The sequence below is a fragment of the Corythoichthys intestinalis genome, chromosome 11 (genome assembly GCF_030265065.1).
Source record: "Corythoichthys intestinalis isolate RoL2023-P3 chromosome 11, ASM3026506v1, whole genome shotgun sequence".
Lineage (NCBI taxonomy): Eukaryota > Metazoa > Chordata > Actinopteri > Syngnathiformes > Syngnathidae > Corythoichthys > Corythoichthys intestinalis.
The window spans coordinates 27304499-27376587 of record NC_080405.1 but is presented as its reverse complement, the minus strand read 5'-3'; the positions used below and the strand labels follow the sequence as shown (position 1 = coordinate 27376587).

At 40.8% G+C, this 72089-nt stretch overlaps 1 protein-coding gene across 4 annotated transcripts; it reads right to left on the bottom strand.

The window, feature by feature from the left end:
• Window positions 1–27990: 27990 nt before the first annotated feature.
• Window positions 27991–47874, bottom strand: LOC130924468 (uncharacterized). Of its 4 annotated transcripts, XR_009064883.1 has the most exons (3): window positions 47766–47861; window positions 29860–29970; window positions 27991–28654 (listed from the first exon to the last, which is right to left on the bottom strand). XR_009064883.1 is itself a non-coding variant. In XM_057851072.1 (2 exons), exon 2 carries the CDS (start codon window positions 32363–32365, stop codon window positions 31763–31765), a length of 603 nt encoding a protein of 200 aa, XP_057707055.1. In that variant the 5' UTR covers window positions 32366–32663; window positions 47766–47862; the 3' UTR covers window positions 30516–31762. The 4 variants fall into 4 exon arrangements, 1 of the variants encoding a protein (XP_057707055.1); XM_057851072.1 differs by lacking the exons at window positions 27991–28654; window positions 29860–29970 and adding an exon at window positions 30516–32663 and having other exon boundaries at window positions 47766–47862; XR_009064882.1 differs by lacking the exons at window positions 27991–28654; window positions 29860–29970 and adding an exon at window positions 32674–34251 and having other exon boundaries at window positions 47766–47874.
• Window positions 47875–72089: the final 24215 nt, after the last annotated feature.

The following is a 72089-nucleotide window of genomic DNA, read 5'->3' as shown; positions in this document are numbered from 1 at the left end:
GAATTACACTATTAAAATTTCTGGCCTCTTCTACATTTTCCTGTCTACATCTGAGCAGGTATTATACGGACATATTGCATAAATATTCTGAATTCATGGTTTCTAAAACTGTTGGGAATAGGTGTAAATTTCCAAATGTAATATCCATTTAACAGTCTTATTCCAGCAGGACGATCCCACTCAGTGGCCAACTTTCACTTCCAAATGATTCCGGGTTTAATGTGACTCTCTTGATTTATCGAGTTTATATAATGAATTGTGTATTCTTATTCTATTTTCTTGATTAATCCACAAAAGAAATGAATTCCACTAATCAACCCTCAAAGGGCATACCTGTGAAGTCAAAAAAACATTTTCGGTGACTCCCCCTTGAAGCTCATCAAAAGAATGGCAAGAGTGTGCAAAAAAGTAATCAGAGCAAATGGATGCTACTTTAAAGATTCGAGAATATTATACGTTTTAGTTATTTCACCATCTTTGGCTAAGTACATAATTTCATACGTGTTCTTTCATAGTTTTAATACCTTCATTGAGAATTTACAATGTCTATTGTCATAAAATAAAGAAAACACATGTATGACAGGTTGTGTCCAAGCTTTTGGACAATATATATATATATATATATATATATATATATATATATATATATATATATGTTTATAATCTATATAAACTATATATATACTATATTAAAAAATATATATATAGTCTATAATCTAGTACAGCTTGGACACAACCTCTCATTCATGAGTTTTCTTTATTTTATGACATATAACATATATTGACATACTGTATATTGATTTTTTTTTTTTTTCCCATATACGTGATATAAACCGGAAATGAATAAATTAAAAATGTCTCTCAATATCGCCATTTTCGGATTTGTGGATGCCAAAGGCAAGCAAGTAGCTTCTTTCAGTAAATCTCAAGGCTATCTCGGGTTAAACACATCACACCAGCTCAGCATGTTTGTATCGATAAGATAAGCATAAAGAAATGTGTTTACTAAAAGCAACTCATGCCAATACATTATAATCAAAAACACTTCGTTGTGTTTGAACAACAAATGTAACATTTACAAAAGTCAAAGGACATTCAAAACTACCCTCTTGTAGCTTTTCTCATGGGGCTTTTGCATGGGTTCTTTTAAGAGGAGAGAGCTCACAAAGACTTTGCCCATCCCGAGCACACCTTGACACGATGTTGTGCATTCAATTTTGCAATCAAGAAAGCAAATCTACAACTGAGTATCATGTACACTCTAGAAACAAGTCACTGTAAAGGAATAATTTTACTGCTGATTGTAACATGCTAAATAGTCCATATTCCCGATACCTGGAGCCAATCACAGTTCAAATCCCTGACAGTTATAGCAATGTCACAATTCTTGTCTGAGGAAGATTTTTCAACATATGTTGCTCTTACAGTGGTATGAAAAAGTATCTGAACCTCTTGAAATTTCTCACATTTCTGCATAAAATCACTATCAAACGTAATTTGATCTTTGTCAAAATCACACAGATGAAGAAACAGTATCTGCGTTAACTAAAACCACCCAAACATTTATAGGTTTTTATATTTTAATGAGGATAGCATGCAAACAATGACCGAAATGGGAAAATAAGTAAATGAACCATCACATTTATTATTTTGTGGCCCCCTTTGTCAGCAATAACTTCAACCAGACGCCTCCTGTAGCTGCAGATCAGTCTGGCACATCGATCAAGTGTTAGGTTGTACGTGAGCAGGAAGGGATCCCAATGCAGACAACTTCTGGCGAGCAGTATTTTATTAGCAATCGCGAGAAGAGCGTGGCGGGTGGAAGTTTGCTTGGCTCGGGGTAGTTGAGCTGACGAGGAAGCTCGGAAGGGAGGCAGGCGTGGAATCCGACGAGGGGCGCGCAGAAAACAGGACCTGGGGCGAAAGCAAGGTAGTCGTGAGCCAGTGAGCAAAGATATCATGTAAGGAATGCGAGATACAACTGACGTGAGTAACAGACGAGTTGATCGGGCGATGTGGTGGTGCGTCCGCTGGGCTTTTAAAGCTGGCTGATGGTAATTGCCCACAGCTGTGGCCGCTCCACCCATCTGACATCAGACCTGTAATCAGGCAAAATCCCCTCACCTGAGGCAGGGCTCAGGAAGGAGGCGCGGAGGCCCTAACAGGACCCCCCCTCCCACGGGCGCCACCTGGCGTCCGACGGAGAGCACCGGGATGGGCGCGGTGGAAATCCCGGATGAGAGCCCGAGACAGCACCCACCGGGATGGGACCCAAGAGCGCTCCTCAGGACCATAGCCCTCCCAGTCGACGAGGTACTGAAGCCCCCGGCCGCGGCGACGGACGTCCAACAGGCGCCGCACCTGGTACGCAGGACCCCCATCGACCGACAGAGGCGGAGGAGGGGGCGGAACAGGGGGGGACAGAGGACATGAAGAAACAGGCTTGACCTGGGAGACGTGGAACGTGGGATGGACGCGGAAATGACGAGGGAGCCTGAGGCGCACGGCTGCAGGGTTCACCACCTTTACAATTTCGTACGGGCCTACAAACCGGGGGGTCAGCTTAGCCGATCCAGTCTTCACAGGCAGGGACTTGGCCGCGAGCCAAACCTTCTGGCCCACGGTGTAAACGGGCGCTGGCATGCGACGGCGGTTGGCCTGGACACACGTTGCTTGCGAAGCCCGTTGGAGCGCCGCGCGAGCCCGTTCCCAGACCCGGGAGCACCGGTTGACGTGAGCTTGGACCGAGGGGACTGCAATGTCTTTTTCCTGTGATGGGAATAACGGCGGCTGATAGCCAAGGGAGCAGAGGAACGGGGACATACCAGATGAGGCGTTCGGGAGGGAGTTGTGGGCATACTCAATCCATGCCAGATTGTCGCTCCAGGAGGCAGGATGGGCCTGCGTGGCGCATCGAAGGGCGGCCTCCAGCTGTTGATTCGTGCGCTCGCATTGCCCATTTGACTGCGGGTGATAGCCGGAGGAAAGACTCACCGAGATGCCCAATGCCGCGCAGAAAGCCCTCCACACCTGGGAGGTGAATTGTGGTCCCCGGTCCGAGACCACATCTGCTGGGATACCATGCAGGCGGAGAACATGGTGAGTGAGCAGATCAGCCGTTTCTGAGGCGGTGGGAAGCTTGCGAAGAGGAACGAAGTGGGCTGCCTTGGAAAACCGATCAACTATTGTGAGGATTGCTGTGTTGCCTTTGGAGGGAGGAAGACCGGTGACAAAGTCCAGGGCGATATGTGACCATGGTCGGCTCGGGATAGGTAGTGGGTGTAGCAGTCCTGCGCTGGGCCGGGTGGTAGTCTTGCTGCGTGCGCAAACCGTGCATGCAAGGACGAACGAACGGGCGTCTGTCACAAGGGTCGGCCACCAAAACCGCTGTCGCAGCACCGACAACGTCCTCCTAATGCCAGGGTGGCAAAACAAACGAGATGAGTGGGCCCATTCTAATACCTGGGCTCGAAGGTCCGGAGGAACAAAGAGCGTAGACTGTGGCTCCCCACGAGGGTCGGGGTGGTCCCTGAGTGCCTCTTTGACCTTCGCCTCGATCTCCCACTCCATGGCAGCGAGGAAGCAGGTTGGAGGGAGGATGGTTGAGGGTTCCGCCTGAGACTGGCTCTTCTGGAATTGCCGGGACAGGGCATCGGGTTTTGTATTCTTGGAGCCTGGAATGTAGGACAAATTAAAATTGAACCGGCAAAAATACATGGCCCACCTTGCTTGACGCGGATTGAGACGTTTGGCGGACTTGAGATATTCAAGGTTTTTGTGATCGGTGAGCACAAGGAACGGTGAGGACGCTCCTTCCAGGTGATGGCGCCATTCCTCAAGGGCCATCTTCACAGCAAGGAGTTCTCTATCGCCGATGCTGTAGTTACGCTCTGCTGAGGACAACCTGCGGGAAAAATAGGCGCACGGGTGCACTTTGCCGTCGGTTCTGCGTTGGGACAACACTGCACCCACTCCGACCTCTGAGGCGTCGACCTCAACAATGAACTGAAGTGCTGGGTCGGGATTGACCAGCACAGGAGCCGTGGTGAAACGTGCTTTGAGGTCACGGAAAGCTGCGCCGGCAGTGTCAGACCAGCAAAAGGGCGTAGCTGTGGAGGTGAGGGCTGTGAGAGGAGCAGCAATCCGGCTGTAGTCACGGATGAAGCGACGATAGTAATTCGCAAAGCCCAAGAAGCGCTGGAGCTGTTTCCGGTCGGCAGGAAGTGGCCAATTCAGGACCGCCGAGACCTTAGCTGGGTCCATGCGTAGTTGGCCCTTGCCAATGATGTAGCCCAGGAATTTGGTTTCAGGGACGTGGAACTCGCACTTTTCGGCCTTAACAAAGAGCTTGTTCTCCAGTAGACGCTGTAGTACTTGACGGACATGTTCCTGGTGTTCAAGGGGGTTGCGAGAGTAGACCAGGATATCATCGAGGTAAACCACCACGAACCGATTGATCAGGTTTCCGAGGACATCGTTCACGAGGTTCTGAAAGACGGCGGGGGCGTTGGTGAGACCGAACGGCATAACGAGGTATTCAAAGTGACCCAGGGGGGTGTTGAATGCGGTCTTCCACTCATCCCCCTCTCGGATACGGACGAGATGATAGGCGCTGCGGAGATCAAGTTTGGTGAATATGGTGGCGTCCTGAAGGGGGGTGAACGCAGACTCGAGGAGCGGGAGCGGATATTTGTTCTTCACTGTGATGTCATTCAGCGATCGATAATCAATGCACGGGCGTAAGCCGCCATCTTTTTTCGGCACAAAGAAGAATCCGGCACCCACCGGGGAAGAGGACGGCCGTATAATGCCGGTTGCCAAGGATTCCTTAATATACTGCTCCATCGCCTCCCTCTCAGGCCGTGAGATCGAAAACAGGCGCCCCCTGGGGAGGACTGCACCTGGGAGGAGGTCAATAGCGCAGTCGTACGGGCGGTGTGGGGGTAGCGAAGCTGCGCGTTCCTTACTGAAAACTTGCCCGAGATCATGATAACACTCTGGGACTGTGGAGAGGTCAGGTGGCTCCACTTCTGGGACAGGGCAGGACGGCATTAGTGACGACAGAAGACAGTGTGCGTGACAATACGAGCTCCAGGCGGTTATCTTGGGGTGTGACCAGTCAATGGAGGGGTTGTGTTTTTTCAGCCAAGGCAGCCCGAGGACAAGAGGAGAGCGAGGGCTCCTGAATACGAGGAAAGGGCTCACCTCCCGATGATTACCGGATACGAGGACGTTGACAGCTTCGGTCTGATGGGTCACCCGGAACAAGACTTGGCCATCCAAGGCAGTGGTCTGTAAAGGGGCAGAGAGAGTCTGCGTCGCCAACCCCAATTGATGAGCCAGCTCCCCGTCGATGAAATTTTCATCTGAGCCGCAGTCCACCAAGGCGGTGATGGTCCGTGACTGGCCCCTACAGGAGAGCGTAACCGGGAGTTGGAGCCGGCGAGAGGGAATGTTGCTCATATGGCTCACGAGTAGCCCCTCTGCTACTGGCGGGCCCGAGTTTCCCGGGCGTAATGGGCAGTTGCGAAGGAAATGTCCTGCTGTTCCACAGTAGATACATAATTTGTTGTTAAATCTTCGCTCACGTTCACCTGTAGTTAGTCTGGTTCGGCCAAATTGCACAGGCTCCGGGTTGTTGACCGGGGGCGCTCCTCCGTGCACGCGCGCAGCCCTGGGTGACGGACCGGGAGGCGAAAGCGGCCGGGGGAGAGAGACGCGGGCGGGCGGAGCCTCCAGCTGCTCCCGGCGCTGTCTCTGTCGTTCGCGTAGCCGATTGTCCAGCTTGATCGAAAGAGCGACCAAGTGATCAAGCGAGGAAGCTTCTCTTGTGGCTAGTTCATCTTTGAGGGATTCGCTCAGTGCCCGGATGAAAACTTCCTGTAACGCCTCGTCATTAAATTGGCTTTGCGCCGCCAGCGTTCGGAACTCTATGGCGAACTCTGCAACGCTGCGGGCTCCCTGGCGCACCGACATGAGTCGCTTGGCGGCTTCTTTGCCCCGAACGGGGTGGTCGAAGACCTTTTTCATTTCGTCTGTGAAGCAGGCGTAGGAATTGCACACGGGGGAATTATGCTGCCACACTGAGGAAGCCCACTCCAATGCGGCGTCGCGAAGGCAGCTGATCAAATACGCTATCTTCGCCCGGTCATCCCGGTAAGTAGATGGCTGTTGTTCAAACACCAGGCTACATTGCACAAGAAAGGCGCGACAAGTGCCGAGGTTGCCGTCGTACGGGGCCGGTGCGGGGACGTGAGGCTCTCGGCCCGTCGTCGATGACGCCGTGTTGCTTGCGGGTATGTGGCACGGAGGGGTAGCGGCGTGACGTGGGGCTGACTGGGCTAATCGGGCTGGTGGAGGTGGTGTGAGCTGCTCTTGTATGGCTTGGAGTGAATGGGAAATGTCCGTTACCTTATTGAAGAGGAATTCTATGGCTTGGTGGTGGTCGCGGAGTGACGTGGGCGAGTCGGCGGGTTTGTCTGCGGGATCCATTATGGCCCGATCAAACTGTTAGGTTGTACGTGAGCAGGAAGGGATCCCAATGCAGACAACTTCTGGCGAGCAGTATTTTATTAGCAATCGCGAGAAGAGCGTGGCGGGTGGAAGTTTGCTTGGCTCGGGGTAGTTGAGCTGACGAGGAAGCTCGGAAGGGAGGCAGGCGTGGAATCCGACGAGGGGCGCGCAGAAAACAGGACCTGGGGCGAAAGCAAGGTAGTCGTGAGCCAGTGAGCAAAGATATCATGTAAGGAATGCGAGATACAACTGACGTGAGTAACAGACGAGTTGATCGGGCGATGTGGTGGTGCGTCCGCTGGGCTTTTAAAGCTGGCTGATGGTAATTGCCCACAGCTGTGGCCGCTCCACCCATCTGACATCAGACCTGTAATCAGGCAAAATCCCCTCACCTGAGGCAGGGCTCAGGAAGGAGGCGCGGAGGCCCTAACATCAAGACCAATCTTGGCCCATTCTTCTTGACAAAACTGCTGTAATTCAGTTAAATTCCTGGGTTGTCTGGCACGGATCGTGTCTTTTGGTCATGCCATGGTCAGCATTTCAATTTGATTCAAGTCAGGACTTTGACTTGGTCACTCCAGAATGTGTATTTTTTTTTTCATCTGAAACCATTCTGAAGTTGGTTTACTTCTGTGTTTTGGATCATTGTCTTGTTGCAGCATCCATCCACTTTTCAGCTTCAACCTGCAAAATATCCTGAAAACCTTTGAATTCATTCTTCCATTAATGATTGCGAGTTGTCCAGGCCCTCAGGCAGAAAAACAGCCCCAAATTATGATGCCCCCTCAACCATGCTTCACGGTGGGGACGGGGTGTTGAGGTTGGTGAGCTGTTCCATTTTTCCTCCACACATGACGTTGTGTGTTACTGCCAAACAATTCAACTTTGGTTTAATCAGTCCACAAAATATTTTTCCAAAACTTCTGTGGAGTGTCCAAGTGCCTTTTTGCGAACATTAAATGAGCAACAATGGGTTTTCTGAGACAGCAGTGGAGGCCTCCCATGAGCACTATTCTTGGCCATAGTTTTACATATAGTTGATGTGTGCACAGAGATATTGGACTGTGCCAGTGATTTCTGTAGGTCTTTAGCAGACACTCTAGCATTCTTTTTTACCTGTCTGAGTATTCTGCGCTGAACTCTTGGTGTCATCATTGGTGGATGGCTACTTTTAGAGACTTTTAGAGATGGTTTTGCATCCTTTCTCAGCTTTATTTCCCAGCTTTCAACAATCCTTGATCGCAGGTCTTCAGACAGCTCTTTTGACCAAGCCATGATGCACATCAGACAATGCTTCTCATGAAGACAATTCCTACCAGGTGTGTGTTTCATAGTGGGCTGGAAAGCTTTAAACCACTCATCAGTGATTGGGCACCCACCCCTTACTTAAATGGTTTTGTAAAAATCGGTTTCAATTGCTCCTTAAGCAGAGTGTTCACTTACTTATTTCCCCCCCTTCTGTCATTGTTTGCATGCTATTGTCATTAAAATATGAAAACCTATAAATGTTTGGGTGGTTTTAATTAAAGCACTGTTTTTCTCATCAGTGTGTTTTTGACAAAGATCAGAATACATTTGATGGTGATTTTATGCAGAAATGTGAGAAATTCCAAAAGGTTCAGATACTTTTTCATACCACTGTACCTTGTCTACTTTCATATTATTACAACTGTGATGTCCACACACTCTGTGAAGCTAGACAGCCAGCAAACCAGAAAGAAACACTCTGTAGACAGCCCGTACTTTTGTTCTATTTACGCCAGTCTCTCGTGAATAAAGATATGCACAACTTCTTTCACTGTACACATATAAATGTGAGTTGGTAACGCAAATTCTCTACATTTTACAATTGGTGTTTTAACTAGGGTTGCCAACTCCCTGAAAAAAATAAATAAATATGGGGAACCTCATTGGTAGAGCTGGTCGTCCCAATAGCCATCACCCTTTATTTCTTCTTTTTGTATGTGAAAAGTTTTATTATCTTTTTTTTTTTTTTTTAATCATAATTATAATAGTGATGATGATGATGATGATGAAGAAGAAGCTTTTTTATTTCGAACATGCACAAAGGAACAGATATACAGTATAATTCAAATAATTATTTGCACTCAAAAGGGAGTGGAAAGAAGCAAAAACTTATAAACTATAACCTACCCCTGATCTCATGGTCCAGCATCCTTATTTCGTGGGATATTCCTGTCCACACAATGAAAGGGAAGAAACAAGAAAAAAAAACAGACGAAAACAACTGAACCAATAGACAACCAATTAGAGTTGGCTCATTAACAATAATTTACAATATATATACACCAATTGACAAGAATAGGAACACACTGCCGGCTAATGTCATTATACTGTGACCAGACCATATTTTTATACAACAATTGAAATTTTGTCCAAATTTGATATTTTGACAATGCTTCAAGTAATTGTCTAAAAGTTTCAGTCCACTTGCAGACACACGAAAACGTTTGCAAGTCGATCGAAATCTGGGTAACATAAAATCTCCAGCGCCTCGCAGACTTTGCATACTCTCACGAACCTTAAAAAAGTTTCGTATATTACATGGCAGTAATTTATTACCGTATTTTTCGGATTATATGTCGCACCTGAGTATAAGTCGCACCAGCCAAAAAATGCGCAATGAAAAGGAATAAAACATATATAAGTCGCACCGGAGTATAAGTCCCATTTTTGGGGGGAAATTTATTTGATAGAATAGAACAGACATGCCATCTTGAAAGGCAATTTAAAATACAATAGAGAACAACAGGCTGAATAGGTGCACGGTATGCTAACATTACATGACAATAGAAGTTAGATCGGACCTAAAAAATTCCAGCCTGACCCGACCGGCCCACGGGTATTAAAGCCCGACGCGGCCCGAGCCCGATCAGTTAACTTGTTTTGCTTGCCCGAGCCTGAAAAAAACCCAAATTTTATGTTTTATGTGTAGGCACGAGCCCGGGAAAAAAAACGAAATTTTATGTTTTATTTTTGAGGACTCAGGAGAAGGAGGAAATGCGGGGATGCGATGCCTGGTTGTGTTTTGTGTGATCACGTTTGTGATGATGAGGTGCATATATGCATAATGATAACAAATTAAAGCCTGTCTTTTGTAACGAATTCTCTCAGTTAAACAAGACTGTAAGATGGATTTTCAATAAACATTTATATCTTTTATATCTGCGTGTCTGTTCTAACAGAGGATAGTGGATTTGACTTTTATTTTAATCTCGAGTTGGCAGAAAAAAAACGCAACCTTTCTCAATGTTTAAATAATCTACATATTTTTATGATCATTATAAATGCACTTACACAACGAAATAACGCTGGAAAAGTTTATTAAATATATATCTCGTATGAGACCAAAGCGCCACATTCGTTTACATTCAGCGAAGCCGGCACAGGTTTCCGTATAGCACCTTCAACAATCAATTTGAATCCTTTCCATATCCCACTCCTACCGCAGTTGTTTACTTTTTACTTCCACTGTCTTTAGTTTGTTTTTCACTCCTATAGCTGCTTCATTTTGAAAAGGAAATACCAGGATGCTCGCGTAGGGTGCCGCAGAGTGCTGGGAGGCAGGGGAAGATTGAAAAGAGAGCCACTGCGTTCACGTGCGCAGGCATGCACAGCGCCTTCTCTGTTTTATCCAAATTATTTATTTTATTTAACATCCATACATCGTTTTAGTATATATATATTAATATATATTCTTTTTTTTTTTTTTTTAAAGTTAGCGAGAGAGAAGTCAGCCGACCCGACCGTAAATAGTCACACATAAGTCGCTCCTGAGTATAAGACGCACCCTCTGCAAAACTGTGAAAAAAACTGTGACTTATACTCCGAAAAATACGGTATATGCTTTAAATAACATTATAGCTGTATGATAGTCGACAAGTTCTTTGATTTTATATAGTATTGAGTGAGCAAATAAATGATGGGTGTGAAGAAATCTAACCTAATGTATAATCCATACCGCTCGTTTCCGCAATATGACTATTGAATTCATGGTAGATTCATAACTGTTTCCTATACTTCTCTACAATATGTGGAATATTATAATAATTGTACTCAAAACTGATTTAATTAGGGATACATATTGAGTGATAAGCACATGAAAAACAATAATTATCAGCAATGTAGTTTTAATACAGAAAATAGCAGAATAAAATTAACATATCATGCTAAATTTAAAACTGTATAATTTAACCCTTAAGGTCCTGAGCTTTGTGAGTGTATGTGTCATTTGGTGCATTTATTTCAACTTTTTTTTTTTTTTTTTTTCACTTAGGTGCATTAAAGTCCCCTCAGCAATAACAGTTTCGCAGATGATCACTCCAAATATAATGTGGAAATGCAAATGAAATTGACAGAACAGAAAAATATAATTCAGAGTGAAAATAACATACACAGAGAAGAACAACAAAACAAATTCATGGCAGCTTCATGGCAGCGACAGTATCTCCTCGACCAATGAGATGAGCAGTATTGTCATTGTTCTCTCAGCTCATTGGTCAGAAAGCAGTAGAGGCGGGGGAATGTGTTACCCTACATATTCTTGAAAAGCACCATGGCAGTGTTCGTTTGTTTTACGCAAAAACAAAAAAACTATTTTCAATTTCCCTGATAATATGGGACAAAGTGCATCCTTTGTAGGTTTGATAAGATACACGTACTTTTGATAATGAATACGGGATGATTCCGTTTTTCATGGGACGGTTGGAAACCCTATTTCGAACACACTGGGTTAGCTTGAATTGCACACAAGAAGAAAGGAAAGAAAAGAATAAAATGTCTTATGCTAGTCAAAAAAGTTGCATCACCAGTCTTGTAAAGAAGCAGATTGCATTTTTTTAGTATAGTATAGAGCGTTTAAGCTCAGGGAAAATCTAAGGTCATCATCAATGTCACCATATTTCTATAATAACTCTTGTTAGTGATAAAAAAAAAAAAAAAAAAAGTTTGGAAAAGTGAACATGAACTAAGGAAGGAGCAAAAATGGGGATAGGGAGTCCCAGAGTGACTGGGACTAATTGAAATGAATTCTGACTAAAGCAATGATGTTAATGACATTCTGAATCCAGTACTGGAATAATGACATTGAGAGACCCAGGGGGAGAGAATCACTTAAAAAAGATGGAGTCAAGGGAGAGAGGGAGGTCAAGTGAAGGCAGGAATAGTCAGAGAAACAAAAAGGACTGTGAAGAGGGTGGTCTGGGGGGTTAAGTTTGGAGAGTCTTTTTTTTTTTTTTTTTAATTAAAGAAGCCATGGGGAAAGGAGAAGGCCAGAGGGACACATGAAGAAAAGGCAAGCATTTAACATCAGACCAAAAATGCAACTCCTAAAAGCAGTCTTGGGACAGAATTTTTAGGGGGCTTTTTTCCGATTTCACAAGACAGTGGTAGGTCTTGTGGAAGACCATTTTGGACAAGGGTCTTGGGAAATGCCTCCACTGTAGAAGCTTAGTAAAGCTTACAATGTTGAGCAACACATGTTCCAAAAAAAAAAAAAAAAACTGAGTTCCATCATTTAGGAATGGCAGAGACACACCTAATTTAACTTTAGAAATGCCATTTACAAACATCACAGAATTGCATTATTATTTTTAGTTTGAAACTAGAATAGATACCACCCCCCAATATTAGTGAATCCGTCCAGTTGTTTCAAGCACATGGAATAGAATAATAAAGAATGCAATATTATGAACAGTAGAACACTTGTAATAATATCCATAATAATATCCAGTCAGTAATTGCTGACTCAAAAATGCCTTAACAGAAATAATAAAATTGCCCCTTTCAAAAATCTTTCAAGTCCCACATAATATTGTGTTCCATTATTATATAATTATTCAAAAATAATTATTTCATGATGTAGCATTTCATTAATGAAAAACCTATACTGTCTCACAAGTGTTGAAAGTGGCCACCATTTGTAGTATGGGCAACATGTTTTTCTCTCGATGTCTTAAGTCATCAAGGTTAGTGTGTGGTGGTGGAACATATATGTAATCTTTTATGTAACACCACAAGAAAAATAACCTATACGGTGAGGATTGCGGATCTTGGAGGCCAAGCACAAAGGGCAAGGTCTTGGGCACCATTCTGATGCGAAAACATATCTCCCACGACAGCTGTTTAAAAATGAGAAAAACACTCTATCAATTGAGAACTGAAGTAACGCATCATAATATTGGCTTGTCCTTTTTGAATACGCCATTCTATAAGGTTTACCCAATCTATCAAATTAAAGAAATTATTTTCTTTTACTGGCAAATTGAGTCTACCTTTTTTCATTTGTTTAATATCAGCAGTAGAAGCACACTATATTCTGATCTGTGACCTTGATAATAATATTTTTTGATTTATGTATGTTGTTTAGGCAATATTACAGTTTGCATGGTATGAATTATGATACAAGATGGCATTCGATGGCATATGTTGTTCAGGCAATATTACAGTTTGCATGGTATGAATTATGATATAAGATGGCATTCGATGGCAGCGACTCCAGGTTTCTTGATTATTGAAGCTCCGGCCAGTCTGTGACCACCTCTTTCAAGCATTCAGAAGTTATTTTTATTTTCACTGAAGCGTCTGGATCAACATGCAATGTCTGAGAGCTGACCAAACCGAAAATGAGTCCAAATGCTCAACATGTAAATTGGACAGTCAGTTAGTTCAAACAACCTGATAAGGATGACATACGTTAACATTCGAACATAACTCAATGGCTGCCATTAGCAGTTATAGACCTCACCCTAACCCATTTGAAGGAAGAGGGTTGGCAGATCAAATGGATTGGACGTCTATGAGTGACAAACTCATTTAAATTCACAGCAGAAAGTTGAATAAACCCACACGATTGGACGTCTTTAAGCGTTGATGGAAATGAAAGCGTCGAAGGCACTGTCTCACACACCCAATATAAAATAAATAGCACTTATACCATAGCTTAAGGAAAACAAGCGGAATAAAGGGCATAAGAGACAAATAACACATGCTTATCACGGAAGCCCAGCACGTGCGTCATGCAGCTGACTGAGCAAAATTGACGCTGACAAGCCCACGTCTCCAATCAGTTCTTCCGGACAGTCCAGAACAAATGGCGGGATGCCCCGTGCCAACACAAGGAAAATAATCACCTGATATCCATCTGATAACACAACTGACAAGACTCTAAGAGCCCCTTTGACTCTGAGGAGGCAAAATCCACAACCCTGGTTGCCCTGACAACAGTAACTCCTGAATCTTCCTGTCCAATCCACAAACAGAAAATACTCTTAAAAAACACCCAAACACACCGTTCCTCCTGCCCACGGGTGCCCAGCGAGAGCCTTCAAAAGACTGAATGTTTAACTAAGCGTTTTCATTTTTCTCTGGAACCTTTTGTTGACTTCTGATATGGTGACCTTGGAACGAGTTTGCCTCCTCACCAGAGTCCGTCTGTTTCGCCTTGCCGCTTTGATCACTGTCGACCTGAATAAATTGTCAACTTGTTTTAGGTGAGCCTTTTTTAAACCTTTCAAAATGGAGTCAGTACATAGGGTTAAGACTAAGGTCAACGCGCGGAGTTTGTCCTTCTGGCCGGATTGCCGGTGTCTCGCCGGCCAGATCGTTGGATCTGCACCAGCTCGTGTCTAGCGGTTTTGCTGGCGCGATTCCGGCGGTCTGGCTAGAAGGTCAGATTCCTTCAGCGTGAACATAACAAGTGTTGCATAAACCACTGACAATTGACGTCCATGTGTCAGTCAAAATAGCCTGAAATATGTAGACCACAATGTAACTAAATATTTCATTTGTTGCAAAAGAAACCCTGGATTTGCTAAATATCAAGAAGGTTTAACAGGGAGCATTTAGTCAGTTTTTGCTTGTTTATATCATGAAAAAAATTTGAATCTGTTATTGAAAATGACCCACGTTATGAAGTTACACTGATGTTAATGGGAAAATGAAAGATCTCTCCAATCTACTGTGTCTTCATTTGCCCTGAGGATGCAATCTATTTTCTTTTTTTTTTTTTTTTTTTTTTTTTTTTAATCTTGTATGCCTACAAAAAAGTCCACACTTTTGGAAAGAGAAATGGAGCCTTTCTTAATTACATTTTTACCATTTACTTTTTTAAATTTGTCACATGAAAATATGCAGATACTGTTTAAATCTGTTTTAAAAAAAGGGCGTAGAAAGTGTAGACTCTCTGTGATACTCTGACCACTGTGTTATTTTTAACAAGCGCAAGACATAAAAAAATAATTATGTTGATTCACACACTGATATAAAAATAAAGAAATAAAAATGCAAATTAAATTGTGAAAGCCAACATTCATTACCAATACCAATATTCAAGGGCTTGTTAAAAGGGTTTGCGGTGATGATATTATTGGAGAAGAAGAGTAGGAGCATTATACAGTACAGTGATAGTATATATTTAGAATGCAAATAATCGCATACAAGCAAAAAATTACAATAGGGCGTCAGAACAATAAAAAATGACTTGATCATCCACCCACATGAGGACATGTATTTGATCGAGTGTTAAATTTGCAATCATAGCTGTTTGTCTGTAGATGTTGGTGGAAGGTTGCGCTCAAGTCGCCAGTAAGGGTAAAATGGTATTAATAATAAATATTGGCCATTAAAATGTCTGCAATCTGGCAAACTACTACCATTTTGCATGGTAAGCAGATTTCCAGATTAGTCTAAATGTTTGCTTACAAGAATGTCTGCACTCCATTGTTCAAATGAGAAGACAGGCCATTAGAATGTGCACAATCAATCTGCTATTCATTTTGCACATATTGAAAATTTTCTCCTAGGACAATTATTCAAGCCAGCAAGTGTGATGATCGCGTTGTGGCCAATTTTGCTTGGGAAACAGCAAGCATCGTGTGGGTAGTATGTTTTGGGTTTATTTGATTTCAGTCTTTTTATATATTTTTGTTTGTTTGTTTGTTTTTGTTTTAGATCAGATGCCAAGTCAGTGTTTCACATTATTCTTTGATGCCTGAGTTCACATTTAACAAAAATATACATAAATATAATAAATATATTAAATATGATCAATACGAATCATTAAAAGGAGGAATTCTTTTATTCAATTTCCCCCTCAAAGTTTTTTTTTTTTTTTTTTTAATATTTAAATAAGATTTTTTTTAAGATGAATGGGTAAATTAATAACATTCTTATTTATTTATATATTTATATACTGTTTTTACTTTTATTTGTCACGGGTCATGGACGAGCAGGCAGGCGAGAACAATGGAGTGGACTTGGGGAAGAGTAAACAGGAACATGGAGCACTTGGAAGCAGACTGACAAGCTCTCTGATTGGTTGGTTCGCGACAGGTTAGTAGCGTGTGCTCTAAATTCATTTTTGCTCGCTCAGAATAGAGGCAGCACAGGTGTGCAGAAATTGAGCGAGAGCAGGAGGGGTGTTTTCTGTGCCCAAAATCTATTATTGCTCACTCAGAATAGAGGTAGCAATATAACGCCTTATTACGGCGCGCCTTATTGCCAGTGACTGTAGCTGGAGGAGAGCAAGCCTTCAGTAAAATGAAAATAATAAAAAACTACCTACGCTCCACCATGTCGCAGGGCAGCCTTAACAACATAGCCATGCTCTCCATTATGTCAGGGAATGCGCGGGAAGGCAGGTTGGGTGGACCCAAAAGCAGTGAAACAAAAATGCAAGGCAGGAGGCAGTGAACTCAAAAAAACGTTTTAATAATAACTAACAAAAATCACAAAGTTCAAACAAAAGGACTATGGATCAACAAAACTTACGTAAACGGATGGACAGGTACGCGAGGGCTTGGACGGGTCTTAACTTTGGCAAGGACAGACATAGACAATAACGCAACAAGGAGTGACAAGAAACTGGGTCTTTATATACACACACGCAGACAAGGGGTAACGAGACGAGGAACAGCTGGGTAACACAGGTGGATGCAGATTGCAGGATACACTGGGAGAACACACACAGGTGAGAGCAATGGGCAATCACAGGGACAAGTCACACTAGGAGAAAACAAACACAAAACCTAACAGTACTCCCCCCTCAAGGGACGGATCCCAGACGTCCTCAAGGAAAAAAAAAAAAGTCCAAACACGGTGGGCAGAAGGTTGCCCGGAGGAGGGAGCAACATCAGCCCATAGGGGCTAGTCAGGCGGGCGTCCAGGATGCCAGACATGGGGCGAGCGCACGGGTCGATCAGGCGGGTGTCCGAGGCGCCAGACGTTGGGCGACCGCACGGGCTGATCATGCGGGCGCTTGGGGCGCCAGACGTTGGGCGACCGCACGGGTTGATCAGGCGGGCGCCCCGAGCGAGGAAGGACTCTGACATTCGTGCCGCCAAGCCGCGGCAGGAAGCGGGGAGCAGCGTTGTCGTCATCGTGAAGGGAGTCAGGCACGCAGTCGCGGTCGGAGTCGGGCGGACCAGGAACAGAGTCGTGGTCGGGCGGACCTGGAACAGAGTCGTCGTCGGAGTCGGGCGGACCAGGAACAGAGTCGTCGTCGGAGTCGGGCGGACCAGGAACAGAGTCGTCGTCGTCAGAGTCGGGCGGACCAGGAACAGAGTCATTGTCAGAGTTGGGCGGACCAGGAACTGAGTCGGAGTCGGGCGGAGCAGGAACTGAGTCGGAGTCTGAGTCTGAGTCGTTGTTGTCGTCTGCTGGTGGGACAGCGTCTGAGTCGTCGTCGTCTGCTGGCGGGACAGCGTCTGAGTCGTCGTCGTCGTCTGCTGGCGGGACAGCGTCTGAATCGTCGTCGTCTGCTGGCGGGACAGCGTTTGAGTCGTCGTCGTCTGCTGCTGCTGGCGGGACAGCGTCTGAGTCGTTGTCGTCTGCTGGCGGGACGGCAGCGGAGTCGTCGTCGTCTGCTGGCGTGCCGGCAGCGGAGTCGTCGTCGTCTGCTGGCGTGACGGCAGCGGAGTCCTCGTCGTCTGCTGGCGGGACGGCAGCGGAGTCGCAGGAGTCTGCTGGCGGGACGGCAGCGGAGTCGCAGGAGACTGCTGGCGGGACGGCAGCGGAGTCGCAGGAGACTGCTGGCGGGACGGCAGCGGAGTCGCAGGAGACTGCTGGCGGAACAGCAGCGGGGCGCGGGAGCCACTTGACTGCGGGGAGCTGGCACTTGACTGCGGGGAGCCGGCGCGGGAAGAACTTGACTGCGGGGAGCCGGCGCGGGAAGAACTTGACTGCGGGAAGCCGGCGCGGGAAGAACTTGACTGCGGGGAGTCGGCGCGGGAGCCACTTGACTGCGGGGAGTCGGCGCGGGAGCCACTTGACTGCGGGGAGTCGGCGCGGGTGGCACTTGACTGCGGGGAGTCGGTGCGGGTGGCACTTGACTGCGGGGAGCCGGCGCGGGAAGAACTTGACTGCGGGGAGCCGGCGCGGGAAGAACTTGACAGCGGGGAGCCGGCGCGGGAGCCACTTGACTGCGGGGAGTCGGCGCGGGTGGCACTTGACTGCGGGGAGCCGGCGCGGGAGGAACTTGACTGCGGGGAGCCGGGCAGGAGGAACTTGACTGCGGGGAGTCGGCGCGGGAGGAACTTGACTGCGGGGAGTCGGCGCGGGAGGAACTTGACTGCGGGGAGTCGGCGCGGGAGGAACTTGACTGCGGGGAGTCGGCGCTGGAGGAACTTGACTGCGGGGAGTCGGCGCTGGAGGAACTTGACTGCGGGGAGTCGGCGTGGGAACCTCGGGAAGCCATGACGTCAGCACCGCCGCACACCGTCGGCGTCGACCACCACGCCGAGGCTTTTGGCGAGCGCCTTCAGGTGGCAGGGGCTGCACAATAGCCCCATTAGGCTGCAATGAGCCTGGGCGACTCCTCAGACCACGATAGATGGCCCAACGGGACCCCAGGTAAGAGTCCTTGTTGACGAGCTCCGAACAGGACACAGAGTGCGGAGGGCGGTAAGAAAAATACTCAGGGGAAACGGAAGGTGTAAAATCAAAATCCGGGTCTGAGTCGGAATCAGAGTTTTAAAAAAAGTGCCGAGGGAACACAAAATCAGGGGAACGGGCAGAAAGCCGTCGGCGAGCATGCCGGTGCCAGTTGTTTCCCGCTGGGTCCACTAGTGGTTGCGTCATTCTGTCAGGGAATGCGCGGGAAGGCAGGTTGTGTGGACCCAAAAGCAGTGAAACAAAAATGCAAGGCAGGAGACAGTGAACTCAAAAAAACGTTTTAATAATAACTAACAAAAATCACAAAGTTTAAACAAAAGGACTATGGATCAACAAAACTTACGTAAACGGATGGACAGGTACGCGAGGGCTTGGACGGGTCTTGACTTTGGCAAGGACAGACAGACAATAACGCAACAAGGAGTGACAAGAAACTGGGTCTTTATATACACACACGCAGACCAGGGGTAACGAGACGAGGAACAGCTGGGTAACACAGGTGGATGCAGATTGCAGGATACACTGGGAGAACACACACAGGTGAGAGCAATGGGCAATCACAGGGACAAGTCACACTAGGAGAAAACAAACACAAAACCTAACACATTAAGCGTAAGCTTGCTCAAAAACTGGATTTCACTGATGTTATAAGTGACTTTGATATAAAAAAAAATCTAGGCGCATCAGTGTTTGAGGGCTTGATAACCCCAAGGATGTGGAGGGGGCAGGCACAGGATGTTTAAATATACTGTCTTGTTTCTTAGCAGGCATGCATAGCACTCTCAGTTGTATGGTATTGTAGTTTACATTGGACAATAGATGGATTTATTTTTTATTTGTATTGTGTCACATCTCATTATGGTCTGTTAAACTTAACTGTCCATCTCAAATTAAATTATTTGAAAATTTACACTGTCATTGCTTGCAAAGCGTTAAATGTACTTCGTATGTTGTCATGACAAGCCGGTGGCAGGGGTGGGGAGGGGCTAAAATGGTCTCTTGTCCCCAGGCCCCTGCAAGTCTGTTGACAGCCCTGATTTTGTTATTTTAGGATATTCTTCCATTTGAATTAGACATTCAATTTTTTTTTCCATTAACTGCTAATGATGGGTGGGCTGGCAGCGATTGAAAGACCGCAGCAGTCAAATTGGATTCAGCATCTATCGCTGTCAATGACAGTGAAACATGATCACTCAATGCCACCCATCCAAGTTGAAAAGCATTTGATTTCAATCATTGTCAAAGCCAGTGAGCATGTTAATACTATTTTTATGAACTTAAGTATTACTCCAACGCTTTAGGTACCGTGTATTTGTAAAACGTAAATTCGGGCATTAAGAGATTAATCTAATTTCTGTATTAATTTTAAACATCACTGGTTGTTTATTAGCCTATAAAGGGACTGGTCAGGCTAAGGTGTTTCCTGCCAGTCTGCTGGGTAGTATGCTGCAGGTTTTCATGACCCTATTGAGGGACAAGCGGTAACTATAGGAAACGGATGGATAGATACAACTGTGAGAGCGCGATGGGTCTCAGCAGTGATCTGCTTTGTTTTGATATCAACAATAATCTCAGATTAGTCATTTCTATTGCCAGGCACCAGTAGAGGGACATTGTTAGAGAGATAGAGAGAGAGAGAGGAGAAGATAAGAATGGATACGATAGCAGAATGTGGTGGAAGAATAGTGTGGTGGGAGGTAGAGAGATAGGAGAGATACTACAGGTTGACAGACATGGCAAACAAATGTGGAGTGATGAGACAGCAGAGGCGGGGAAGGAGACAGAAAGAGGTAAAGTAACAGGCAGTAGCTGGAATGCTGGTCGACATAAAAAAAGGCGAGGGACTCCACTGTGTCACACTTGGAACACATGAAAACCACTGCTCAATTGCTTTTTCAATCTTAATTGTTTTCTGTGTGGATTTGGCCCGTTTTCTCTCTTTAATCACTCATCTGCTCTCTCAGTGGCTCATTGTTGTTGTTACTTTCATTACTTTTTGCCCCCCACCTATTTCCTCTGTTTTGTGTATGTGTGTGTGTGGGCGGGGTTGGGGTTGGTCAGTAGTCAGTTATTATTATGAGTGAAGCTTTAATATTTTATAATGTAGTTAATATTGTGACAAACAATATGAGGGGTTGCGCCATTTCTGTCAGTACCTTCCTGTATGCCTGCACAAATAGCCGCTAACATTAATGCAAAATGACCACAATAGAAGTAGACTAACAACATAAGTAACTCACAAGCTGCAACAGTGTACACTTTGGTCAGATCTTGTTTGTGACTATCTCTGCCTTTTCAGAAGTAGTGATCTAGAAGAGACCTTTGTATGACAATAGCCAGTCAGGCACAAGTGTGTGTTTCCTTTGTAATTCTTTTGTCCCAGCTGAAAAAAGGTAAATCCAGCATCCAGCAAAGTTCTGCCGAATTTGTTGTGTTTTGGTACTGGTTTTGCTGGTACAGGAACCCCCATATGCTGGATTTCTTAGCAGGGACAACCTAGTGTGTTATATTTTACACCAATTTTCATACATATTACTGCATTCATCCCATAGCATAATGAGTTTGAAAACCTGAGTTTGAGTGTTGACAAGGTCAAACACTGAACACATGAATGTTTAAATGGCTGTTCCTTAATGGAATGGTTTATCGTATCTGTCCCTTCATGCACACTCACGATGCAAATGTGGCCCTAAGAAGAACCTCTGGGGATCTCAGAACTGCACAACCATGATATGATCAACATGATTCATGATCTAATCAGATTGTCTAGCAGTTTCTTCATACTTTACTTATAGAATAGAAAAAGAGTCCTCTTTACAACAAAATAGCTGTAACATGTGTTGAATGCATTCCATAATGCAGCAACCAACCTGCTAGCATTGCTTTCTACTTACAAGGGAGGAAATGCCAGCGTGAAACCCCTGTCATGCAACCCTACTGTTAGCCATCCTCACAGGCATTTTCCAAGCTCTGCTACAGCTCTGAAGACACAGTATTGGCAACTTAATCCCACATTCTGTGTCTGAGCCATCTATACGGAACAGCGGTCATGAAAAATAAATAAATCCTGGTTTGAGCGCGTTGTGTAAAAGGGACATTCTTTTATTAAAGAACGTTTTTTTTTTTTTTTTAATAAGAAAATGTTGGTGAGTTCTGATAAAATTGCTGCTGTGATTTAATTCCAGCTGCTGTTTGAAACCTTGCATTCAATCTTAAAATAAAAAAACTCCACTTGTAGCTACTACTTATCATACAGAAATTACAGTACATGCTGTGTCTGCCGACACACAATGTTTTTTTTAAATTATTTTTTTACCTGACTGCTTTATTGAAAATCATTCACTTTAAAAGATAAAAACAAATATATTAGTCACTTTAACACAGCAAAATCCAAAATTTTGCTGTATCGAACTTTTATGAGACCTCAATGTCAAAGTACAATTACTCATTATTGCACTTTTAAGCTGTTCTGGTCTGACCCATCATTAGGTATGTAACAGCTTTGCTTTACAAGGAGACACGAGTTTAATAAAAGGGATTAAGAAAAATGCTGCGCATAAATTTTGTGCAAAACGTTAATCTGGCCACCTGAGATAATACTGAACAAGTGATAAGGCATGTTATGCGTCCGCAGTAATAGGGTTGTTTAATGTTTGGGTAATGAAAATTAATTCTTTTGGTTCAATGTTGAGGAATATGTAAAAACAACAACAAAAGGATGCATACATACTGTACATATATGCTGAGATTGGAGGATTTGGACTTTAAAAATAATCATTTGTGTTCTGTGTTGCTATTGGACATTTAACTTGATGACTCTATATAATTGACAAACATTTTGTATTTGCATCAATTAAACAGTTGTGACAGTTTGGTTACTTATTTCATTGGCTACTAAAAGGCTAGCAGTTTAATTTTAGAGGATAATTTGCACATGAAAGTTGATTTACTTGACTAATTTGCACTGATCCTTCACTTCTAATGCAAAGATCCATGCTTGACTTACTGTTTATGTTATCATAAATTGTCTTTGATTCAACCAAACAATGACTAATAGGGCACATATTCAAACAATAAGCAGGGCCGTTCCTGACCAATTTGGTACCCTAGGCAACAAATTTGTTGGCGCATCCCCAACCCCCCTAATAGCTATTTTCCACACACATATTTAAACACTCACACCAAAAAAGCACATTATCGCTTTGTAATTTAGTATATAAAAAAGACAACAATGAACAAATGCAGAAATTAAAAGAAAAATGCTCTAATAACTATTCAAAAACAAACATAAATAAATAAGATAAATTACAATTTTTATTACAATATGATTAACACCCACCCGCACAAACCTTTATTTAATGCAACTTTTTTTTTAACCTAGACCTATAACCTTACTCACCATGTCTTCACTGATGCAAAAGCATCTATTGCCCTATCATATGACAGTTGTTTTGGAAGGTGCACTTCTTTCTCCACTGGCAGTTAGTGTGTGGGAAGATACTGGACTTGGTGGGCTACGACTTGGTGCTGATGTGGATAAGTTGGCTGTAAAAGATGGCCCGGGATGTGAAGAGGTGGAAGGAAAATATTTCAGAAGAGCATCTACAAAGAGAAGAAAGTGGAATGTTACATTATATTAGTCAAATAGCTGTTGATTGTGAAACCGGCATGACATAACCAGAATAGTGCCTAAATTCTTGGAGCCTACTGTATCTGTCTACTGGATCCGGCCACGATCTTTGACGGGCGTATTTAAACGAAAATAAATTCTTGAAGCACTGCAACTACATATGACTATCCAATAATAATTAAATAATACACGATAGCAAAAAAATAAATAAATAAATTGAATAGTTTTTTACATGAACGGGATTGCCATTTTAATGAATTAATGACACATTTAATAACAAATGTTTTCATTTAAATCCACGGCACCTTTAGTCCCCCATACAACAGAACTGTGAAATTATTAATTGCATATTTAATGGTGTATGTATTTAATGAACCTTGGCACTTTTAAGCAAGGCAAATTTATTTGAAAAGCACAATTTAACACAAGGTAAAAGTGGTTCACATCACATGAAAATCAGCAAGACAATTTCAGTCCTCCATACACTTTGTCCAACTTTCTCTAAATTGGGAGGGGGAGTAAATTTAAATGAAACTAATCAACAGCCGGCTGAATACTGAAAATACTTCTAAAGAACAGTTTGGCTAATGATACAGCATAATTTAGCTTTAGCAGTATGTCATATAAACTATGTAAATAACCGCTAGCTTGCAGTTGCGCTAGTTATATGTGTTTATCCCTTTGAAATCATCACAACAAACCTCTGTCTTTTTTCACGTTTATGCTCCTCTTCTTCCTTTTTCTTCTTTCTAAAATGCGACCCGGAGGGCTTTTGTCTTTTCATGACGTCGACTTGTCACCGTAACGTCTCCCAATGGCGTACCACAAGCAACTTGTCACTTCTGCTCATTAATATTCATGAAATTAGCTACTGTTGCTAAGTAGGGACAAGCCACCGTGTCCCTAATAGGAAATGAATGGAAATCGTGTGCGAAGGAGATGTTTACAGAGCCAAACCCACCAATTCCCTCCGAAAATGATGTGCCTGGTGCCAAATTCACTGGCAAAGATGTGGAAGAACATAAAAATGTTCAGTTAAAGAGATGGCTTAAGTGTCGAAGGCTGAAAAAGACGAAAAAAAAAACGAGCCAACCTAAGCATAGCCTTAGCTTTTTTATCGACGCGACTGACAATGACATTCTCCGGTTTCAACAAGCTATCCTTTACCATCAGCCCTGTTTTTCTCATATATCCTCTGGTTGTCCTACGTCTATGACGATTCTTGGGGGTAATTTAGTTAGCTTTGTGCAGCGATCGCAAATGCTACTCAGTGACAGCCAACGAACACTTTTAATTTTTTCATTGATAACAAATCTTAATTCTATCATTTATTTACACTTCCCCCTTACTAAAGTTATGAACAGAAACGGTAACAGTGGCAGTCAGATACCATTGTAATTCTTTTCAGGTCATTCATTGTCAGACAGAAGCAGTACGGCACAACGTTACACTAAAAAAATAAGTAAAAAAATATAAAAATGGCTTACCTCTTTGTCCTCTGAAAGACCATGCCAACCCAACAAAATGTTTACTGCATATGAAATGTGAATGGATTCACCGAGCTGGTGTTAAAGTCTGCGCAAGTTGATTCGGTTTTCACATTTTTTCCTCCCGAGTTTTTGGTTTCCGGAAACGTATGAAGAAAACATCCTTCATGTGTCGTAATGTCAAGAATTGTTTCTACAAGTTTCAAAAAAGCAGTGCGTGATCGGCATGCTCGTTTGTGAAAGATCACCGGCGAAAAGTAGCACATATTACGTTGTTTCTATGCGAGGGTGGGTCTATAACAGCGGTCTCAAACCGACTCCACAAAGGGCCGCAGTGGGTCCTGGTTTTTGTTCCAACAGATCCAGCACAAACAGTTCAACCAATGAGGTTTCTACTAACATAAGCAGCACCTGATTGCAATCAACTGATTACACTTGTAAGAAACCAGATTGGTGAAAAGGTATTTGTCTCGTTTGGTTGGAATGAAATCCAGTACCCCCTGCGGCCCTTTGAGGACCGGTTTGAGACCACTGGTCTATAATGTCCCACTCAGGCTTTACAATGCGACGTCACGGTCTAAAAATAGCATGCGTGCGGTACGCCATTGCGGAAAATAAGAAGAAATAGCACCTTCAGGTAGCTCGCTGGTCTGCGAGAGGGAGAGGGGGACGGGTGAGACTAGGGTGTGTGGTAAAATTATCGCATCACAAGAAACAGTGAAATGGGCAGAAGGCAAACTAGAAAAATTATTTCATTATCATTTAAACTCATTACGATATTTTTTGTTGTTCTTTTGATTTGTTGTCTTGTATTTTTTTTAATACTGCTGTCATCAAATATTATTTGAACATTTTTCTTGACACCCTTTTGGATGCTGCGGCACCCATAGGCATTTATCTAGCTCGCCTTATGGACTGCACGGATCTGTAAGCCAACAACAACTGTTCATGTCGGTATGAGGATATTGTAATTATTTAAAGCAAAAGTGACTTTAAAAATGAATGTTAAAAAGAAAAGGTTTCAAATTGGAACACTGTTTTTAGAACCACAGAAGCCTAATTAGTGCTGCCAACAAGTTTGCACAGGGAAAGAAAGGAGCACATACTGTGGGTAGGTATACACAAACATATCTGCATTCTCACATAGGACTCTCACACACATAAACACACATCACACATATAGTATTACCAACATAAATCAGTTTCCTCGAGCACAGCGGCCACAACAACCTCTGAACTGCGGAATCACTTTTCATCTCCTCTAAGGCAACTCTTCAACTTTCTCATTGCTTTTGCCACTTTCCTCTTATCTGTTTGTTTCAATGCTCTTCTATCACTTTCAAATCTTTCTCATACTCTCTCACTCTCTCTGTCCTTATCTGCTTCAAACTTTCAAAGTGACTCTACAGCCAGGCGACTCTCAGGTTATCAAACAGCAATAACTAGCCATTAGAATTCACGTTAAAAAATTCCGTTCAGTTTTAGTTAGAAAATGTATTCAGACATATTTCCACATTAGTGTTGTGGTTGTTTATCAAAGCTGAGCGGAAACGTTGTGGCTCTTTTAAAGGTTGAGGGTTGTCAGTGAACCATGGAAACAACGTGATGAGTGTTGGATCCTTCAGCAGAGGTCATAATTAAAGGGTCAACATCTATCTATATGTCTAACTTAAATTTAGTGACTTGAGGCATTATGACATTTCTTGTTGATTAAGATGTCAACAATTTCAAACAGATCTGTCAGACCTAATGATGTTAAGGTGATAAAGAATGAAGTTGACCTCAGTATCTGGGACATGCTATTAGAGAGTGGTTTTAGTAAGGGTGAAGATGCAGCCACCTGTCCACCTCCACAAGGCCTGCAGTCAATCAAATGTAATCCAAAAATAAACTACAGGTGAAAAAATAAATGAGGGACCATGTCCATGTCTGACGGTGCATCAGTTTAATGAATGTATTGTTTGTTTTAGATGCCTGGCCTTTTTTTTTTTTTTTTTTTTTTTTTTTTAAAGTCAATTTTTTTTTTCAAAGTCAAAAAAATAATTTGCTACGTAAACATTGTGATTGGTTGGCAACCAGTTCAGTGTGTAACTCGCCTCTTTGCAATTGCTGAAATATGGTCTAGCACCCCTGCAACCCTGATGAGGTTAAGTGATACAGAAGATGAATGAAGGAATGAATGAATGAATGAATGAATGAATGAATGAATGAATGAATGAATGAATGAATGAACGAACCACGTAATGCAAAGTTTGAAAATAGATGCATGTCAAATTTAGGCACCATTCAAACTAAACTAAAAAAAAAATAGTTTTTTTTATTTTTATTTTTATTTTTATTGATCTTTTAAATTATTCTTACCAAACATGCACATATGTGCACACTGCAAATCATAATCGAATAGCTGCAATTAGAAAGTTGGCTAATTAAATAGTTTAAATTAAAACTTAAAATTGTAGGAAACAATAAAGGGAAAATACAGTAAATGCGAGATATGTAGTCAGGCTATTTCAACTCTCAGTTATTTTTAACTCACCTAATTTAAATTATCATCATGTCCTCCATTTATCAATGCATGATTGTCAAATATTACAATCAGCCCCCATGAGCCAGACTATAACATAAAATTAGTTCATTTCCACTATTCTCAAGGACAGGTCAGCATCACCGCAGTGTGTCAGTCTTTAAAAAATGTCTATTTCATAAAATTAAATTTTAGGGTGAATATGGCTAAGGATAAAAATTTACTTTTTTCTATGCATTGTTAGTTTACTTAAGTCACCTCTTTCATGTAACACTTAAATGGGGAATTGGGCTATGATATAATTTACTAACTTTAGAGATAGAGCGGTAATACATTAATTGTAACACTTTAGCACTTCTCCAAATGGAAACGCTTGACTCATACAAGAATAATCCAATCAGCCATCTACTGTGTTGAAATGTCAGCGTTAATTGGATCACACTTCGTGAGCATGATCTCATCAAATGACTTTGGCCCGAATGAAAAGGCTGCTGTCTATAAAAAGTAGGAAATTAATTCAACATTATATATGTGTGTACATACGCGTATATATGCAAATATGAATTGTTGAGTATTCAAATACAATAAAATGGATGCTCTCAAAATGCTTCTTGGCATACTTGAAGCTGCTTTTCCATCAAAACCTTTTAAAATATGTAAATAATAATGTTAATAATAATCATTGTTCCAGAAGTAATAGACATAATTTCATTAGCCCAAAAGTTAAAAGCACACTGCATATGACATAAAAACAAACAACAACAACAGCTATCCCATGTAAAACAAAGTACTCTACATAACAGCAGGTCAGTAGCATTCATGAGACCTGCAATAAGTAAATGATATTAACTGAGAATCTTAAATTATTGGCAATAGTGCAGAGGTGTGTAAATGGAGTCATAGAATAGTACAAACACATCAAAAGGAAAAATAAATATCACAGTCCATAAAGTTTCAGAGCATATATTTGTATGGGTATTATATGTCTGTTAAGAGATTGAAATGTTATAACGGAGCCATAAATATTGAGTGCTCACTGCTCACTATACCAAATGTTTTAGTGCTTATTTCAAACAAATGCTTGCTACATTTAAGACTACTATGACCTGGGTAGCCCTACAAGCACAATTTTAGCTCCACTTGTTTAGTTTTTTTTTTTTCTAGCCAGACTATTCTATTCATTGGTATGCCTTGAGACTGTATGACAGGTTAGCAGGTCTGCCTGTATTTGAAGTGAAAACAACTATGATGAAGTGTAGCTCACCCTAGGCTACTGTCAAAATTGTCACTATTTCCCAAACTCAAATCTCTCGAATCAGACCATCTCAATTGTGAGATTACTTCTCACTCCAAAACAAGGAATTCCACTCTTTGTTTTCACTTAACCTAAAAGGTTTTGGTTCTCCTTCAGTTCCAATGTCTTGTCTCCCAATGTTTATTTGTCATTTGTATTTGTTCTCCATAGCCTATATGCACCAAGGATATACAGTATTTCTATTCTAAGAATGTTTTTATCCGTTTGTTTTTGACCCTGTGGTTTCAGGACTTGCTTGTTCCTCTTTTTCTTGTCTCCCATAGCGTTTGCACAGCCTGAGAAAGAGAAAGTGTCAGCTTGTGGTAGAGAAACATTAAAACAGCTTCCTGACTGCTCATCTTGGCTGGAAGGCTGAGGGAGAAATACAGGGTAAAAACAACAACAGTGTATCATCATGGTTTTAAGGCAATACTTTGAGGTGACTATTTTTCTGTATCACAAAAAAATATATATAAATAAGAGAGAAGACAAATTCACATGACAAATAATTAAATAATTTCTATGTAATTATTTGCTTCCAAAAATATAACATTGACTAATTGTGACCTGTCTGTGTCAAGGCTATTTAGACAAACTAGATTTGATTTGACTAACATGAATTATTTTATTTTTAGCCTCAGATTTCTACATTGAATAATTCCCAGTTCTCCTTGTGAAGTACAGCTTCCTGTTTGATAATGCTGGATCCTAAAATTACATTCCTTAATCCAATTTTTAATTCAGGATTTCAGCAAGAGCACTCATAACCATTTGAAGGAAACCTTAGTGATTCCCAGGAAGCTCACCATTAGCCATTCCTCTCTGTTAGGGTCCCTTTTCATGTTTGTTTGAACATTGGTTGTCACTTTTCTATTTTTTAAGGCTCATAAAGAACGGGCCCCACCCCCATAGCAATCAGTTGAAAGCATCGACGGTTCAGGGTAGGAGGAAGATGAGCACGGAAAGAAAAATGGAAAGAAGGGCAAGATACAGAAAGTGCTACCCGACAAGAGACCATTTGTCAGAATACTTGCTAATAGGCCAGCGCTACCTTGAGAAGTAGGTCTGGACAGTGGAAGCTATTTACAGTCTGAGTGTTATTACGCATTTTTAATAGGCTCAACTGGGGCTCTACTCATTAATCAGGCCAAGAAAAGACACATTAAGTCGGGGAAGATATGAAGCAGGAAAAAGGAGGAGCTAAGTGACGCAAAACTGGGAAAATAAGCTTTATTCAAGCTTTATGGTTCCCACTGTCATTGTCATGGATGAATTTATATTTTTAGCTGTATTAAATGCAGGGCAATCGAGTCATTGCATTGGATTTGTTTTTTGTAAACAGCTTTCTTCTTAAACCTCACATCGTCTTTTTAACATTTACTGCTGTCTTCCTGTATGAAAACATTTTAGTGTAGAATAGTATTAAGCCAGTTACATATTTGAATGATTTATGATGTGTAATGATTCATTAACACGCAGATTGGGTTCAATTCCCACTTACGGTGTTAAAGTGTGAATGAAAATGGTTGTCTGTCTCTGTGCCTTGTGATTGACAAGCAGCCAGTCCAGGGAATAGTCTGACTTACACCAGAAGTCATCTTGGATAGACTTCCTGTGACAGAGGAGAATGGCCAGTTAGAGAAGATAGAGGTATGGATTGATCAATTGGGTAAAATCCCCCAAGCATAGACTTCATAATACTTGACATGACACAGTAAACAGGGCCGATCCGTAGGGGACCTATTTTCAAAAACTTCTAATTCCAATATTTCAAAACCAAAGGTGCTACCGACTTAAAACAAAAACAGGCACCTACCTTAGCCATATATGAGTCTCCATGAGCAGCTGCATCAAAAAATTCAAAGTCGTTCCCTAATAAAATCCCGATTAATTATTTTTTATATAACAAAACTTAAAATGGCTATAAAATGATCAGATTTTACACTAGATGCACAAAAATCACCAAATGCAGAGATAATCACCTATATATTTCACGATCAATAGCAATATTTAACATATACGTTTTTGAACAAAACAGCAACTTTTTTAAAATTTATTTACTGCAAGTTTTCAACAGCTAATGAATCACTCAATTTAACATCAGAAATGTAATACTTGAGGAAAACATGCAGAATCAATTATAAACTTTTTATAGAATAAAATAGCCCTTTTTTATCATTACGCAGTTATACAATGAAATTGTGGAGCATCCCTTTACAGTGCAGGATAAGTTAAAATCTCAAAAGTGATGTGCAAGTATGAAATGTAAATACACTAGGGCTGTCAAACGATTAAAATCTTTAAATTGAGTTAATCACAGCTTAAAAATTAATTAATCATAATTAATCGCAATTCAAACCATCTCTACAATATGCCATATTTTTCTGTAAGTTATTGTTTGAAAGGAAAGATAAGAGACAAGATGGACATATACATTCAACATACTGTACATAAGTACTGTATTTGTTCATTATAACAATAAATCCACAAGATGTCGTTATCATTATTAACATTCTTTCTGTTAAACGGATCCACTGATAGAAAGACTTGCAGTTCTTAAAAGATAAATTTGAGTACAAGTTACAGTTATTTTATATTAAAACCCCTCTTAATGTTTTCGTTTGAATAAAATTTGTAAAATTTTCAATCAAAAAATAAACTAATAGCTCGCCATTGTTGATGTCGCTGAGCGGGACGTCACATGGGGTCCCTGCCTTTCTTTTACAATGTCTTTAACTACGTAAGATAGTGATTGAAATACACCACAAGGTGTCAATGGTGAGTTTTAAATTAATTAGAGATCTAGCCAAGGCAAAGTCTGAGTAAGTTTTATGTGTATTTTGCATAGCTATTTTGATTGGGAATGCCAGTTCTCTTTGCATTGAGCGCTTTTCTTTTTGTGACCATTATTATAATTTTTTTTTTTTTGATAGGAATATTATTTTTGTTGTGCTTTCACTAAATGATACTGTAGCGACTTAACTGTTCCGCCCAAATGCATGATGGGAAGTTGGGCAACCATGACTGTCAGCGGTGGCTGCAAATGGTATATGTTCTGCGTTGAGTTCAATAAAGCGTGTTATGAAAAAGATCATCTCATGTCGTTCTTCCCCACGTCGCTCGCCACAATAGTTATGTTTGTTGTGAAGGATTTGCCAAAGCTTATGCCAATAAAAGTCCACTCGCATATCACTGCCTTTCATCTCTCAATATGCAAAAACGGCATCATTGTAATCTATTTGAGGCAATGCATGAGCGGGTCATTCCGTGCATGCTAACGTTAAATGCATCAAATATTTTAATGTGATTAATCTAAAAAATTAATTACCGTCCGTTAACACGATAAATTTGACAGCACTAAAATAAACATAAATATTAAAATGCGTGTGAGATAGTCCCATAATTCAGGCAGTGCATATAATTGATGTGGGTTTACCAGGATGTGAGCCTCGTCTTTCTACAATCACATAGCCTCTTTCTATGCCTTGCATTTTCTGGTCAGCTTCTCGACTTGTACAAGTTCCTATTCCTCGCCATCTCCTTTCTACCCTCCTCGACTCTGCTCCTTTTCCTGTCCTGCCGGTCAGCCACTCCAAGGCCTTGTTCTTCCTCGCTTCTGATGACACATCCTTGGAGAAGTTTGTACCAAAACAGATGAAGAGGGACCGCCAGGAACTCCAGCAGGTGCTCTTGTGCTTCCTGCACATCAGGGAGTCCCACAGTGACATTCTGAAGGACGCCATGTGGGCCATGGAGAGATATGGTCGCTTGAAGACCGCCCGGCATGTCTCCGTGTCCCTGTGTTCCTCCTTGCCTGTCGTGATCAAGAGGAGCCTCAGCCCCGTGACCGTGTTGGCGTTGACGACCTCCATAATGAGCCCGACGCTCTGCAACTTGATCAAAGCGCGTGCCAGCACCTTCTGGGTCAACTTGTAGCCGGCCTTGACGGACTTGTACTTCTCCCACCTGCCTAGCACCTTCAGGCTTGAGAATTGGGCCGTCCTCATCCTCTCAGGCTCTTAAAAAACATGTTGTTTTTTTTTTTGAAAGATAGGTGTTTTGATTCATATTTTTTATAAAATGAATAATGCTGGCCACTTGCTTTAGCCCCAGGACACCTGGGCAGCACCATACAGACGTTGTTGTGGAAGCTGCAGTAGATGTTCTTCCAAAGGTGCATGGGGTCAAAGTAGACGAAGATCTGCTTGTTGCTATCGGCGTAGAGGTTGGTGTAGGACTAGGTGCCCTCATGGAGCTCAAGGCTGGCGTAGTAGCCAGCATTGTTGGCGTGGCTGTAAAAGCTGACTAAGTGGAAACACAGACAAATAGCTTTTTCCATTGAAAATTCTCGTGAATAAATGCTTATATCCCTTAATTCTTTATACAGTAGATATGGACGTAAAACAGTCTTGCTTCTTGGTTAAAAGCAAAAAAAAAAAAAAAACAGTGCAGGTAGCATTTATTTAATGTAAATATGTTGAATGTGTGGCTCTCCGTGCGTCATTCATGGTACAAAAAATATAATAACTACCTTGAATCCTCGACCAAATCCCTCCTGAGACAATCCTTCTTTGTTAGTATTCGGTCCAGCTTTTGTACTTTTTAAATGTAAATCTGCCTTTGTGCTCAAAAGCATGTGTGAGAGTTTCACTCCCACCGACTTCTAATAAATGAAGCTGTGTCACACAGCCCCCTACGAGCAGGCGGGGCGCAGTGAATGAAGGAACTTTCAGGTCAAGTATTTTGATGTTTCCGCCCCAAGGTAATAGCCAAATTCAAACCAGTTATTCATGTGTTGCTGACTCAAGTGTGCCCTAATGAAAAGGATAGCATTTAATTTAACATTCATAAGTGACATGTTCCCAAAATTACTGTTATTGTTGTTGAAAGAATGAAAATACATTGGCACAATGATTATTTAGTACTTTTTGGATGTTCTGGTTGGTTGCTCTTGTACCAGTTTTGCAAGAGTGAAAAATAAATCAAAACTAAAAATTTCCTTTTATGTCACTTCTTTTTTCAATGTTAAGAGGCAAGTCATAATAAACCTTAGCACAAACAGCAACAGGATTCGGGTTCCTTGCTAAATCAAATCATATTGTAAATAATATAGAGTATACATTGATTAGACAATCTTAGACTGCTGTATCCCTAAATTTGATGCAATTTGTTTTTCTCACTTTCAAATCACAACTAACATTCACACATTTGCTTTGTGTTTAGAAAACCTGTCTTTCATCCCTGTTATCAGGGTAATTGCGTGTCGGCGGATTTCAAACAAACTAGAATGAGCTCATATATCTGCTTTAATCCGCAATTTTCTGGTTCCAAGAGTAACAAGGCAGACAACCAATGCGTAAAGTATATAAACTCTAGCTGGAGGTACAGAAAATGTTGTCTTGTTGAGAATATTTGAACACACTTGGATTTTTCAGAATATAATTTTCAATGGATCAGGTAAACTAATTATGGTGACCTTAACACTGTATTTGAAGTCCATCAAATATTAATACTTTTATTTGACAAATTGGTGCAGGTACGAGTAAGTGGATTGTTTTTAAGACAACATCAATTTGCCTTAAAAATATCTGTTGGCCAACGATGGCAATATCAGGAAAAAGGAACACGAGAAACTAGAGAAATACAAAGGGCTCAAGTAAGAGCTGGAAGAAGCCTGAAAGGTGAACAACGGTGGTGCCCGTGGTCATAGGAGCACTGCGGGCCATGTGCCACACATTGGAGAAATAGCTCCAGCATACGTATATCTGGAGAAACATCAGATATCTTCATCCAGAAGCGTGGAGTCCTAGGAACAGCAAAGATATTGCACAGGACCCTCAAGCTCCATGGCCTCTGGTAGAGCATCCGAGCTTGAGATGAATAGCCACCCACCCTACGAGGGTATATGGGAAGAGAGTGATAGAAGAGTTTTTATTGTTATTATTAATTAATATGGACAATGTGAGTGATAATGATTGCTGTTTGAATGTGCTTACACCCAAACTTGATACTCAGTGCAACGTGAGTATTAAGATGGCAAAGAGGCTGTCACTGTTCAAAGGGCTAACTGCATCTGATTGCCCATTATCAGATGTCCCCGTTGCGAGTGCGTGACTGGTGCCATGTAGCAGCTCTTTAATGTGCCACCCACGCAGATCGTGTTAGTGCCGCAGCACTGCTTAGCCCTACCTTCTTCTTTTTTCACTCTAGTTGTCTTTCAGTCAAATAAACACAAACCATATCTAAATGTGATTAACAGGGAACAAAGAACACAGAAAATATCACATTTTCCTCCACCCACATTTTTAGCTCTGTCTCAATTAATCCTCAATCCTGATTTATTTTGCTAAACCAGGATAATTTATGTTTGAATGTGTGTTCTTGTGGGGAAGTTACTGTGCAAGTACTCAAAACACTTAGTACTTCTGCTTGTTTTTAAATCTCGAGGGGGGGTGCAGTAAGTAGTGTGTGATACACACGTTACAGAGGCATGCTATTTACCTGCAGTCATTTTAATTTCCCTCCCGCTAGCAGCAGCAATGGATTTACATTCCTCACCCCGTAATCAAACACAAGGGAGAAATTCATTTTTTCTATCCCTTAGCTGTGTGGTCTCCTGTAACTTTGAAATAAGCTGCAAGCTACAATACACTTTGTTTAGAAAGTTCAGTTTCATTTAACCATTTTTTTCTGATTTCTGTGGATGGCCAATAAAGTGTCATGATCTGTCTTTTTTTAATATTGTATTTAGTTATTATCAAGCCCATCGACAAGGGGCGCAACCAGGTATGTTGTCCCGGGCCTCAGGACCTACAGAGAGCTGGGACCACAGTAACAAAGGCTACTATCAATAACACAATGCGCCGCCAGGGACTCAAATCCTGCACTGCCAGACGTTTCCCCCTGCTGAAGAAAGTACACGTCCAGGCCCGTCTGCGGCTTGCTAGAGAGCATTTGGATGATCCAGAAGAGGTCTTTGAGAATGTGTTATGGTCAGATGAAACCAAAATAGAACTTTTTGGTAGAAACACATGTTCTCGTGTTTGAAGGAGAAAGAATACTTAATTGCATCCAAAGAACACCATACCCACTGTGAAGCATGCGGGTGGAAACATCATGCTTTGGGGCTGTTTTTCTGCAAAGGGAACAGGGACCATGTATCGAGAGATTTTGAGTGAAAATCTCCTTCCATCACCAAGGATTGAAGATGAGACGTGGCTGGGTCTTTCAGCATGACAATGATCCCAAACACACAGCCAGGGGCAACAAAGGAGTGGCTTCGTAAGAAGCATTTCAAGGTCCGGGAGTGGCCTAGCCAGTCTCCAGATCTCAGCCTCATAGAAAATCTGTGGAGGGAGTTGAAAGTCCGTGTTGCCCAACGACAGCCCCAAAACATCACTGCTCTAGAGGAGATCTGCATGGAGGAATGGGCCAAAATACCAGCAATAGTGTGTTAAAAGCTTGTGAAGAGTTACAGAAAACGTTTGGCCTCCGTTATTGCCAACAAAGGGTACATAACAAAGTATCGAGATGAACTTCTGGTTTTGACCAAATACTTATTTTCCACCATGATTTGCAAATAAATTCTTTAAAAATCGAACAAATGTGATTGTATGTTTTTTTTCCACATTCTGTCTCTCTCGGTTGAGGTTTATCCATGTTGACAATTACAGGCCTCTCTAATATTTTGAGGTGGGAGAGCTTGCACAATTACTGGTTGACTAAATACTTATTTGCCCCACTGTAAATATACTTAAAAACTTTGAGGTGCCTATGACAGCAAAAGCTTTTTTTTTTTTTTTTCGTATTTTCCGCGGTATTTTATGCTTCTGAATGACATGGATCGCTTGGATGTGTGAGGAAGTGATCGCTATATTAATTTAGTTTTTTTAATCCTGCGCCATGAAAATGAGTGACTTCCGGCTCCAGTCTCGAGGTGAAAAAGAGGGCGTTGTGACGTGTACGGTAGAAGGAGTCCTCTCACTATCCAGCCGCACTGTTGTATGAGAAGGACTAAGGATTCAGCTGATTTTGCAGATATATCCGTTTATTTTTCACATCACGCCAGCCAAACGGCTGCAGAAAAATTTTGCTGCACCAGGGAGAAGCGTGAGGGGTTTCAAAAGGTTCCAATTCACTGGTGGATATTGGCCAAAACAAGCCGTACTACTGTGGGACAATTGGACTTATTAGGAAATGAGTAAACATCGTGTTTTGAATTATGTCAAATACTGGGATCATTTTAATACGTAGGTGGCTTGCATTTTGTGGCTGACATGCTCCTTCTCCACTCGGCCGACGACACCGGCGGTTTGTCGCACATCCCGGCCAGGAGAGCACTATACTCAGTTTATTGACCTCTTCATGTGCCCGGTGTTCTGTCAAATTTCCCACCCGATCAGAGATTGCAACTTTGTGTTAAAAATAGCCGCGAATACAACGATTACAAAGTAAACACTACAAACTTTCTTAAAACAAAGGACTATTTACTTAACGTTTCATCATGGATGGGCAGGTAGAAAAGATATCCTAAGACACATTCTGTCTGTCATGTTAGCTGCACAACAACTGCACGCCGCTGTTTGTTTACGTCGTCGCCGTGTAGTAAAGCATTATTATTCATCATATTCGTGTTGACCATATGGCAGCTCCGCGTTCCTCCGACGTCGGCCGGTTTGTCCGGCGGTACTCTCCAGCTGCTTCCCCGGCGACCTCTCCTGTCTGTAGTAGCAGGGGAACAAGCTGTAACTTGCTCTCCGCCGGGCGGGTTGCCGATCGGCGAAGACAGTCGACAACCCCGCGGCAGTGTGACATGATCCGGGCTAGTTTTGTGTGATTTTCCGCTTGGAAAGTGAAAATAAGACTTTGAGACATCACTCGGTTCAGGTTAGCATGTCGGCTATCTGTCACGCCTCTTGGTTTGTTTACATTCTCCGAAGCCGGGGGGGCAGGGAAATGTCAAAAGCCTGTCTAACTACGGCGGCATAATATAGCCAGGGCCGGCCCAGGCCATTTGGGGGCCCTAAGCAAAATAATGCAAAGGGGCCCATATTTTTGGCCCAACATTTTGTCACAGTGTACTGTGAAACCCATACATGCAATCCAACCCATACGTCCATATTTTGTATATTAATCAGATTTTGTTGCACTGCATACTTCAAACGTCTCACAACCAAATGATTGTCAGTACTTACAGTAGATGTCGCCAAACCTTTTTCTAAAAGAGGAAAGAAAGAACTTAAAGAACTTTTGTTTTTTTAAGCTTGTAATCAAGTATCAAAACTCACAAAAGTCAAATAAAGCAAACTGTAGTAAACAAAATAGAATCCAAACAAACAATTGCCAGATTGGGGGCCCCCTAGTGATCAGGGGCCCTAAGCAGCTGCATAGTCTGCGTATAGGCTGGGCCGGCCCTGATATAGCGTTCGGGAGGTTCGACAGTAAAGGTGAAGTTGACAGTTTTGAACATTATGGAGTAATTTTGCCATGTTGTACTGAAAAAATGCATTTTTATTATTTCATATTCTATTTAGCACAATATTGTTATTTGTCACAAAGAAATATATAAATTATTAACTGAAGGAAAATAAAATTAATTTGCTTTATCGCTGCTACATGCTCTTTTCTGAAGTTGCTTTCAATTGATGTCCCGTGTTTCATCAAATATAGTGCATTTGAGCCCGTGCGTGGCCTGGTGGTGGCGTGGTCATTCTCCAATTCAGAGGTTGTGAGTTCAATTCTCTTTCCTGATGAACTCGTCTACGTATCCTTGAGCAAGACACTGAACCCCACGTTGCTCCTGGTGCTGCATTACCAGTAGGTCCAGGAGTATAGTGGATTATAGGATATAGTGTCAAAGGCCCTGTTTGAGTAGAACTCCATTTTCAATTATGAGAATTTCTCTTACTTCTCAAATATTGCTCAAATCTGGTTTTCTCCAATCAATCTAATTTGTCTCAATGATGTTTTTTGCTCATTTTGACTCATCCTTTGCTCCTAAGGGTACCCTTAGGAGCACAAACTCAGAAACAAATAATCAGAGAATGAGATAAATTTTTACGTCTTACAAGACGAGATTAAGCAATTGATGAGCAGCAAATTTTTTGCTATGGGAAGGTTCTCTTTGTTTCATATCGTCGGAGAGGGATAATATGTCCGGCTTTCATAGTGTACTGGGCTATTTGCTGTTCTTTTGTATAACTGCAAGACTGTCCAGATAGTTATCCATGGAAAAGATAATCAACAAATGTTACTTTTGCTCAATTATATTTGTCCTGTCTTATTTGGACACCATTCATTATTCCATAGAGCATTCCCTTCATCTATATAAACCCTCATCCATGCCTTCATCACCTCCAGACCTGACTACAGTAACAGCATTCTTTTCAGTACTCCATCCAAACTCATCAATAAACTACAATATATCCAAAACTCCGCTGCACGCCTTCTCTCCCGGACCCCTTATAGGAACCACATCACCCCCGTCCTCCACAAACTTCACTGGCTTCCTATTTCATACAGGATTCAGTTCAAAATCATCCTTCTCACTTACAAAGCACTCAATAACTTGGCCCCTCCCTACCTCACAGTCCTTCTCTGTCCCCACATCCCCTCCCGTCATCTCTGCTCTTCTAATGGAAACATCCTCGCACCGCCCCAACAAAGAACACACCGAACCTGGGGTGACAGAGCCTTCGCCGTTGCTGCCCCCTCCCTTTTGAACTCACTCCCTAAACCCATCGGTACCTGTTCAGACCTTCCCACATTCAAAAAAACTGTTAAAAACTCACCTTTTTAAACTAGCTTTTAACTTATAATTATTTTCTTTATTGTTTTGTTCTGTTCTCTTTGCTGTTTTTGTTTTAACTGTAAAGCGTCTATGAGCATTGGTAAAAGCGCTCTACAAATAAAATGCATTATTATTGTATTTTTGTGACCAATATAATAAGTGACAGTCAAACCAAGTAATTTGTGGTGAATTAAATTGGTAACTACTTTAAAGAGCATACGACACGAGAAAAAAGTCTTAAATGTCATTATTATGTGAATTAGAATCATATTTTGAGATGATTCGACTATATACAACAATTTAGCAAAGCGCAGATGACGAGAAATTAGTCTTTTAATCTGCCGGTTAGCCACGCCTACCATTATAGGACTTTAGCGTCCCCAACAGGTGGATGACGTAAGCGGTAGACTGGGCTCATACGTTTTACTATTCAGCCCATTGAGGGGGAATTATTCAGAACGAGGAAAACGCGACGAAGAGAGCCGCAAAATGTCATTGTTTCAGTCTCTCTACTCCAATATTTTTACAGGATCTTCTTTTTATCCAAGTATTTTTCCCCAATAGCTATATAAATGGCTTGAGAAGGACCAGTCAGCCCGTCGAGGGGGAACTATTCACAACGAGGAAAACGTGACGGAGAGCGGCAAAATGTCATTGTTTCTGTCTCTTTACTTCAATATTTTTACAGGATATTCTTTTTATCCAAGTATTTCCCCAATTGCTAAATAAATCGCATGACAAATAACAGTCTTGTGCTGAATGGAATATGAAATAATAAAAATGCATTTATTCAGGACGACATGGCAAAATTACTCCATAATGGTCAAAACTGTCGACTTCACCTTTACTGTCGCACCTCCCGAACGATATTTTATGACACCTAAATCGGACATATGTCATTTCCCTTCCCCGGCTTTGGAGAACGTAAACAAACCAGAAGGCGTGACAGCTAGCCGACATGCTAACCCGAACTGAGTGATGTTTCAAAGTCTTCGAAGCGGAAAATCACACATAACTAGCCTGGATTATTTGACATGACGACCCGGTTGTCGATTGTCTTTGCGGATTGGCAAACCGCCCGGCGGAGAGCAATTTACAGTTCGTTCCCCGGAGGAGGGTGGCTGGAGTTGTTGTGCAGCTAACGTGCTAATGCTAACGAGCATTAGGAGAGCTTTTTACATGCCTATCAATGATCAACCGTAAGTAGTCCTTTATTTAAAGGAAGTTTGTAGTGTTTACTTTGTAATCGCTGTATTCGTATTTGACATAATACAAAACAAGATGTTTACTCACTTCCTCGTAAGTCCAATGGTCCCACAGTAAATATCCACGGTGAATGGGAACTTTTTGAAACTCCAAAAAGGCGCATACGCCTCTCCCTCATACAGAATGATTTTTCTGCAGCTGTTTGGCTGGCGTGATGCGAGAAATAAACGTATTAATCCGCAAAATCAGCTGAATCCTTCGTCCTCGTACACAACAGTACACTGTAGCATGAAGAGGACGTCTTCTACCGTACACGTCACAGCACCCTCCTCCTCAATGCAAGACCGAAGCCGGAAGTCACTCATTTTCATGGCGCGGGATTCAAAAAACTAAATAAAAATAGCGATCGCTTCCACACACATCCAAGCGGCCCATACCATTCAGGGGCATAAAATACAGCGTGTATTATGAAATAAACATGCTTTTTCGTGTCACATGCACTTTAATGCATCATAGTAGCAATGAGAAATGCTGGACAACATAAGGTGCAAAAGACAGATTAACAATAAGACTCCACATTTCTGAATTCTGCTGTAGGAAAAATGCCAGCACAAGCGTGTCCCGAACCTGGGGACCTTCTACCTTGACCAGTTAAGTGCACCACGGCATGTTTAAACAGTTAATCGAAATGCAAAGCACTTTTTAGTGCCACTCTTCTAAACCAAAGAGTGGGAAAATCGTAATGGAGAGAGGCAACAACTTAAGTTCACACTCAAGTAATTTAGAGTCTCTTGAGAGCCTAACTCACCGTGGCAAGTGTACTCTGCTATATATGAGCAAAACCATGAGTCAAGTCCACAGTACTGCTCCTGGCAAGTTTCATAAATTCTGCCAAACAAGCATTTGTTTTTCTTGAAAATAAATAAATAAATAAATAATGCTGTTTGTTTGTTTAATGGTAAATGATAATCCTAGTATCTGTCTGAACCATTATAGTATTTTCTGGTCTACCACCAGCTCGTACTGTACATGTTATGTAAAATGCTTGCCCAAGTCAGGGAATATCAACAGCACCACAGCAATGAAATATGCTCCATTCAATTTATTTTTAAAATCTGACATCAAGAACAATTTCAACTTCTAATGGGAACACGCCATGTCCGCCAACTGACGCAGTGTTTTTTGAAGTAAATATGGCTCCATGTGTGCTTGTTCAGGCTAGCACAAGAACAGCAACTAGGTCAGAATACAAAAAATATCAATTGCAGTATTGAGATTGCACGAAAAACACTACTTGTCGCATTTGGGAAAGAAATATCAGAATTTGCCTCAATGTGAATGTAAACTAAGGCCTAAAAAGGATTTGTTTTTTTCAAGGTAAAAATTGCTAACAAACTGTGATACTATCTGGGTTTACTTTTCATCAGCTATGTAGATTGTCTGCGAAATTGTACAGTACATTGGGAACATCACAGCTTACTGTTTGTGAGTCTGATAAGTTGACCAGAAAAGATGCTATCGTGATTACAAACTTGAAAACTGAATACACGTAGAATCTTATATGGAGTGCCTTAGCACATGTACACAAAATATTCATTCAAGTGAAAATGCCCAATGCACAGAGATAAACACAGTTCCTCTCTGTCACACCCTTGGCCACTCATCCACATTTCATGTCAAAGGCTTGCGAAGATTAAATAAGACTTTACTTTGCAGCTTCAATCTGTCTCTTCTGATAAAGATCGTTCCTAGGAGCTATTGGAATTGTGTGTGGGGGGGTGTGTGTTGAGAGGCGGTGAATAGAGACAAAGGCGTAGTGGAGAGAAAGAGACGGGTAACATATTGTTCCAACATGGTCTTCTCTCATGATCTCGTATGACTTATCACAGACATGAAGCCCTTCAGTCCAAATATGGCAACCCCACTTTGAGGGTAAACTTTTGATAATAGATATAAAATAATAATGACGTCTTTTACCATAATTATATTATTTACTTTAATTAGTTTTAAATAGATGGATTTTTAAACAAATGCAGAATTGGCATTTTAAGGACTGACAATTCTGTCGCATATAATTAACAAACACTATGTACATTTGAATTTGTCTTCCTTTCTGAAACAGTTTTATGCATGTAACGAAAAGTGACCTGAATATCAACTTTCACTACTACTATTTTGTTTCTATCTCATCATAATTAAAATGAAGAGTAAAACATACAGTTGTTGGTTAATATTCTCCCTTACCGGGGTGGTAGAAATTCACAAAGAAAAAAAAATGAAAGTGTTACAATAGAAAAAAAAAGATGAATCTTCTGAAAAGAGACTATTTTAGTGTTCCCCTAACTGCTGTTTCTCCATTTCAGCATCTCTTGCAGCATACAGCCTACACATTATATTGTTGAGGCACATTTTAATTTTACATTGAATTGTAAAAAGCCCCTCGAGCCAGTGACACAAAGACAGAATGAAATAAATATAAATGAACCATGTTTAATTCTGTCTTTGACTCTCTGTTAAGGCTGTGATCATTTCCAAAGAAACAGCAGCATGAATTCCCAAATACTGTAAAATAATGGTATTCAAAGATGGCAAATCATAATGCCCTGTGCAGACACTATTTTGGGAACATTCTAATAGTCTTAAGTGTAATACAATGTACTATAGGATATTATTTTGCTTATATGTAACACTTAATGATCCGGCACTTTGTGTTGTGTGTACAGTGCTGGCCAAAAGTATTGGCATGCCTGCAATTCTGTCAGACAATGCTCTCCCAGAAAAATATCTTTTTTTTTTTTTTTTTTTTTTTTTTTTGCTTGCAATGAAAAAACACAAAAGTGAATGAAAAAAAAACTAAATCATTATTATTTTACACAAACTCTAAAAATGGACTGGACAAAAGTATTAGCACCCTTTGAAAAATCATGTGATGCTTCTCTAATTTGTGTAATTAGCAGCATCTGCTAAATTAACGCCCTCAGCCTAATACTTGATAGCACAACCTTTAGATGAAATAACTGCGAACAACCGCTACCGGTATCCATCAATGAGATTTTTACAATGCTCTCTGCTAAAATATTAGACCATTCTTCTTTGGCCAACTGCTCAAGGTCTGAGATTTGAAGGGTGCCTTCTCCAAACTGCCATTTTCAGATCTCTCCACAGATGTTCTATGGGATTCAGGTCTGGACTCATTGCTGGCCACTTTAGAAGTCTCCAGTGCTTTCTCTCAAACCATTTTCTACTGCTTTTTGAAGTGTGTTTTGGGTCATTGTCCTGCTCTAAAACCCATGACCTCTGAGGGAGACCCAGCTTTCTCACACTGGGCCCTATATTATGCACCAAAATTTGTTGGTAGTCTTCAGACTTCATAATGCCATGCACACGGTCAAGCAGTCCAGTGCCAGAGGCAGCAAAGCAACCCCAAAATATCAGGGAACCTCTGCCATGTGAACTACTACGTGGATAGTACGGGTTGACACCGTTGTACCCTCGGACTGCTGGACAGCTTGAACTTGTTTGGATGATAGTCGAGGTTCTTTATCCACCATCCGCACAATCTTTCGTTGAAATCACTCATCAATTTTTCTTTTCCTTCCACATATAGGGAGGTTAGCCACAATGCCATGGGCGTTACACTTATTGATGACACTGTGCATGGTAGACACAGGAACATTCAGGTCTTTGGAGATGGACTTGTAGCCTTAACATGCCCATGATTCCTCACAACTTTGCTTCTCAAGTCCTCAGACAGTTCTTTGGTCTTCTTTTTTTTCCTCCATGCTCAATGTGATAAACACAGGGACACAGGAAAGAGGTTGAGTCAACTTTAATCCATTTTGATTGGCTGCAAGACTGATTTAGTTATTGCTACCACCTGTTTTGTGCCACAGGTAAGTAACAGGTGCTGTTAATTACACAAATTAGAGAAGCATCTCATGATTTTTCAAAGGGTGCTAATACTTATGTCCGGCCTATTTTTGGAGTTTTGTGTAAAATGATAATGATTTTTTTTTTTTTTTTCCTTTTCTGTTGTGTTTTTTATTGCAGGCAAAATCAATGAAGATATCACTCCCAAAGCATTTGTAATTACAACCATTTTCTGGGAGAAATGGAACATTATCTGATAGAATCGCAGGGGTGCCAATACTTTTGGCCAGCACTCTATGTCACATTGAGTTTTCCTTTTGCATATAGATAGACAACATTTTGTTCATTTATTTGTGTTAAATTGTTCAATAATTAAAAAGTAATGTAGGAAAACCAAAAATATGTCTATGTGTTAAATGCTAGAATATAAAAAGCATTTTGTAAATAAAATCTTCTCGGTAAAAAGCTTAATTTGCCAAAATAACAACCTTTAAAACTTTATGAGTGTCCCAATGATAATGTCATGTTGAGAGAAGTTTCTGATACTTTTGCTGAAATTTCAGTTAAAAGACATACAGTGGGGCAAATACGTATTTAGTCAACCAGTAATTGTTCAAGTTCTTCCACTTGAAAATATTAGAGAGACCTGTAATTGTCAACATGGGTAAACCTCAACCATGAGAGACAGAATGTGGGGAAAAAAAACAGAAAATCACATTGTTTGATTTTTAAATAATTTATTTAAAAATCATGTTGGAAAATAAGTATTTGGTCAATACCAAAAGTTCATCTCAATACTTTGTTATGTACCATTTGTTGGCAATAACGGAGGCCAAATGTTTTCTGTAACTCTTCAAAAGCTTTTCATACACTGTTGCTGGTATTTTGGCCCATTCTTCCATGCAGATCTCCTCTAGAGCAGTAATGTTTTGGGGCTGACAACACGGACTTTCAACTCCTTCCACAGATTTACTATAGGGTTGAGATCTAGAGACTGGCTAGGCCACTCCAGGACTTTGAACTGCTTCTTACAAAGCCACTCCTTTGTTGCCCTGGCTGTGTGTTTGGGATCACTGTCATGCTGAAAGACACTGAGCCACGTCTCATCTTCAATGCCCTTGCTGCTGGAAGGAGATTTTCACTCAAAATACATCTCGATACATGGCCCCATTCATTCTTTCCTTTACACAGATCAGTCGTCCTGGTCCCTTTGCAGAAAAACAGCCCCAAAGCATGATGTTTCCACCCCCATGCTTCACAGTGGGTATGGTGTTCTTCGGATCCAATTCAGTATTATTTCTCCTCCAAACACGAGAACCTGTGTTTCTACCAAATAGTTCTATTTTGGTTTCATTTGACCATAACACATTCTCCCAGTCCTCTTCTGGATCATCCAAATGCTATCTAGCGAACCACAGAAGGGCCTGGACATGTACTGGCTTCAGCAGGGTGACACATCTGGCAGTGCAGGATTTGAGTCCCTGGCGGCGCATTGTGTTACTGATAGTAGCCTTTGTTACTGTAGTCCCAGCTCTCTGTAGGTCATTCATTAGGTCCCCCCGTGTGGTTCTGTGATTTTTGCTCACCGTTCTTGTTATCATTTTGACGCCACCGGGTGAGATCTTGCATGGAGCCCCAGATCGAGGGAGATTATCAGTGGTCTTGTATGTCTTCCATTTTCTAATAATTGCTCCCACAGTTGATATCTTTACACCAAGCGTTTTAACTATTGCAGATTCAGTCTTCCCAGCCTGGTGCAGGTTACAATTTTGTCTCTGGTGTCCTTCGACAACTCTTTGGTCTTGGCCATAGTGGAGTTTGGAGTGTGACTCACTGAGGTTGTGGACAGGTGTCGTTAAAACAGGTGCCATTAATACAGCTAACGAGTGGAGCCTCGTTAGACCTCGTTAGACCTCGTTAGACCTCTTTGACAGCCAGAAATCTTGCTTGTTTGTAGGTGACCAAATACTTATTTTCCACTCTAATTTGGAAATAAATTATTTAAAAATCAATGCGATTTTCTGTTTTTTTCCACATTCTGTCTCTCATGGTTGAGGTTTACCCATGTTGACAATTACAGGCCTCTCTAATCTTTTCAAGTAGGAGAACTTGCAAAATTGGTGGTTGACTAAATACGTATTTGCCCCACTGTACCTGTGGAAGAAATTTCGAATGCACGCCAGAAACATGCTACTTCTTTGTGTAACATCACGATAACATCAACATAAATTAGCCAATATTTTCAGGACATGCTTGAGTCTGGTTCACCCTTGGGTGGCAAAGGGTGCAGTTTCCAGAATCCTAAATGTGTCTATTGTCGTCAAGGAGTTAATAAAAACATTATCCAGGTAGGCATAATGTAAGCAGGTTAGAGATGTGCGGCCCACCACTACAACCACAAGGAAGATTAAGAGTCAAAAAGTTAGCGTGAAAAAACTTTCAAAACAAGACTGTCATGCTGTACAATTGAAAGAATGTTGGCAAATGGATGGAACACTTTGCTGGAAGTTTAACAGAAGGCAGCCATTGTAAATTCAATATGGAGCAGATTAGACTACAAGTGGAAATTGCACATATACAAAGGGGATACAAGTCCTTTAAAATGGTTTTTTCTCACACATTCTATAAGTGGGGCCGCAAAGGGGAGAGAATTACAGTCATCTTTATAACCTGTATCTTCAACATGACAACCACTAATAAAATGACTTCAAAGGTCAAAGCTGATGCATAATGTTTAAGTGTTCAACTGTTCCATTCCATGCAGGGATCACATTTGAAAGGGAACCAAACATTAGAAAGTGAGACACATAGAGAAAGCAACACACTAAGACACAAAAGGAAATAGAAATCCAGGAAAAGGATGATTTAGAAGGCTTGACTTGATGATTCATTTACATGCTTAAACCTATTTTACACCACCATCCCTGTTCATATCCAAACAACAATAGACAGTAATTTCCCATGTGTTGATAAATTACACGGCTCTCTCAACAAGCAGAACACTCTGTGGCTCACTAATGAGAAAAAGCAAAAAATGGAATATTGGGGGCAGGAGGTTTCGGAAATGGAGCTGGTCACAGAACAAAAACAGAAATGGACCTTGCCGTGTTTAAGCATATGTATATACAGTGGTAACTCTACATACAAATTTAATTCGTTCCAGGACCTGGCGTGTACGTTGAAATGGTCGTATGTCGAGCAGGATTTTCCCACAAAAATAAATCATAATTCTATTAAGTTATTCCACAGCCCATCAATGTACGCTAAATCCTTCATAAATACAGCGGGTACAATTACAAATAGCAAATACACATAGCAAAACAAATAAATTCTACAAATCGGAATGATAACATTATTATCATAAATAATAATAAATAATTATTATAACAATCTCTACTCCATGCATGCTCCACCAATTCCCTGATGAGTATACAAACCCTGACATTTTAACTGAGACTCCCCCCAAAAAACCCTTTTTTCTTCCCTTCATTTAAGAGGGTTTGGGTCAAACACTCTGGGTGAATGTCCCTGTACTTTTCTACCTGGCATTTGCCTTGTCTCCGCTTGGCAAAAACACACGAGCCGGTAACTGTCCACAATTTACCGATGGATTCTGCAGACAAAAATAAGAGACCGGCTTCCTGCACCGCTCCAACGTCAGTACAACTAGTACATGAATGCACGCTATGCACAAACGTGGCTGAGGCTGCGGTTACGGTTTAGGCCTGAGGTGGCAGTCGTGAGTAAAAAACACTGTAAATAGCGGTCATGTACCAGCATATTGCATCACACTCATATATCACAAAGCTTTCATCACAAGGACTGTGTACTCTTTAATATGTCACAAAGAACAACTGAGAACAGTATATAAGGCACAAACACACAGCATTCAGTGTTAGGTCGTCAGCGATTCAGCATACGCTTGCATGCCAACTAGCCATTACCGCTTGACCTGATTGTTTTCTTTGCCTGTCAACATCAATAAAATCCTGTGTCTGCGAGACGCAATTGGTTCCTCTGTCCCCTTCTTGACAAATAGCACCTTTAAAGTGCATGCAAAAGCATAAAAAAAATCTTGAATAGCTTATTATGTGAATTGGAATCATATTTTGTGACGATTCGACTATATACCACAATTTGGCAAGGCGCAGATAACGAGAAATTAGTTTTTTAATCTGCCGTTTAGCCAGGCCTACCATTATAGGACTCTAGCGTTCCCAACGGGACGATGACGTCGGCAGGGTCATGGTTTCATCTGATTCAGAATTCAGCCAATTGAGGGGGAATTATTGAGAACGAGGAAAATGCGACAAAGAGAGCAGCCAAATGTCATTTTTTTCAGTCTCTCTACCCCAATATTTTTACAGGATATTCTTTTTATCGTATTTTTCCCCAATTGCTAAATAAATTGTATGGTCATAACAAATAACAGTCTTGTGCTAAATGGAATATGAAATTATTTCAAGTGCATTTATTCAATACGACAGGGCAAAATTAATGTATAATGGTCAAAACTGCCGACTTCTTAAAACCTCCCGAACCATATTTTATGCCATTGGAGTTTGTCCGGCTTTTGTCATTTCCCTGTCCCCTCTTTGGAGATGGAGAAAAGAGCATAAACAATGGCGCGCTGGCATTCTCGGTGGACAAACCAGCTGACGTCGAAGTGTGGAGCTGCTCGTAGCCAAGGAAAGCACATTATCGGCAGGCACGCGAAAATGGACCGGTGGGCTGGATCGGCCAGCCACATCGGCCGACGTCAAAGCGGGGGTGCGCTTGTTGCCAAGCTGAGGAAAGCACATTCTCGGCGGGCACGCAAAGAAGACCGAGCGGGCTGGATCGGCCAGCCAAAGCGGCTCATGTCAAAGCAGGGGTCTGCTCGTCGCAAAGCCGAGGAAAGCATGTTCTCAGCGGGCATGCGAAAATGGACGGAGCGGGCTGGATCGGCCAGCCAAACCGGCCAACGTCAAAGCAGGAGTCTGCTCGTCGCCAAGCCAAGGTAAGCGCATTTTCGGCGGGCACAGCTTTATTGGGCGGCGACCATGGTGTGCGACAAGCTGCCAGTCATCGGCCATGTGGCCTTCTCGGTGGACAAGAAGCCCAGGCTGTGGAACCAATTACCACTTACTATTAGACAGGCCCCTTCACTTACGGATTTTAAATCACGCCTTGAAACATTTTATTTTTCTTCAGCTTTTAATGTGCAATGACTGTTTATTTTATTTTTGTGTTTATCTTTAAAAGTTAACTTATTTTGGTGTTTTATTGTATGTAAAGCACTTTGGTCTCCTTGGCGGATTTTTTAAATGTGTTATACAAATAAAGTTGATTTATTGATTGATTGATTGATTGATTGATTGATTGATTGATTGATTGATTGATTGATTGATTGATTGATTGATTGATTTTCTCAAAATGCAAGCCACATCGTTATTAAAACGTGTGCCATGATCCCAGTATTTGACATAATGTAAAACACTTAGCTTACTCACTTAGCAATGTCCCACAGTTCACTTGTTTTGGCCATTATCTATGAAAGGGAACTTTTTGAAACCTCAAAAGGCTCACACGCCTCTCCCTGGCACATTGGGCTGGCTTAATGTGAAAAATAAACGTAATAATCCGCAAAATCAGGTGAATCAGGTGAATACTGAAGATGATTATCCCGCTGACGTCACATTCTCCTCCTCGTCAATCCAGGAGGTCGCTCATTTTCATGGCGCGGGACTCAAAAAATTGAATAAATGTATCAATCGCTTCCACACACATTCAAGCTGTCCATTTCATTCAGGAGCAAAAAATAGAGTCTGAAATTTGAAATAAACATTTTGCTGTCATGTACACTTTTTATACCTGCTTTAGGTGGCACGATGGTTGAGTGGTTACCATGTCCGCCTCACAATTGTGAGAGGAAGGGTTGGCTGACAACCAATTCAGGATTTACCCTGCCTATTGCCCATACTTAGCCAGGATATGCTCCAGCACCCCCACAACCTTTGTGAGAATGAGGGAAACAAAAGATAAATGAACGAATAAGTTTTTTTTTTAAATTGGTTTGTAATAATAAATGCCTCTTCTGGTGTTGTCAGTCTTGATCACAAAGGGGCACAAATTTTTCTTCACATGTATTTAACCTGGCGCACAGCACACATGGATTTTCCAATCTAATAAGATTGTTTGTCTCTGACAGACCCACTCATAAAGCTGAAAAAAATCTTTCATTTCATTGTTTGACTCGTATTGTGCTCTGATAATGTCAACACACAACATCATACACATAAAGATTCTGTTCCATCACCAATCTTGAAACAAAGTCCTCTGAGGCATAACTCTTCTATGATCACACATGATCTCACAAAACCAAAGAAGAATAGACACTATGAGTGGACCGGGGAAAGGATTGTCGTAGAAAGGCCATGTTGACAGGGAATTAAATGCTTTGGAAAATATTTCTTGCCATCTGGGGAACCCACCTATAAAAAATGTGATTTGTATGCTGTAGTTTTAATAATTTGACCAGAGCAATGCATGTCTCAATTTCTCACCCACTGGTGGTGTGTATCAAAAACTTAATTTCACACATTCATCTCTTGCAAGAATCACACAGAGAGCATTTTATTTTTCCTTATAGCGTTCGTGCCGATCAGTGGGGTTTCGGAATTAAGCAGTTGAATTTCAATTTGGTCACTTCTTTTACATTTGAGTAAATGTTCTGAAGTTCTAAGCTTCAAGTGTAACCTCCCCATCTAAGAAAGCAATACCAATAAAAGCCTCCAGAATGAGTTTTATGGCTCCATATTGTCTATGCAGGGAGAAGGAAAAAAATAAACGGAAGACTGGAAAACTTGAAACGCAGGCGAATGGCAAGATTAGAATTAATTGTAAATAAATAATATAAACTAGAGGAGTACTCCGAGAGAACAGACCAGCAGCCAAATTCAAAGCATCGCCATATTTCTGTTCTCTGTGACCTTTGACCCTTTCTCTTTTCAGCATATCGCATACACCGCAAATTTGAGTTAAATAGTTGATTCATTATCACAATTCGTTTTCTGACCTGTGTCATTTTACTTTATCACACCCTTCCTGCAAATTTAATAATAATTGCTGCATTCATTTTTGAGTTATCTTGAACATAAACAAGAATAACAGACATGTATAAGAAACCAAATACATAAAACGGGCCTTCAGTAGGTTTCCCTGACTGGGGGAGGTTCATATTAATTTTCCAGCACAAGACGCGCATACACTCTCTGACTGCAACTACAATGGTATAATTTCTCCATAAAAGTTTTACAAGTATGTACATGAAAATTGTTGCCAATATTTAGATGGTTTTCACCCCCCCCCAAAAAATCACTAGCAGTTTATGAGCTTGATTGAGGTGCAATGTCTATAAGTGATACCTTATTTAATTGGGCTTCACGCCGTTGACAACATTTTTAGACACACAAACACAGGTCTTTCTGCATTCCCCACCGCAGTCAAAGAGAAGCTGAGTGAGTCATATGCTATGTCATTGTGGATACGCATTGTATGCAAAAATTGTTGCATTTGTTTACATTTTTTATATATTGTTGTTTTGTACATACTGGGCAATGGTGTTTACTTCATTTGTTTTAGGATATAAACACAATTCTACTCCTGTAAATGTCTATTTTTAGCAGGGATTTCATTGTATTTCAGTTTTCACATCTATTCAAAGAAACAAATTCTTTTTTTTCTTTCTTTTACACAATGTAATAAACATTTTAATACAAAGACGGGAATTGGTACCTCAAGGCTGGAAATAGTACAAAAATAGATGATGCTCCAAAGTGTGGGCATTGTAATTACTGACTATTCGCTTGTGAAGTGTGAGAGGCAAGAAAAGACAACAGGGACAATTTGAAATCCAACAGTGATTTTGAATCCCCCTATGCTCCATCAATCTCCAACAAGCACACACACCCACTTACACAGTACACACATGCACAAACGCACGATGATACAATAGCTGTGAGCATAATTAAAAGGCCCCGAGGCAGAATCAGTCAGGCAGGTGTTTCTGTCGGGGAGCGTTGAGCACCACAGCTCACAGAGAAAACTGCGTGTCCCATCGACACAGTGGGATTATTTTGAAGATTTCCCTTTGCCGCATGTTACCCACTGACTGACTCGCTCTGAATCACTGCACTGAGAAGAAAATTGAGAACAATGTCACTCACCCATTTGAAATGTTCCAAGAAGGGAAGGGTTTTACATCCATTTTTCTGAATCCTCACAGGAACTCCGGCTTGCTTTCTTGGGGATATTTATAAACAGTTTACACAACGCATTAAGGATCCTGATGTTGAAATGAAACCAACTTCAGGGCCATCATTAACTCATGGTTGCCACTGATGGCACTCTACTGCCAATCCGTTTTGACTCGGAGGGCTGGCAACAAAACGGTCACTGGCACTGCATGATGCATACCACTGGTGGTACATGTACGAGATTTTGAGAGCCACGGGCAAAGTGACAAGGCTAAATGATGACAAGGAGAGCTTAAAGGGCAACTGAAGAGGTTTTCAGATTTCGCTCTTAAGTGTTTTACTCAGTTGAATTGTATCAAATGCATCATTCGCTCTCTCAAAAAGTCACATAAAAAAAAAATAATAATAATTGACCGCGTAGTTTTTGAGTTATGGCCATAGCAACACCATAGCAACGAGGGACGCGCCGTCCTGCCGACTGCTACCTCATGACGTAACTTCCAGGAAGCCTCGCCACCACTCTGAACACGGAAATATAGCACCACGCTATCCTCGCCATATATTGCAAACATTACTCGTGGGATTCGTCATGCCATCTCGATGTGTAGCGATGAATTACTCACAGGAAGACTCGAGACTCTAGGAGTGGTCCAAAAAAAACTTCTCCTGCAAAGGTTTGGACCGTTTTTGTTAGCATGCATACAGGTCCCCAATCGGCTCATTGTTTTCATCATTTCAGCCATGACAGCTTTGAAAACCTACAACAATGCAACCTTGGTTTTACAAAGACGTAAGTAGAACATTAATGGCTTTTTTTGATAAACGAGGGGGACTCCTAATGCCTGTTTGTTGAAGTGCGACATTTTCTTTTTGGCAGTTGGCCTGTCATAAGTAGATAGGTTGGCTGACATGTCGTCTACTCATGTGATTTTATTACTATATCAATAGGTATTATGTAAATTCAAATGTCCCCAGCACCAAATAGGTCCTTGGCTCGTTGTTTTTTGGCCTGTCACAGGGTAGATATAAAGCCTATAACAACAAAACAATCCGCCTGTCAGGCCCTAATGTATCAAATACATCTCAATAAAACAATAACTTGTTATACTTCAACATCAAGGTCTGCCTATTTAAAGAGGGAACAATAGCATCAAATAGATGCTGCTTTGACTGGGGCATTATTATTTGATCACCAAGAAATTATTATTCAATTAAAATTAGGATTCATCCAATATTTTCATGCTGCTGTGATTTTTTTCTCCAGGAAGCCAAACATAAAAAATTAAGTGGCGGAAACCCTCAACACGATGAAAAAAGCGTTGCAAGTCAGTCGCCACCCAGTTTCCCAAAATCAAGAGAGAGTGGTTCGACTTATATGATGACTCAAGTGATGCAGTGTCCAGCGATGACGACTGAAGAGATCCTGTGAGGCCTGCCAGATGCTGAATTTCTTCCGTCTGCGACATCATATGACGATGACTTAGGAGAAATAAATGTAGCAAATTTTGATGACATGAAATCATAAACTAGTCATATATACAGTACACATTTTTTTAAAAGAAAAATCTAGTTACCTTCATATATAATATATATTTATCATATAAATACATATTTCCCACTGCCATTATCACTTTTCAATGTTGCGCTAGTACGTAGCTATCCTAACTTTGCTTAGTAAATGTATGTTATTTATGTTATCTGACATCGAAAGCTGATGCTGATTCAACATAAATCTGGTATCATTTATTATTGTGGCCATTTGAATATTTTTTCAGAATGTAATATAATTACAATATATTATATACCAATAGAATACATTAAACAGTCAACAAAATGTGTCAATGTTGTTTACAATTTATGGTTTTATTTTTTTTTTTGTGTAATTCATGCCCCTGTCAGTGCTTCAGCCTCCTCAAGTTTGGCTCTCATGTCTGGGATCTCCTGACGACACAGGCATAATGTTGGAAGGGTAATTACTTGACGGTTTACAGCAACACCTGGAAAATAAAATTGTTTTGTCATTTATTTTGAAAAATCAATAACATAGCATTCATTTAGCCACATTTGGGCTAGCTTTACCATATTTAGATCGGTAGGAGCTGTCCCATTACGTAATATCTAGTTTTAGCTATGTGGAGAGCATGGAAAAATATACAACCACGAAATCGCATTCTCTCTAATAAAAAAATAACGATGCTGGATTTAGGCTTACCACTCACTCTCCCGTTCGTGAAGTGTCAAGCTGTCAAATGGCGTCATGACGCCATCTGCTGTGTCAAGTAAATCGCCGTCATCTGACGCTTCAGGTTCAAACATGTAGGGATTTATTGTAGTTCCTCTTTCCTGGGAGCCTTTGACATCAGTAGCGTCACGAAAGAGCGATCCTGAATGGTTACCTTTGGTGGAAATATCACTGACATCGTTGTTGCTGCTATGCTAGTTGTGGGTAGTCTTCTGTTGCCTACGTCACAATTCCGGGTTTGTGAAGGGACCATTAACGGAGTGCAAAATAACTAAAAAAAAAAAACGCAAATTATCCTTACAATTACGTGTTGATAATGTCATGGTTGTTTTGACAAACTCGTCCAAAGTTTATATTCATAAAATTACACCAAAATCCGGAAAGGTATTCAGTTGCCCTTTAACCACCGTTAGGAAACTTTTTTTTATTGCATTTGGAAATATTTAGTGAATGTTTTGTGTTAGCTTGATCTAGAGATTCATTCTTAACTCCAATATTTCAAGACTGTTTCTATGCAGTGATTGGAAGTCAACTACAAGTCATCGGTTCAATAAACCTCTGGCTCAAATCCACAAAGGAAAAACATGCTTGTATAACACCCTGTACCTTGCTTGCCAGAAAACTGCTATGTTTACTTGCTGCTTTGGTAAATAGTGATTTCTGTGTCCATGTGTGTTTGGATTGTTATGTATTGTCACTGTATTGCATCAGTAGCTGTGTTCAGTGTGTCTGCCATTGGCCTAAACATACTGTATGAAATGTTAATCTTTATTTATTTCACCTTTAGTGCAGCAGAAAAAGTTTTCTAGCACATGCATTGAACAATTCCTACCAATTAAGTGCATATTTCAACCTTCAATCAGATATGATGTCATTTTTTATATTTCTTGTAACAGAAAAAAGGATTTTCCTTCCCTTTTTCCCTCCACTAAACATTGCAAAAGTGTTTCAGAGATCTGTCTCTCTGGTGACTAGAACACCATGTTTAATACATAATACATACTGTGTTAGGTGGGGTGTGTGTGCAGAGTTTAGATGTATGTAAATTGTCTTGAATTTGATTGAGCGATATGTGCTTGCTTTTGGGTGTGTGTAATGTATATTGTAATACCACGTGCACATCAGAGGCTTGCTTTAAATGAGGACAAAAACTGGTTTTAAAGAGTTGCAACCAGCTATTTCTGAATTCAAGACCATGTTAAAAATGGATGGAAAAACAGTCTATGGAAATCCCTGTGTGTTAACATTTCCCTTAAGGACTCAAACCAATGTAAATGCAAGAGAAAATGAACACCCAGAATGAAAGTATTTTGGTCATTTCCTTTTGTTTACGAAAGCTATTCAGTAATAGCAGAAATGTGAATTGGAAAATTAAAAAAAAAAAAAAAAAAAAAAAAAAAAACTTTTTCAGTGTCATTGACGATGATAGACATCCAATCATGTGGCATTCAGTTATCCTGCTGTGAATTTAAATCAGTTTGTCACAAGTAGACACCCAATCCATTTGAACTGGAATGGTGGCAGCGAATGAGCGGACCTGTAAGGTTCATAAGGCGAGCTAGGAAAATGCCTAGGGGCCGCAGCGTCCAAAAGGGCGTCAACAAAAATGTTCAGATAATATTTGATGATAGCAGTAGTCAAAAAAATTATACAAGACAATAAAACAAAAGAACAACAAAACATAGCGTAATAAGTCTTTAAATAATAATGAAATCATTTTTGTAGTGTGCTCTCTGCCCGTTTCTCTGTTTCCTGTGATGCGGTAACTTCAAAAACACTTTTTTTTCAACTGCATATACACGTATACTTGCAAGCTAGTGGTTATTTACATAGACTGCTAAAGCTAAATTGTACTAGTTTGTATCATTAGCCAGGTTTGTTATTTAAAAAACATTTTCAGTATTCAGCAAGCTGTGGATTAGTTTCAGTTAAATTTACTCCCCCCTCCCATTTTTAGAAAAAGTTGGACAAAGTGTATAGGGGACTGAAATTGTCTTGCAGATTTTCATGTGATGTGAAGCACTTTTACCTTGTGTTAAATTGTGCTATTGAAATAAATTTGCCTTGCCTAAAAGTGCAAAGGTTAATTAAATAAATACACCATTAAATATGCAATCAATAATTTCAAAGTTCTGTGGTATGGGGGACTAGAAGTGCCATGGATTTAAATGCAAACATTTGTTATTAAATGTGTCATTAATTTATTAAAATGGCAACCGTTCATGTAAAAAAATATATATATTCATTTTTTTAGTTATTATATATTGTTTAATTCATTATTATTGGATGGTCCTGTGTAGTTACAGTGCTTTAGGAATTTATTTTATTTTTTAACCTCACCCGTCAAAGTTAATGGCCGGATTCGAACACCTGATTGAGTAAGGTACAGTAGGCTGCTAAAGTGTTCTGTGTGTGTGTTTTTATTATTTTTTTGTGGGTGGGTGTTAATAATATTGTAATAATAATAACTGTAATTTATTTTATTTGTTACGTTTGTTTTTTAAAGTGTTTTTGAATTATCAGATCATTTTCTTTAAATCTCTGCACTTTTTTTTTGTTTTTGTTTTATATAATAAATTACAAAAATGTGCTTTTTCAGTGTGTTTAAATATTTGTTGTGAAAATAGCTGTAGGGAGGGGGTGCGCCAGCAAATATGTTGCCTCAAGTACCAAACTGGTCAGGAACGGCCCTGTGAATGAGCGTTTGTTTATTCGCTGCTAGGCCTCCACCTTCAAATGGATTGGATGTCTGTCGTTGTCACTGACAGTCAATAAATTAATTAGCAAAGACAATTTTCCCTAAAAGAATTGTTTTCAAAATGTGTTCAATAATTACTTATAGCATTGTAAATAATTTAGCTGTGCCTGCTTTATTTAGGCAATGGGTGGGGTGGGGGGGGGGGGGGGGGGGGGTATTTGGTCCAATGCAAATTGTGGCTCTAATCTCTTTACATTAAAATGTGCACATTATCATTAGCTAAAATGAGTAAAACCTCAATGTTCTCTTCAGTCTACCATATCAGCTCATATTGAGAATTGTGAATGCAGCTGTTATCTGCCTTTTATAGTTTTTGTTGTAGAATTGCAATACTTCAAAAACAATGAATAATTAAATGTATATTATAATTAGAGTTGTCCGGTATCGACATCGGTTTTTCATTATCGGTTTTGAACCAATATGCATGTTGCCTTTAAAGTGAAAATAGAGTTTAGGGTTGTTAGGTTAGGAGTAGGGTTGGGAATCGTGAACCGTGCATTTCAATACCATGGAATCGTTTGGCAGTTTATCTAACGATACTCTTATAGATTCCAACCAGCACAATTTACGTCACGTAATTTATGCTTGTTACACACGCTCCACTCAGCAAATACAACTTCGTGTTTATTCAAAGAGAGACCACTCACCGAGTGTAATCTGGAGAACTGTCACCAGGGTGTTATACAGCAACTTTCACAGGCCATGTCATTACTCATGAGACTACTTAAAGAAATGGTGATTTTTCCAAAAAAGTCTATTAATGGGTCTATTGTATTCCTCGTCAAATAGTCTATAAGAAAAATATAACATATATGCATTTAAAATAATCCTAAACAATTTTATTAGCAATTGCAATACTCATTTTGGTCGGTAATCCACCAATCAGTGTTTTTTCAGAATAATTTGAATTTGGTGGGTCGTGGGGCCAATCTGACTACTGATTTTATACAAAAGTATATATCTCCGCATCCGATGGCGGTATTTTTGTGTTGCTACAACTAACGGAAGTGGATGTTCCAAATTATTTCCCAAAATGCACCTGACGATTACAGCCAATCAGTGTATTTTCGCCCTTACGTAATTCGAGATAGGATGGTCCCATTGGTCCCAAACCACTTTTATTCTACTCAGTTTTAAAAGACCTTTCCATAGAGTACCCCAACTATGTCTAGGAAGTTAGTGCAGAAATTCCTTTTATACTGTATGAGATCCAACCGTCCTTATGTAATTACACCAACCTATCTGTCACCAAACTAACCTGTCTGGACTAGCTGAACACTTTCTGTGTATGCAGGCTTTCTCCACCCCATCTGAGAGGCTGTTCTCCACTGCTGGACACACCATAAGTCCAGAAAGTTCATGTATCCTACCTGAAAAAGAGGATATGCTTATTTTTCTGCAAAAGAATTGTTAATTTTGCACATTTGCACTACGCACTGTTCTGTTGTATTTGACAGTATTTTTTTTATTTTTTTTAATTATTGTTATTTCTATTCGAAAAATGTTTCAGCAAAATGTTACACATTCTTGTCTATTTGCCACAGTTACATATTGCCACAGTTAATTAACATCGAGGCTTTGGGCCTCTTTTGACCTCGCTGTGAGTTTGTAAGGTTGTGACTTCTGATTAAACAAACTAGATGCCAATCAAAATGTTTGTTCTTCTTTTCCCCCAAATTAGAATCGATAAGAGAATTGATGAGGAATTGAATCGTTAAGCAACATAGATAATTGAATCAGAATCGTAAAAATCCCATCAATTTCCATCCCTAGTTAGGAGGTTACATTTATCATTATTAAAACATCCAGTGGGGCATCACAATACAATTAGACATGATATCTTAAGTCCATGGCCGCAAATATCGGTATTGGTATCAGGTTTTAGGAGATGAACAATATCGGGATATCAGTTATCGGTTAAAAAGTCATCATCAGACTACTCAAATTATAATATTTGAAAAACAAACGTTCACATAAGACTATAACAATAATAGGAATATGAACTGTATGTCATGCACTAAAATGAAATCTATTTTCCGTATGGCTCTCCCTTCATTATGAGAGCTGTAGTCTACCCTAAATGGCCTTGGGCTAGCAGCGGGAGATACACTCTGGACTGGTTGTCAGCCCATTGTGGAATACAACACAGCGACATTGTTACGTTATTGTTGCCAGGTAACCTTTGTGGTGAATATAACTTGAAGTGAATGGAAAAAAAGAACGGTATGGAGGTGTATAGTTGGAATAGTACAATTTAGACACAGTCGTCATACTAATTTTTATTGACACGAGCAATTTGTAGGCATGACGATTAAATCCATTAATCCATTTTCAATACAACTTGTCACCCAAGGAATGAACTGAGATTGAAAACCACACACTGAGATTTTTTCATCAGTTCAAAGAGTAAAAGTATTTCGACTATGAAAAATGTTCCAGAAATCAGCCAATTTCTTTACCACTCTTTTTCACTTTTCTTTTAATTCTATGGTGCATTCACACATGGCAAGTTTTGCTTCAGTTAAAATTCAATCTGGTGTCCTTTCTCTGCAATTTATTTAATCGAATGTAGGGTTAGTCTCCACACAATAGGATGGAAAAGTTCAGCGGATGTATGAGTACTGCATCGACTATTGTGGAAAGACTTCTGTGTATTGATGAGTCATATATATATATACTTTTTTTTTTTTTTTTTTGGCCTGTTGGGGGGGGTGCATAGATTTATGAAAATTGTGCTCCTATATCATTTTGATACCTGAAAATACTCAATTGACATGCACAGATTGGTATTTATCACATAAATGCAGTGTTATCACATACGCGTTGCTAAGTAACAATTTATTGTAATCTGATTACTTTCTTTCAGTAACGAGCAATCTAACATGTTCATCTTTCCAAACCAGTAATCCGATTAAAGTTAGTTTCCTTAGTGTCTGTGCGTTAGTATTTTGTTATTGCTTCATAATTTATGTAGAATGAAAAATATTGTAGTCATGTACAAAGGGCATTTTGAATGGAAAATGTTAGAAAGGTTCCCGCTACACTTTCGTTTCCATGGTAATCGCTCATATTTACTTCCTATTTTGGTCTCAAGTCACACTGTCTAAGTGTTTTGGGACTGAGAAAGGCGTGTGGAGTGAGGGTGCACATTCGAGCCGAGTGTAGCCACCAGTTGAGATGTGCGAGGAAAAGTTCATTTGTGTGCGTCTATGATTGAACGTGCGTATTTTTCCTTCATTCTGGACGGTTCCAGCGATAGGTTGGAGCCGCTTCATGCGTGGCCGTTTTGTAGTTTTGCCATTGCAACGCCGGGTAGTCTGCGAGCTTTATTTATATCATATTCGTGTTGCAAATTTATGCCGTGAGGTGACGTGTTCATTTATCATCTTTGGGATATATTGTAAGTCTAATTGATTGTAAAGTGCTTATTTGATGCCACATTTTATGGCCAAATTGACCACATGTGTGTGCAGCATACTTCCGTGTTTTGCGAGTGCATTTGCACCCGCCCCCACCTTCATGTTTATTGCACTGTGCAATTCATTTGTTTGATGTTGAGTATTGTGCCGTCAATTTGCATTGTTTTACATTTGGAACTGATATCCTGTTGACCCTAACCCCTAACCTGAAGTTCTGAATTTTTTTACATTTGGCTTAATCTTTGAGTTGGCGGGGATTTAATTAGTCATTGGAGTTGATTTCAACAAATCCCATGCAGTTTGTCAGTTATTTGTTAATTTCAGGGCTTTGGAGTGGCTAAGCTTGCGCAAGTCAATGGTGGTGGAAATCAACTCCATCAACTAAGTAAACCCCTACGAACTCGAAGATTAAGCCTTATGTGAAAAATTTGGATCTTCCCCTTTAAATTCAATTATCGGAAAGTCAATTACATGCGATGACATTTTTTAGTTGTCATTCTTATGCTGAGCCAGCAAAGGGAGAAAAATTGGTAAAAAGGAACCGATAAATTACTTTTAAAGTAATTTAGTCACTTTGATAATAAAGTAATTAATAAAGTAACTAAATTAATTTTTGAGGCATAATCAGTATTTAATTATTTTTTCAAGTAGTCTGTGACAACACTAAATAAATGTAGGCAACGGTACATAAGTTATCCACTAATTCATCTTCATCAGTTTTAACACACCCAGTCCAGTATGAGCAAAATTGAAAGTTCCCATTACAGATTTCTAATGGTTATTATTCAACAGGTTTGCCTCTGACTCATTCAGAATATAAGGCCCTAACTATGTGCAAAGAAATATGTCTAATTATTGTTGATTGAGGGAGCTCATTAAAAAAATAAAGGTTCTTGCACTATATTAAGACAACGATAAAAGGACAACACAAAAAAAACAAAAAACTGAATCATCAAGTCAAATTGTGAACTCCTCCTTCATTGAGTCCTATGTCATTAAACTGCCATTCCATCAAGTTTTGATTAAACGTGAACAGTAATTTTCTTGTATGCAACAAATATTTAGAGAAGTGGTTGCATTTGCATGTCTAGGCTTCTTTGATTGCAAATGAGAAGTTATTGTTACAGTTGCTTTTCTAGTTTTAAATGTCGATCCCACAAATTTGATTACTTAAGTAGCGTTCAATTTGGACATGATACCGATGTGGATGTGAAGCATCATCATGATAAGAAGCAAGTGTTTCCAAAAGTGACGTTCACCATTTAATCATTTGTAAAGATTGCAGCAGAGTTGCATCTGCCACCCTTTGGGTAAAAAACTAATTTGTTCAAACAACTGAAAAACTGCCCTAAAATGGTCAAAACAGTTTGGTAAGAAATGTGATTTTGTTACACGTTGCAAGTATTTCTCTAAAGTGGCATTATGGAGTCCAGGGGTGTCAAACTCATCTTTGTCATAGGCCACATCCCAGATAGCAAAATATAACTGGAGCGGACATGGGCCAGATGTGCTGCGAATTTCGACCCAATTTCGTGAAACGGATCCGATTCAGTGTCTTTTTGAACAATGGCCCAAACTCGGTAGGGAGTCACTTGCCGGATCAGCAACCAGTTTTGGGCCGGAAATGGTCTAAAGTAGCAGACACTACATTCATGTATGGCCCGGATGTAGCACACATGTTACCCAATCTGGGCCAGATTTGTATAAAAACTGTTTTCAATATTAAATTTGGGGTCCATTTTGTTCAATGTATCATACTTTAATGTGTTCACATTGCAAATTAAATTTGTCTATTAAAAGCAATAATAATAACATTTTTTTTATCCCATTTATTAATGCTAACATAATAAACATAAGCACCATAGCAATACAAAATTGTTTTTCACAAAATATTTTAATGGGAACTAGTGTTGCACCGATACCATTTTTTTACTACCGATACCCGATTTTCAAAGAGCTACATACTTGGATGTAAAATCATTGCTATCACGGCTTTGTCAGACTGCTACTTACCTCTGTGAAACAGGAAAAAGACTATGACAAAGTGAATCCAGTAGAACTTTTTTTTTGCATACCTGGTATGGGTGGAAAAAACTATGTATTAAAAAAAACATATATATTTGTTTTTAAATCATACTTTGGGGGGAAAAGTGAAAAAACACATCTTATATGGAGCTCTTTCCAATTCTAAATCTGAATAAATACATGGAACACCAAAAAAAAAAAAAAAAAAGGGGGGGGGGTCGCTTCTTCGCGGATTTTCACTTATCGCGGTGGGTTCTGATTCCCATTATCCACGAAAAACGAGAGATCACTGTATACAGAAACCTTGGCTTTGCTTAATGTAAATGAATGTGGCGCTTTGCGCTCATACGAGAAATATATTTAACAAACTTTTCCAGCATTATTTCATTGTGTAAATCCATTTATAATGATCATAAAAATATGTAGACTATGTAAACATTATGAAAACTTGCATTTTTTTCTGCCAACTCGAAGGAATTAAAATAAATGTCAAATTCACTTTACGCCTGAAAGAACAGACACACAAATATAAAAGAATTGAATTGAATATGCATCTTAGTGTTGTATAACTGGTAGAATTTGTTTCAATAGACAGGCTTTAATTTGTTATCACTATGCACAGACAAGCAGTGCTCTGTCCAGGTCTGACTAACGCATCGCATCCCTGGATTTCCTCCTCACGAATAAAACATAGTACAATTTCAGGGCGTTTTCGGGCTGGAGCCTACAAATAAACATAACGGTTTTTTTTGGGTTTTTTTCGGGCTCGGGCATACGAATAAAACATAAAATTCTGTTTTGTTTTTCGGGTTCAGGCCTGCAAATCAAGTTAATTGATCAGCCTCGGGCCGGTCGATCTTTAATACCCGCGTGCCGGGTCGGACTGGATTTTTTTAGGCCCGATCTAACCTCTACACAGAACACAGAGTGTAGTGAGGGTCAGGAGAAAAAAGGCTGCGTTCAGTGTTACCGGACCTGTAAATGGTATCGGCAACCTGTTTGTTGGTACTCGCCAACACCGATACCACCATTTCGGGCCGGAACGGCACCCCCTGTCGATACTGGTATCAGAATCGGTGCATCTTTAATTGGAACAAGCAACTCCACATTAAAGATGACCCATTTTTAGACTGTAAACAAATTGTATTAGTTAAGGTTCTGGGGTAATAGGGGGACCCAAGCGCAAAGATGGGATCGAAACTGGCAGTGGTTGCAAGAGTTCATTGAATGTTAGAGGTAGTGGCAGAAAGTGTCAGAAGAATCCGGTAAGCAGTTTGGTGATAGAACACGTGAATGGCCAGGCAGGCGTTCTGGCAGGCAAGCAGTACATGATGTAGCGGGAAAAACAAAAATGAGCTCAGTATCAAGATTACAATATTCTTTGTTAGCTGAAAACTGATGTCAAAAACTTTGAGTTGAGTTGTAGTGACGGGATCTGTCGTTCACTTGAGTAAACGAATCCATTCCGGTTCGTTCAGTAAAAAGATTCGTTCAAACAAATCGTTCAACGAATCGTTCGCCCCCCTCATCTCCCTCCCCGCCCAAACGAATCGTTCGGTTACTGAACGGGAAGTGACGTTGCCGAACGAATCACCAAAGACCGCTTCGCAGTATAACTGAAAGGGAAGTGACATTGCTTGGTCCCTCCCTCTCTTGCACACAGGCACCACTCGTGGTAGTTTCAGAAATGAGTGACAGGCAGTATCATTCTGCTTTCACAGACAGCCTTGTCTCCCTCCTGCTGCTGCAAAAGCGAGGGAGAACTTTCGCGCCGTCTGTCCTAGTTCTATGGGCTCAAAGTCATGGCTCGTGCTTGCATTTCGATTTAGGACCCGGTTAAACATTTTCCTTTTGTGGGGGGAGTGGGGGTTTGGGGTCGGGGGCACACGGACTTTCTTTGGCATGATCTTGATCACATATGCTACCAGCCAACGCAGCATGCTTGCTGTCACGAAAATAAAAATAAATCGAAAGTTTAATTTCAAAATATGGAACGACCAACACATCATATTTACCTCTCGCTCTGTTGTATTTTTGTTTTTATGCTCATCACTATTATTTTAGGTCACTATTGTTAAAACTGAAGTGTAAATAGCTAGTTGTCAAATGTGCTGCTCTGAAATAAAAACAATACTACATTTTGATATTCGACAGTTTAATTGCAAATCAGTATTAAGATGATCGTATTGAATTTTTGCACTGGTATTAACAAATAAAATAATCCGGTCAGCTCCCCTGTCGCCCCCTCATCTCAGATTGTCAAATGCTGACGAGAAATAATTGTTTGCTCTTTACGATGTTGCCTTTCTACTCTAATTAGTCTGTTAAGAAAAATGTAGACATATTGCGACATCTCCCGTGTCCGCGTGCGTTGTTTTTGAGTAGCACATGATGGATGGATGGACATAATTTGCAAATCAACACCCGACACGCTGACACGAAAAAAATAATAATAATAATAAAACAGTCGGAAAAAAATGACATGTATATACAGTTTCATTGCAAATCAGCATTATGGTGATAATACTAAATATTTTTTCTGTGCGCATATGAGGTAAATAACGCTGCCATGAAGCCTCCATATAGTGAGTTCTCTGCCCCCTTCACTGCCGTGAGTGCCGTCACGCGACCGCAGCTCACTTTTGCTTGCCTCGTATCTACCTGTTTTTTTAATTTATTTATTTTTAGCTACCCGTGTTTTAACTACTGCAAATTTGATAGTATGTTGTCAGTCATAGGTAGTCCCGAGTCTGTTGAGAAAAGTAGTACACTAAACCATGCTCGCTTGATTTGTGTGGTGTTTTGTCTGTTTGAGCAGCATTTGATAGGCTCCACGTTAACAAATATGTGACAAAGTCATTTCCTTTCATTTTATGACTCGTTCACCGCATAGTCATTACTGGAAAGTCAAGTTAGCAGCAAGCTAGGTCAGGCACCGGAGGACCGAATCACTGAACGGGAAGTGACAAAACTCAGTCTTTCCCCCCTGCCTGCACGCTGGCTGCTTATTGGCCACACGTGGAAATGAGTGACAGACGCCTTGATTCTGTTTCCGCTCCCTCCCCTGCCCGCGATGAGGCTGGCGTCTGATTGGTCGTGTGCGATGTCAGAAGACGCTGCCGCTTGCTCAACGCCCTCCCACGCAGCGAACAAGCGCCACCAACTTCATAGAACGAATCAGTGCAGATGGTGATTAGTTCGGTCTCGTTCACCCAAACAATTCGTTCAAAAAGACCGAATCGTTCGCAACCGATACAACACTATTGAGTTGCTGATCTAGCAATGATGTGAGGCCAAGGACCAGTTTAAGTAAACTGCTGACGATGATCACTGGCACCTAGGCCCAGGCTCACCCATCTGTCCAACCCTGCAATCAAGGCAGTGACAGACACACACCCAAAAGAACGTGGAGCGGGGTTCAGGGATCACAAATATTTGTGATCACAAATGATTTAATGATAAAGGACTGTAATTCCATTACCCCCTTTTAGTAGCATTACTGCATGGCGTTTTAATGATAAAGGACTGTAATTCTACTACCCCCTTTTTAGTAGCATTACTGCTTGGCGTCTGAGATCTCGTCCTGACGTGCGCCGACAATAACTCAGAATTATGTAAGAAAAATACACCGAAAGATGGTGTTCACAATACACACAGTTTACATGGCACACTCGGCACAGTCAAAAAACGATTTGCTCCTAATAATCAAACGCACCTGCTGTCCAATTCACTTGTGTTAAATAGACTGCCAGGCTGACCCAATAGAGCCCCCTGCTGGCCTTTTTCCAACAAAATAGATATGGCTCTTGCAAGGACTATAAAATTAAAATACAGTACTGAGTTGTGGACCGTATAAACACATTACAGTGTGATATTTGAACAAAATGGACCCTAAATTTAATACTAAAAATTGTTTTGATACAAATGTGGTACAGTGCTGGCCCAGATTGGGTGACATATTTGCCATATGTGGGCTATATATAGCCCAGCTGTATATACATTCACTGGCCACTTTATTAGGTACACCATGCTAGTAACGGGTTGGACCCCCTTTTGTCTTCAGAACTGCCTCAATTCTTCGTGGCATAGATTCAACAAGGTGCTGGAAGCATTCCTCAGAGAGTTTGGTCCATATTGACATGATGGCATCACACAGTTGGTGCAGATTTGTCGGCTGCACATCCATGATGAGAATCTCCCGTTCCATCACATCCCAAAGATGTTCTATTGGATTGAGATCTGGTGACTGTGGAGGCCATTTGAGTACAGTGAACTCATTGTCATGTTCAAGAAACCAGTCTGAGATGATTCAGCTTTATGACATGGCGCATTATCCTGCTGAAAGTAGCCATCAGAAGCTGGGTATATATATTGTATATATATAATGTGGTTTCTCCTCTTCCTCCTGCGTGTTCTCTTGTTTAGTGTCGCAGAGTGGATGCCCGCCTTCAGGGTGCACACTGCTGTGACGTCCCACATCGATCGTTAAATTTCATGTGCGTCTGGTCTGGTCTGGTCCACCCCGGAACAGTGCATAAGCTCCCCAATAGCAGGCGACTGCATGCCGGATCCGGCCTCAGCTCGCCAGATCCGCATAGCAATCACACCCGCTTAACATCAGTACTCCAGATGCGGCCCGGATCAGCACTATGACAGTCCAAATAATAGGTTACGCACTGTTCCAGGGCGGACCTTGCAAACCGGATATGCTAACAGCTAACAAAGAATCTTGTATTCCTGATACTGAGGTCGTTTTTATGTTTATCCCCTCTAGGTCCTGTACTGCTTGCCTGGCAAAATGCCTGCCTGCCTGTTAACCTGTTCTATCACCAAACTGCCCACTGGATTCTTTGGACAATATCTACCACTCCCTCTCATCGTCAATGAATTAGGTACCCCGTTACCCCACAACGTTAAAAAATACAATATGTTGTTTACTGTTGAAAAAATGGGTCATCTTTAATGTGGGGTTGCTTGTTCCAATTAAAATATTTTGTGAAAAAACAATGTTGTAATGTCATGTTGTTGTATGTTGCATTAAAATGTTAGCATTAATAAATGGCATGAAAAAGAAGTGTTGTCATCATTGCTTTTAATAGACAAATTTAATTTGCAATATGAACACATGACAGTATGATACATTGAACAAAATAGACCCCAAATTTAATACTGAAAATGGTTTTGATACAAATCTGGCCCAGATTAGGTAACACGTGTGCCATATTCGGGCCATACATCTGCTACTTTGGACCATTTCGGGCCCAAAACTGGTTGCTGATCCGGCAAGTGACTCCTGAGTAAGTTTGGGCTATTGTTCAAAAAGACACTGCGGCGGATCCGTTTTACGTAGTTGGGCCGAAATTTGCAGTACATCTGTCCCTTGTCCGCTCCACATATTTTCCTATCTGGGCTATCATTTGCACTGTCAGATTGATGAAACGGGCCGCATCTGGCGCACTGACGTTCAGCGGGTGTGATTGCGATGCAGATCTGGCGAGCTGAGGCTGGATCCGGCACAGAGTCACCTGCTATTGGGGATTGTAGTGGTTTCCTTCCGAAGGTATGTTGGCCAACATGTATAAATAGTGTTGTCATTTCCCTGTCATTGTCGGCATGAGATGTCTTATCCATTTTGACTTGGAGGGGCAAAGGCTGCTACGAATTAATTTATAATTTCCCTTTTAAAATCTGGAGAACCCATAGGTTAAATTTGGCCTAAATTTATGACTGCAGCGCCCAAAAAGTTCTCCAGGGTGAAATAGTTATATACAGTGGTACCTTGATATACGATCGCTTTGAAATACACGTAAAATTTGACTCGTCATTTGTCTCAACACATGATGACTTGCTCAAAAAACAACCATTTATGACAGTGTCACAATTTCATTGTTTTCCTGCAAGAGGGACGCACGACGGATTTTCATGTGAAATCAACATGGGTCCCAAGAAGGTTAGTGCAGGTGGTGAAAGAAGGAAAAAGGTGACATTTACCATTAAAATTAAGAAGGATAGAAAATTATGAGCTTGGTGTGCAAGTGAATGAACTGGCTCGACAATAGTGCCAGTCTCCTCCGACCTCCACTTTTTTATTTCCAAATAATCATTATTATTATCATCATTGTAACATCGGCAAGGAAGTCGCCAGCTTCGTCAGGTTTTTATCATCTTCAGTTATGCGGTGCGTTCAGGAATAGCATGCAACACAATCACCACATTAGAACCTGATTCGTTGCATTATTTATATATTTTTTTCTTTTAAATGTGTCGTGTTCAGCTGTTTGACACGAAGAATGGAAGTCTAAGTGTCCGGTCGGTCTAAACAGTTTTAATGTTTCACAGTGAGAGTATGACATACTCCCATTGTTATCATTCAACATACCTCGTTTATTATGACAAAGCAGCGAACAGGAAGGGGTTATGGGGAACAGAAGAAAAGAAACACAAGAGAAGAAAGAAAAGAAACACAAACAACAACAAGAAATACATTGAACGCCTACACTAACTATTAATATGTTGGTGCTATCGTCAGCTAGATGTATTTCCGGTTGACACCATGTGGGGGGCCTGTTGACCAGGGAAAGAAGGGGACGGGAGTGGCGGAGTCTATAAGCGAAGTGATTGAAAGGGGTACAGTATACAAAAATCAGCTCTGTGATCTAGAACCCAGTAATCGTGTGAATCCCCTGTGAGTGTAAGCCCGTTGGTGACCGACCCTACGCCGCCCCATCACCAATCCCAGCACCGAGACCCCCCACCCGAGTGCGCCCAATCACATCCAGCCGCACGCGAGCCCCACCAAGCATGCGACATCCCAGCAGACGAGCGGAGATGCCACGCGGGCGCCAACCCGGGCCACGGCCCCCACCCAGCCAGCCAGGAGGGAGGGCTTGCGGCGCAGCCCATCCATCCTCTCGCAGCCCAGCAAAGGAGCCATCGTCGACTCCAGGGTGGTCCCCCGGGCCACCTGCGCACCCATATATAAATATGAATATTATATAAATATATTTATTTTTCATTTTTATCTTTTATTAATTTAGTTTTTAATGAACAAAAAGCGAACCTTGTCTTATTTTCATTTTTAGATTTTTTTTTTTAGTTAAAAACAGTTGATTTTTGAATATTGATTGCATTAAAAGCTATAAACAGTAACTATTCTCAGATTTTTGGTGGGATTTTTGGAGCGCAATTATCATAAATCTATTTAAATGGAAATTTTACTTTCAGCCACATAAAATGGTGCTGCAGGCCAAATTTGGCCCCCGGCCATCAGTTTGACAACCCTTAATCTAGACTGTTTGAAGAATGTCAAAGGGTAATAGAGAGGGAAATCACAACTGTCGAATTCTTTGCGACCACGGCTGACCTATGGTCATGCAGAACAATTGAGCTATACCTTCCCTTGACAATTCGCTATATTGAAGGAGATTTTAGAATCAGAAGTGGGAGCTTGAAGCTTAATGTTATTGCCTTTTCTATATAAACTGCAATTGGCTCAATTGAGCCGGACTTGGCGATTGCATTCTATAATAGCATTTTCTAAATTAGTCATTGGTCTCAGGTAAATTTATGTTTTATTTATAATCATTTGTTTGTTCAATTTAAAAGTGCCCTAAAAAGGGTTACTTAGTGGATGTGCAAACAAAAACAGTTCTTTTGCTTTATGTAATAAATCATGTTAATTACCATTACTATCATAATTGTATAACTCTACACAGTACAAAATTTAATCTTTTCTTTTTTGTTTAGAGGACAACATTTGAATGAAAAACCCAATCATGACAGGCAGTTGATCACTGAAAAGGAAGATTAAAAACAATTACCTTCCCTAGACTTCAAAGTACCTATGACAGCAAAAAGCATGTTTATTTCATATTTCACGTTGTATTTTATGCTCCTGAATGAAATGGACCGCTTTAATGTGTGTGGAAGCAATTGATATATTAATTCAATTTTTTTGAAAGAATGAGTGACTTCCTGGATTTACGAAGAATGCGAATGTGACGTAAGCAGGGTAAACATCTACGGTATACAGCCAATACTACAGTATGCAGAACCACTGTGGATTCAGCTGATTTTGCGGATTATTTCGTTCATTCATCAGGCTTTTGTTGCTGCACCAGGGAGAGGTGTCTGAGCCTTTTTGGGTTTCAAAAAGTTCCTGTTCACCACCATTGTGGGGTGAGTAAGGTACATGTTTTATATTATGTCAAATACTGGGATCATGGCCAACGTTTTAACGTTGAAAATACTCCCTGTCCACTGAGAAGGCCACACAGCCGGCGACCAGCGGCTTGTCCCACACAACGGTCGCCGGCCGATAAAGGCGCGCCCGCCGAGAATGCACTTTTCTCGGCTTGGCCACAAGCAGCACCCCACTCTGACATCAGCCAGTTTGGCTGGCCGATCCAGCCCGCTCGGTCCTATTCGCGTGCCCGCCGAGAATGTGCTTTCCTCGGCTTGGCCACAAGCAGCACCCCGCTCCGACGTCGGCCGGTTTGGCTGGCCGATCCAGCCCCCTCGGTCTTATTCACACGCCCGCCGAGGATGCGCTTTCCTCGGCTTGGCCACGAGCAGCGCCCCGCTCCGAAATTGGCCGGTTTGTCCACCGAGAATGGGCTAATTTTAATTTAATGGATTTTTAATATTTCATATTTCATTTAGCACAAGACTGTTATTTGTCATGACCATACCATTTATTTAGCAATTGGGGAAAAATTCTTAGATACAAAGAATATCCTGTAAAAATATTGGAGTAGAGAGATTGAAGCAATCATGACATTTTGCTCTTATCTGTCGTATTTTCCTCAGTCCGAATCTTCCCCCCTCAATGGGCTGAATTCTAAATCAGATGAAATCGTAACCTGCCAACGTCATCATCCAACTGGGGATGCTGGAGCACCATAATGACAGGCGGGTCTAAACAGCAGATTAAAAGACTAATTTCTCGTCATCTGCGCTTTGCCAAATTGTTGTATATAATTATTACAAATAATTGGTTGCTTGTTTGTTGTATTTCTGTATTCAAACTGAAAGTAAAATAAAGTTAGGGTACTGTAAAACGACTAAAATTACAGTGACTTATTGGCAAGAGTGTTCCGAGTAAGTTCTTCTAGCAGAGATTTAAACCCGAAACTTTTCACTGTATAGCAAACATATTGAACATAAGTGTGTCGTATTTTTAAACT

Coding starts and splice junctions, on each gene's coding strand:
- LOC130924468 (XM_057851072.1), bottom strand. CDS start 32,365: ATGAGGACGGCCCAATTCTCAAGCCTGAAGGTGCTAGGCAGGTGGGAG.